The following is a 52689-nucleotide window of genomic DNA, read 5'->3' on the forward strand; positions in this document are numbered from 1 at the left end:
TGTGAAATTATCAATTCTAACACGACCCGCATTTTTCCCTATTGAACATACAAGAACCTAAAGTGTGTGTTATTATGCAATAGAGTCACTGTTTGACATTCTATATTTATACATGTGAAGTAATCATTACACAAGTGACGTAAAAATTCGAAATTAAATTCAAAATTGGTATGGTGTTGTCATGATTTGAATGCAACAAAACAATTAAATATGACATAAAATCACTAAAGATGCATTAAATAAATATAGAATTTGTTTGTTTTTTTGATGTTAGATTTAAATATAATTCTTTCTAGAACATCAGATCAGATATGCCACTCATTAAAATATCCAACTGTTCTTCACTCAGTGAAATATATTTCCATTTTACAAGTTAAACAAACCAATATTCATTTAGGCTAAGATAAGGAGTGGACCCAAAGAGTTGAAATTCATACATATTTGACTTATTCTGAACTTCACATAGACTTGATGAAAGGTCTTTCATGCTCTAAACACCCCTTTAATGGTTATCATTTCAAGCAATCAGCAGAAAAGAAATTAAGGACAGACAGATAGACAGACTGCCAGGTGCATAACAAAATAGGTATATATATTTTTTTTATTTGTAACACTTGTGCACACACAGTATATATTTTAAGATGTAGTACCAATATTTTAAGATGTAGTACCAACCAGAATATTTAGTTGTGGCCTTCATGGTCAATTCATACGCATCAAAACTCCAAACTGGTAAATAGCCTATAAACACCGCTCATATCGATATATCAATTTAATATAACAAATAAATTTATCCTGTGCAAATGGTTAAAAAAGAGATAATATAACATAATTCAAGTTTTTTATATTAAGACAGGATTTAATTTCATCTTGTCGTATGAAAATTATCATATTTCACTTGTGGCTTTTGCCACTTGTAAAAAAATTATTTTCATACCACTTAATGAAAATTAATCCTCTATTAATAGAAGAACCTTTATAAATTTATGCTTATAAAATTTTAAAAATTTACAACCCTGATATTAACACAAAATGTTCAAATCCCAACCCGAGGGAGATCGGTTCCATCTGGAACGAACACTACTCAGGCCCTGACAGATATTAGTTTTTTTTTTTTTTAAATATGCTGTGCACAAATGTTACAATATTAAAAAAACATTTATACCTATTACTGTTCATTTTCATGGTCCTTTGTTTCTTGTATCTCCTTTAAAATTTTTTTTTGATACTTCGAAATTATTTCCTTTATTTTTGAATTTTCAAATTTTTTTCCGTTTTTTTCAATTACAATATTTATTTGTACACAATCTTCAATACTCTCGAAATTGTTACATTTCTCTGCCAGCTCTATCAGCTCCGTTGGAATATACTTCCTTATCTTCCCATTCTCACTTTCTGCAAAAGAATAAAGTTAATGTGATCTGATAACATGCTTTCGCAAAAAAATATGGAAAATATTTGTTATTTTTGTAAGTAAAATTGAAATTTGTCTCACTCAGTGAACACCAGATTCAATATTTTCACTAGTAAGGTAGACAATTTTTCACAGATAGGGTTGTCAAGTGCAGTTATATATTATTATTAAAAAAAACAACTTTTCTATTTATGTTTTTCTTAAAGATTTTTTTAAAAACGTTTATATCATCTATTTTTATCCCCCGCCGAAAATTTTCGGCGTGGGATATAGAAATAGTCTCCGTCCGTCTGACCTTCCGTCCGACATTTTTGTCCGGAGCATATCTCTAAAAGTATTTCAGTTATCAACTTGAAACTTCATAGGTGGATAGACCTCATTGAGGATTGCAGTGCACAAGACTGATAACTCTACCCTGCATAATTTTTGAGTTATTGCCCTTTGTTATTTTTCAAAATTGATTTTTGTCTAGAGCATAACTCCAAAAGCCTATGAGATATCAACATGAAACTTCATAGGTGCATAGATCCCACTCAGGAGGTGTGCAGTGCACAAGAATGATAACTCTACCTTTCATAATTATTGAGTTAATGCCCTTTGTTATTTTTCATATTTAATTTTTCACCCGAGTGGGGCATAACTCAAAAGTGTTTGAGATGTCAACATGAAATGTCATAGGTGGATAGATTTTATTGAGGAGGAATGCTGTGCACAAGAATGATAACTCATCCCTGTACAATTTTTGAGTTATTGCCCTTTGTTATTTTTCATGCTATTTTGTCCGGAGCTTATCTCAAAAAGTATTTGAGGTATCAACTTAAAACTTCATAGGTGGATGAATCTCATTGAGGAAGAGTGCAGTGCACAAGAACGATAACTCTACCCTGCATAATTGTATAGTTATTGCCCTTTTTTTATTTTTCAAAATTAATTTTTGTCCAGAGCATAACTCAAAAGGCCTTTGAGATATCATTATGAAACTTCATAGGTGCATAGATCTCACTCAGGAGGTGTGCAGTGCACAAGAATGATAACTCTACCTTTTATAATTTTTGAGTTATTGCCATTTGTTATTTTTCATACTTAATTTTTCAATTCAATATTTTTCTCAAAAAGTATTTGAGGTATCAACTTGAAACTTCATAGGTGGATCGATTTTACTGAGGAGGGATGCAGCACACAAGAATGATAACCTACCCTGCATTATTATTAAGTTATTGCCCTTTGTTATTTTCAGCCATCAGTATTCACATAGGTTTCAAATCTGTAATCACTATAGCCATCAGTTTTCATTACCAAAAGACCTCTTAAAATGTAATTATTCTGCTCTACTACATATACATTCTTCCAATGAGCAAACACATTCGGTGGGGGATTGCCATGTTGAAATGGTTCTTGTACAATATTGTTTTTTAATTTTAATGAAATTGTCCCCCTGCAGGGCTGTTGTTCTTGTTAAACCAAAGAAAGGTATTTGAATTTTTTAATGAAAAATCTGTTAATGATAATCTGCATTTAATTTATTTGACAATTCAAAATTTGAGTAGTAAAATCTGAATAACATAATAGTAATACCCGCAATCCTCTCTACTTGCTTGCAGCCCTCTGGATACTCCTTCTGGGCCAACTCCCATGAATCTTCCTGGACAGCTGTACAGAAAAAGTTCTTGTACAGCTGCCCAACCTTCTCCGTACGGCACCTTCTGGCCTCTTTGAGGCCATTGGTGCCATATGCCTGTCTGAGGTATTTTATTTTGTTTTCTACTCCTTGGAGCTCCCTGAAGAGCTGTAAGATAAACATTTCTATAACATCTTTTTGAAAGTGCAGTATTTTCGCATTAACATCATTCTATGCATTTCTAAAAAGGAATGAAATTTGAAATGTACCTAATTTTTCTCAACTTTAAATTTTTTTTTTCCATTCATTCAATTTTTCTATTTATAAATAGCTGTCAGTATTCAACCAAGAAGCACAAGCAACCAAAGTGACTGTAATAAGACATTGTCATATAATTAACCATGACCACCATTTGAATTTTGTTAATTATTTTCTGAAAGTTTTTTGCTGTCCTGCAAAATATGATTTTGACTTAATTTAATCTTTTTTTCTGAAGCATTTCTTTAATTTTCTGTAGCATGATATTTATGGAATTTATTATATTATGAGACAACTTGATAAGTGCTAGGCTAAGCCCTTTTTTTCATTTGATTAGGGCTATGCATTGCTCCTGTTTTAAGTTTTTACTGCCAAACAGCTCTTTACCCTCCCCTTTATCACCCACCCCTCAGGATCAGTTTAATCTAAAAGCAAAAAAAAATAGGTATTGTCTACTAACCAATGTTTCATTTATCAATATTTTTATGCCCCTGGGCATATTCTGGCTAGTTGGATTTTTCGTAAATTTCTCTTAATTGCTAAATTTATTTAATGATATCTTGAATATTTGTTAGGCGGATACCTTTAATGGTCCTCTAATTTTTTGTTGAGTAAGTGGTCTCTAGAGTCTAGGTCAAGATCACTGGTTTACAAAATAAATTAAAAATTTTTGCTCTTACATTATTTTTTGGTTGATGTCTTTTCAATTTTGTGTCGCCTCTACGGAGTAGTGGCGACATATAGGGATCACTTCTCCGTTGTCTGTATGTCCGTCTGTCTGTCTGTCCTTCTGTCCGGACTACTCCGCATAAACAACTGGTGCAATTTCATCCAAACTTTACAGGAATGATCAGTACCAAGTCTAATTTTGCATATAGTCAACATTTTCCCCGTTCAATTTTTTTTTGTCAGAGTTATGGCCCTTTTATAATTTTTATTTTTAAAGTTTGTCCGGACTACTTCTCTTATACCACTAATGCAATTCAATGAAACTTTAGAGGATTGATCTGTATCTCAAGTCCTTGCGCATATTGCACGGGTTTTCCGTTTGAATGATTTTTGGCCGAGTTTATGGCCCTTTGATAAAAAGGTGTTTTTTTCCTGTGTGTTGCCAGATATACACAAAAGCTTGTCCGGACTACTCCTCATAAACTACTGGTGCAATTTCATCCAAACTTTTCAGGAATGATCAGTTCCGAGTCTTGTTGTGCATATTGTCAGCATTTTCCAGTTCAATGATTTTTTTGTCAGAGTTATGGCCATTTAATAATTTTTATTTTTAACGTGTGTCCGGCCTACTTCTCTTATACCACCAATGCAATTTCAAAGAAACTTTAAAGGATTAATCTGAAGCTCAAGTCCTTCCGCATATTGCACGGATTTTCGGGTTGAATGATTTTTAGCAGAGTAATGGCCCTTTGATAAAAACGTGTTTTTTTCTGTTAGTTGCCAGATACACAAAAGCTTGTACGGACTACTCCTCATAAACTACTGGTGCAATTATTTCATCCAAACTTTATAGGTTTGAATGATCAGTACCAAATCTATTTGTGCAATGTCTGTCTGTCGGTCTGTCTGTTACAAAACTTGTCCCAACATTAATTGGCCATCATGAGGAAATACATGTGATCACTGATCGCTCTTGTTAATACAAACATGCCAAGGGGGGTCTCCATCTTTGGGAATAGTAACGGGTCATTTGGGTCAAGGTCAATGTCACCAATGTTAAAAATAGATTTTTACATTTATACAGGTGTATTAACCATATTCTATAGACATATGTCATTTACAAATGAATGGAACATAAAATTTGATTTAGTTAGTGGTCAGTTAGGTCAAGGTCACCAGTGCTAAAAATAGATTTTTAAACTTTTGCTCATACAGCCCCTATTTATTGACAGATATATTTCATATTTGGTAGGAAGATAACTTGCATGGTATCCCGGGTGTAAAAAGTCCATGCTTTTCCAGGGATTTCCATGGAAAATAAGAGGCTGGAGTATTGGAACAAAATTTTCCAGCCTTTTCCAGCCTGAAGCTGAGAAAAATTGGCTGGAAAAACAGGGAAAAAACATGGAACATTTTCCATGCTGCATGGAACATTTTCCATGTTTTCCATGGAAAAGCATGGACTTTATTCCATGCTTTTCCATGTACATGGAGTATTGGAACAAAAGTATGGATTTTTTTCCAGGGTATTCCATGTGTCTGCCAACCATAGAGGCTGGACTTTTTACCATGGTAAATAGTCCAGCCTTGATGGAATAACATGGAAAAAAATCCAGCCTAATTCCAGCATCCCTGAATGTTCTTAAAATTTAAAATTCTCTGAAGAAATTCAGCACAGGAATGTTTGGGGTGGAATTTTTATTAGTTTAACATGATCACATATTTCTTTCACAAAATTTAATACATATCCTTTAGTCCAAATACAGAATAGAACATCCTACATTCACTATAGCACAAACAGTTATTTTTCTAGCTGCAGGTTTGCTAGCTAGGTTCTGGTTGTCTTATAAATTTTAGCAATTATTTTGCTCTTAATCTGTCAATGATAAACTGTTTTAATCTTAGATTTGTTTCAAGTGTTTCTGATTATTTAAATTACTGTTTCTTTTATTGATGTCCATTTTCAGTCCTCTACCTATGTTTCCTAAAACTTCTTGTGGTTGTGCTCACCTTTAAAGATAAAATTAATAATAAATTTAACAACAGATGTGGTAATGACTTATGTTTTATTGCATATAAATATTTTGCAGTTATATTTGGTATCTTTTAATAACATCAAATCTAATGTTTCAAATGTATTAACTATTAAATATTAACTATGCTTATGCATATTCAAAAATACTAAAGCAATGCAGTATATCTTATTTCAAAGTGCACAAGTGTTTAAGAATTTCTCTGTACATGTATAAGAATTAAGTAAATTTGTGACAATATTTATCACCCAGTATGTATTTTTTCAAGAAAAGACATGGAATAAAAAAGTACACATATTGAGATTTAAAAATATACCTTTTCAGGATTAATACTGCACATCATTATTAAACACTGTTGGTAATTCTCACAGTCAGCACTTATGTCCCAGCCTGCAAGTTATGTAATTGTATAATGTAAAATGTAATTTTAGATTGTTCCATTGAAAACACAACACATACATGTAAATAACAAATGATTATGATGACCCTGTTCAGCTGTACAAAACTACTGATTGTACCATTTAGTCCTATTTAATCAAATTGATTTAATTTGTTTTATTTGTAGGAAATGAAAAAGATCTACTAACAATTGTCATTTTAACAATATACATTATAAAGAAATCATTGAATAATTTATATCTTAAAGATTATACATGTATAGATTAGAAACAATTATCAGAAAAAACAAATGCATGAAGTTGAAAATATAAAAACAACCTTGATCTCTTGTTACAAATGTTGATAGTTTGATATATAACCTGTTTCTGCATTGATGTAACTTAAGGTTTATAAATACCTGATTCTGTTGTATATCTCCTTTTCCCAGGTGATTCTTATTGTTATCATACCAATACTTAAACACTTTAAAGTCTTAAACAAAACAATATCTCCAAAACTGCTAAAATATCAAGTACATCCTCTGTAATTTCAATGCACTCTTTGCTGACTCAGATATCTTAGAATTCAAAATTTACAACAGTTACTCAGGACAGGTCTATCATTATGTAAAGCAGGGTTAATCTGCTCATCATTTTAACTTATATTCTTTGAGCGTGAAAGAAAATATGAAATAGCTAATTGATATATAGATTTTAAAGATCATTACAAATTTTTGTACAAAAAAGATTGCAATGTCCTTCTAGACACATTCTTCATATGAAATTTATAATGTTATCTCTCCCCAAAATAATCACATGGAACAGTCTGATCTGAAATGACCAGTGGAGTAAATTAGTCATGCACAGATGGTGAGAAAATGCTGGTCAATGAGTTTTATCAGAGCTCTGATCTGTGTAGCGTAAAATCTCAGTGGATGTAGTATTTATTTTCCTAAATATTGGTCAATTTAATATAGAATATATATGAGATTCTTTCATGCACTGTTTTGTTTTGTTTATTTATTTATTTATTGTTATCCAAAAACATGAATTCTTACAATTTAAAAATGGCAAGCAATGCAATCCCATCTTGATTATTATAGTGTCTGAATGATTTAATCACAGACTTTAATTAATTTATAGTTAAACTTAAAGCCTGTAATTAAATGGATATTATTTCATTGTACATAACTTCATGTAGATTTATTTAAATAATAATATGTATTTTGAACAATCAATTCATTTATGTCTTTAGCATAGACATTTTTTCTGAGACACCTTTTTTCAACTACATAAAAAGTATTAAGTGTCAAATTTCAAATCATTTACAGTAACTTGCATTAAAATAAATGATGATTGTATATTTTCTTCGTAAATTTACAATATTGTGCTGAATATATAAAGTAAGATTTCTTGTTGTAAATTTTACAAGTTTTTTCCAGCATACTTAGAGAAAGTTTAACACATTTCCAGCATCAAAAAAAATCTAAGTTTCACTTTCCATGCTACATGGAAGTAAAGTCCATGGTTTTCCAGGCTTTTACCACAAATGTCCAGCCAATTTCCAGCCTATTCCAGCAATGCTGGAAATGGCTGGACAAAAAAAGTCCACATAGCATGGAAAAAATACCAATTTTCCATGAATTTCCATGAAATTCCATGCTTTTCCATAGTTTTCCAGGGTTTACCAGCCTCTCTTCCAGGCTTACCCTGGAAAATCTACACCCGGGATTCTTCCTTTTGATAGGGGTATGGATCATTCGGGCAAGGTCACTTGTGCTAAAAATAGATTTTTACATTTTTGCCCATACAGGCTTTATTTATTGACAAGTGTATTTCATATTAGATTGGAAGATAACTTGCATGGTATTCTTTTGATTTAGTTAGGAATTAGTGTGTCAAGGTTACTAGTGCTAAAAATTGATTTTTACACTTTTGCCCATACAGCCTTTATTTATTTACACATATATTTCATATTTGGTAGGAAAATAACTTGCATGTTATTCTTACTTTGGATAGAGTAAGGGGTCAGTTGGGTCAAGGTCACAAGTAAGGGTCCCACGTTTACAATTTTTTGTAAACGTTTACACGATTGCTAAGAACCAAAACGATACCGTCGAAACGAAACGAAACTTATGGCCCATAATTTATTCGTGCAATGCAAAGCAAAGCAGACAGCTGTTTATGTGAGTTTAACCCATAATGTAAATTTCACTAGGCCCCATGCCAGATTACTTGCTATTGTTGTTATTAAAGTCGTAAATTCATAAGCTATAGAAAATAATTATCAATGAAATGACATTAATTTCCAGTTGCAAATACATTATTTAGGTTAACCACTTTAACTATGAAATAATATGCCAGATTAATGTATGCTAGAAAAAATATCTGACATAATTCTGTGTTTCGGATTGGCTTATTAGTCCCTCGGGAAACAGCAAATTGGCAAGCATGGTTATTGCCCTCGGCACAAATATTCCTATCTGAACATCAAACATATGACAACAAAGACATGATGTAACATCTAGCAGTTATAAAGAAAACTCTTGAAGATTTTTACAAATGTAAACAAAGACCGTTAGAATTCTATATTTCACCATATTTGTAGTTTATTTATTATTTAATTAATCTGTCATCTGTACATTCATTTAAGAACAAGTGAATTCATGTTACTAGATGTTAACCTATCTATTTTGTAAATTCTAAATTTAAATAGGATAATTAAAGTCAAAGCACAAATTATTAATAATATCCTTACATTTTGAGGAAAACTCCTGCTATTTCCTCCCTCATCATCAAAATGTCGGAATAAGGCCTGCGTTGCCTCATATTCCGCTTCACTATACCCTGCCACAGACAGGACTGTACAACATGACTGAGGAGTGGCCTTCTGAAATAAAAGTGATTTTTCTTATTTTATTTCAGAAATAAGCAATTGAATTAAACATAATAGGAATTTTAAAGTATTAAAAAAAGTTCTACAGCAACCCACACTCATGACAATGGTAGACATGGTTACTGATTTTTTAGCAAGCAGACACAAAGGAATTAATTTACATGAAGAACAATACTTGGCAAACCTTTTGATGACCTGCATTTTTCCCTGCTGAATATAGGACCATGAATATGTCAATATGTAATAAAATAACAGGTGACGTTCAATAATTACACATGTTATAACACATTCTAACACTCACGTGATTTTGCCACTATAGATAAAGAAGGAAAAAAACTGGTGTTAAACTGGCAATAAACACCGGTTAGGGACTACTTGTACATGCGCTGTTATGTTTTCACCCTCGATTGTAAGTTTTACAAAGAATTTTAAAGCAACAATAAAAAGCATTTTTAATTATATTTTCAGTTCGTATAATGTTTTCTTTTCATACAATACCAAAATAATATCTCACATACACTAACGCCACATATTAGATCCATATCTGTTAATAAAATTTTTGACAAAACGGCGCCAATCCGTAAGCAACGTAATGACGTCATCGTAAGTAAACAACTCATTCATAAACAAGCTGAAGTTATTTCATAAATACAAGAATGATAAATGGGTCCCTGATGTAAACACAATACGACTTTAGTTTTTATTGTTGAAAAATTGATAGAATAACGTTTTTTTCTTATTATTTCTTTTGTTTAATAATTTCTATATCTTCGCAACAGTAGGATGCGAAAATAGAACAGCGTTAGACGAAAATAGGCACCGGAAGTTATTTCCGCTTGAAAAATAACATAAGTGATTTTCTTTATTTTATCGTGTTAGAATCGAAATAACATCGGCCTGAGAGGTGTATATCGGCTATTTAACACCGGTTTTGTCGTTTTGATGCGACAAAATTAACCACTCGGGCCTACGGCCTTCGTGGTCAATTCCTGCGCATCAAAACTCCAAACCGGTGTTCAATAGCCGATATACACCTCTCTGGCCGATGTTATTTCTTAATTATTACATGTGTCACACTTTTAGTTATGATATTTATCGCATGTGTTACTATCCATCAATAAATGCTCATTGATCCTTCCCGGACACAAACTTACCTCTCTTTGTGACCATGACTTTGGTTTTAGGGTCCTGGATTAGTTGTTCAATACCTAGCTTCACATTATAGTGGTCATATCAATGACCATTACAAGTGTTTCAATCCCTTTATAAATGTTGACCTAAACATCCGAATACACATTTTCTTATTTTTATCTGAACTTTGACTATGTGTGACCTTGTCCTCGGCAGCGGTGACCTAATTTTTTTTCATTTGACACTCTACCTCACCATCGGAAACATTTGTCCCAAGTTATAATGAAATCCCTCTATGCATGTAGAAGTTTGGCTCCAGACATGCGGTTTTCAATGACCTCTAAGTGTGACCTTGACCTTTGACCTATATACTTTCATTAAAATTCCTCAATGCGTGACACCAACCGCCCGCCAAGAGAGGAACTATAATATGACCAATTTTTCTAACTGGTGTATAAAAATCAAAATTTCAAGAAATTCCTGTATTATTCTTAGGCGTGTACATTATGTTTATGTACAGTACAAAATATACAATATAACAATAAAATATTATTAAACCAAATATAGTTATGTAAGCAACCTAACATCATGTAAAGAATATAATTATGTATTTGTTATATTATCACTGGAACATAGCTTGAATGTTTAATTTTTTTTACAAAACTTCTCAGCCTGCCTACAATTAATGTTGAAATGTCATAAAATTTTGAACTGTAATTAATTTACAAAATTAGCTTGAAATATTCAATACAAATGAATGTATACCTCATATGAAACACATTTCAGCAAGCAAACTGCTTTTTTCTTCCAGTCCTCACTGTTTTCATTGTGCACTTTTCTGCACATTGTCACTTTATCCTAAAAAATGTACAACAGCATGTGGTTTTCTTTGTCTACTCAGAGAAGTGCATCATAATGACAAGTAATATTCTTAGTCAACATCATGTATGACATGTGATCCTAAAGTATTTTATAAAGATGAAAACAAGGCAAACTATACAACAAACTTGTGGTATAAATAAAACATATTCAGAAGCCACTTTAAAAAATCAACAGACTATCCAACGTTTAAACCTTTGGTTATTCAAAGTTTAGTTTTTTGCTTTTAAACATATCCCTCAGACGTGATTAAATTTTAACTTCTTCATAAATGGCTGACATGAATTTTATATGCTTTTTTGGAGCATCACAGAATCTATTAAAATGTTAACATGTTGCATGATTACACTAAAATCATCATGTAATTGATGAACTTGCCCAATTGTAATTAATTACAGATTAAATTTGGTCAATAATTATGATAACAATTTCATTGACAATTGACTTTCGATTTTTTCGGATAAACAGGAAGCTATTATTATTTCAAAGGATGCAACTTTGCATGATACAGTTTAACTTTTGTATTACAGATATACAGTACAAATCCTTTATTGAGGTCAACAATGTGCTGCTTAATTGTGGTTTGGTCTTTCTTGTGAAATATTCTTATCACTGCTTACATTCTTAATGTCAATTTTCTATATTAATCATTTTGTATGAACAAACATAATGTAGGACTTAACCCCATATGTCAAAACCTCAAAATTGTATATAATGAATGAGACCAGAAGAGTGTTTGTAAAATTGGATTTTTGTTTCAAAATAGACTTTATCACTGTATTTATATTACATTAATTATTCACTCCCCCATCCACTTATCCACAAAGAAAATAATACAACTGAAAAAGAATACAAGATAATGGAATATAATTTGACAATAATTAGCTGTTAGGAAATTTTAAAAGTACATTAAATGTTAAAGCCTGTGAAGCGTTTTTGGGGCATATTCATTTAAGACTCTTTTTTTTTCTTCAAATTTTAATATGATATGACATACTTGAAAAAATAGCAAAGCTTCATAACAATGTTGGTAATTTCATTTTACAAGATAAATCATTAAATTTGAAAATATGAAAATCACCTACCTGGAAGTTCAGTTTTTTCTGTTTTTGACGGCTGTTGTGTATTGCCCCAATTTCTACCGCCTCTTCATTTGTCAAATTGATAAATACATCAACATCAATTTTTCTGAAATTTTTATAACATGATATTGAATATTGAAATTAGATCAGAACATGAATATGAAAAAAAAGTTTTATTACCCTTCCAGATTTTTTTCCGCCTTTTTGGTTGGATATTGATCACCCGAAAGAAATTGATATAACCGAGCCAGACGGGTAATATACACACTAAATTTCCCCGTTGGGTACCCAATGTTGTGAACAACATGCGCTGAGATGATGCGCGTACGGTTCGATTTTACGCGGTGTAAATTCCGATTTACAAGCACTTTTTAACTGTCAAATGATAAATATTTACCAAAGTAGAGTAATGATACATATTACCATCAGTATCGAAAAAAAATATGACCTTGTGAAAGCTTGATATTAATTACAAAAAAGTGCGTTCAAAAGACTTCTCCTTTTCTCTTGTTTACATTCGTTAGGTACGGGAAAAGTCTGAATGTGTTGCAGTACTAAATACATCATTTAACAACATTATAAATAGCCTGGATCATTTTAAAATTTTTCCATCAAAAACCATGTAGCGTTTTTTTAATCAAAGTCAAATGTCTTCTAAAACCTTCATCTTTCTATCTGTTTTGGAGACCATTTTTTCTTATGTGTCTCAAAAGTATACAAAATTATATTGAAATACATTCATGAATAACAGATTTGATGAGTGAATAAGCCAATTTTAGAAAATATATCTTATAGTCATAGTTGAGCTTTAATTTTTACACATGCTCTCACTTGTAACAAATTGTGTTTAGCCAATTAATTACAAATCTGTTTGTCAATTACAAAGATATGGACAGGACATGACTGTCTTTACACATCATATCATGTTTTTCAAGTTGGTCTGCTGAATTTACCTTTGTTCTCTAACCAATTAAGTTCATGAGCAATTTTTGAAAAATGGCCGTTTTCATTGAAAACTCTCCCGTTACAAGTTCAAATTGCCACAGTACTATAAAGACTGCTTCAATACTAAATAAATTTGGCACAAATGTTGACTGGACAATTGCCTTTGCAACACCATGCTCAGGCTTTAATTTTCTGTTACTATGGAAACAAAGGAACATCTCAAAATTGACAAAAATCACAATTTTTACTGATCATAAATTTTGATATATATTTTTCTGTTGAATTTATCTAATTTGGTTAAATTTTTAACATGATGTATGTTGACATTGACTTCCCTTTCCTAAACAAGCAAAATTTACGTATGACGACATTTAGTTCTGCCTGTTATTCCATTTAGTTATGATTTTCGTTTTATCCGCATTTAGATAAAGTCCGGCTACATTGAAATATTATATTTAATAAACTTCACTAGTGGTTTCTTTCCCTTGTGTTCCTACTGGTGACAACATGAAACTGATCGTCTACTATACGATTTGCGATAATACAGGTAAATAAACACATAGGAAACTTCCAATTATGCAACTTTACAAAGGATGGAATTTTTTTCTTGACGAGCAAACTTGCTATTGTGCACAAGATGTCAAGTTAAAATGTAGCAGATTAATTTAATCATTTTTTGACATAAAAAGTACATTACTTACGGTTCATGTAAAGTACATGTAGTTTCCATTAATCTACTTTTACTGAAAATCATAGTTCCTACTTTTTGCCTACAATCTTTAATATTTTATTTTAATTTTTGATTAAGGCCAATTGAAGTGATGCATAATACATACTGTACACATGTCATACAACTGTCATCCTCACTTTCTGTCACCAATTCTTTTATAGCTTTTATGATATGAATTCCGCCTATAACTTCCTTGGTAGATTCGTTGAAATCATATTCTGATATTTCACTTTTTTTCTGTAAAAAATTTGAAGTGTCAAGTACTAGTACGACTTTGTCCAATGATGTTGTCAAATAATTTTGTCTTTCACAAAAATAATAAATTGGAATTTTTTTTTTACCCTTGTGCAGTCTCCACTAAGGAATATTCAAGATTTCAAAGCTGAAACAATTTATTGAATTTTGTTGATTTTTTTATTTATCTACTGTACCTTATTTATGTCACATCAAATTTATGTTTTTTTGTCGCAACGAGAAAGGAGCTAAATAGTGGTTACTTTTGTTGGCAGTGTTAGCGTCGTTGTCGGCATCCCCTTAAGCTTTTCCGGAGCATAAGTCAGTCATTATTATTGAGATTGACTTCAAACTTGGTATGCATGCTTCTTATAATGACTTGGAGTGAAGTGCTTTTGAGTTACAGCCCTTTGTTAATTTTCATACATTATTTTAGTTCGGGCCATTTTCCTTAGAATTGAATTTCAGAAATTTAAATGAATTTAAATAAACGCCCAAAAATTATATGTGTATTCTAACACGACCCGCATTTTTCCCTATTGAACATAGAGGAACCGAAAGTGTGTTTTATTATGCTATAAAATCACTGTTTTACCTTCTATATTTAGACATGTGACCTAATCATTATACACGTGACGTAACCACTAAAAATATAACGCGCTGCCAATAAGTACGGAAACAAATCGGGCGCAGTTTAGCTCATTATTATGTACGGCAGCATTTACTTCTTGATGACGTGTTAGAATCGAAATAATATATCCAAATCGGTGATCTTATTGCTTGATAACATCACTGTTTGTCGTTTGGATGCGCATTACAGGCTTTCTACTGGTCCCTACTTTTCCTATTTTTCCTACTTTTTCCTACTTTTTTCTTTTGATCCCTACTTTGCCCTACTTTTTTCTGAAATAGCCCTATTATCCCTACTTTTTCAATTTGAAATGAAATGAAAAAAGAAGATATTTAAAGTGGTATTTCAGTTGCATTTTCAGTTGCAATTGATGAGTAGTTCAGGTGTGTGTGTGTGTCTCCTTGTTATGTCCATCCTTGAAAGACTCATGGTCAGAGCTGCATTACTGGTACTGGTACTGCAGTATGTACTGCAGCGATTTTGCAAGTACTGGTACTGATACTGAATTATTCTTACAAAATTTTGCTACTACACAGGTACTGGTACTGCATTGCTGTCTTAAAATGTGGTACTGCTACTGCATTACAAGGCAGTATTTTTGGTTTTGATAAAAATGTCATTATTTTTACTAATAAAGTATTGCAATCTTATTACTTTGTATTTACTAGTAAAAAAAAAAGCAAAATAAACACTAATTAATTACTTCTATTCTAAATAATCCTATTTCAAGTGATATTGTTAGCACCATAAAAAGTTGTTATTTACTTTGGTATAAATTGAACAGAGGTGTGAAAATGTGAAAGGCAACAAAAAGACTGGTGGGTTTAAAATGTAAGATTATTGCATTTTATTACAATTGAATGGTTACTAAACAATAACATATGACATGAATATATGTTGTAATTATTGTTTGTAAAAAGTAGGTTCGTTCATTTAATTTGTAAAAATGTAATGTCAACTTTAAAGTAAATGATTTTATTTCTTTGTTGAATAATGTTTGCAATTATTTAGAATGACACTGTGTATTTATTCAAACTTTGATGAATATATACGGAATATTATGTTGTAGTAGCTTTCTGGTGCTTTGTATTTTTCTACGAGCAGCGGTGGAAAATTGATATCTCGCGAGACCAACGTCAAAAATAGTCCGGCACTTCCATATATGGTACCGTATTTGTCACTAACATAATACGGAAATTTCTATCCGCTGAAGTGTATTTGCGCTTCAATATTTGCGTGTATTTTAGCGAGAAAATTTATAGGTATATAATAAATAAAAGTATTAGTAGTCTACTGGTACTTAATTACTTCCCCCAAAAAAGTACTGGTACTGCAGTACCAAGCTAAAATCAAGTACTGGTACTGCAAATCTTAGCAAGTACTGGTACTGGTACTTAAGTACTACACCCTTAAAAACCATGGGTTCAAAATTAGCCCCACCTGGGGTGTCAGTGATTTTCCTAATATGTATGTAGTAACAACTTAAGAAATCTTCTTTTTTTTTTTTAAATGAAAGGGTTAGGCTAAGATATTAAACATGAAACATTTTTGGGTGAGTGTCTATCAAGTTTATAGTAAAAACTTAACAAATCTTTAAAATAACCCATAGAGCTAGAGCTTAGATGTTCCTTATATGTCAATAGTTACAACTTAAAAAATCTTCTTTTAAAACCCAAAAGAGCTAGAGCTAAGATATTTATCATAAAACATCTTCTAATTGGTGTCTACAAAGTTGGTTTAAAAAAGAAAGCCCCTGGATATAAATTAGCCGCGCCCCAAAGGCCTATATACAGGTGAGCGATTTCAGGGTTATCATGGCCCGCTTGTTTATCTGTTTTTAACAGTATTTGTGATATTTTCTACCGTAGACTGAGAGTAAACTTGATGGCTGTCCCGGGTGTAGATTTTCCGAGGTTTATGAAAAAAAAACATGGAAACTGCTTCAAAAACCTTGGAAATAAACCAGTTTTACAAGGTTTTTTTTTAATTCCGAGGTTTTTTTTAAAACCTTGGAAACTTTATCCAAGGTTTTTGTATAAAAATCCTTGGAAATAAAGAAAACCTTGGAAACTACCTCGGAATTAAACACTCTGCCAAAAATCAGCTCGGAAAAAGCTTGGAAATAAGAACTTTGTCATTTTTTTGCTCGGAAAAGAACTTAGAAAATTTACGTAAAATTTGTTGGAAACACTTTGCCAATATTTAGCTTGGAAATGACCTCGGATAATTGAACTTAACTAAATTTCATCTCGGAAAATGTTAAGACATAATCATGATTTAACTTATAATGGGCATCAAAAGCAATAATCAACAGTTAAAGCAAACTAAGATAACAACCCGACTGTAGATTACCAATGGATATTTTTTAATCCATGGTCAGAGCAAACAATTGTCCAACAGCATGGAAAGGAGAGATTTGGTCCAGGGAATCAATTTTTAGTATGGACATTGTCAATGGCCAACTTCCTTTTCAATAAATTTGTAAGCCATTTTTTGGGGAGGAATCAATTTAAAAAAATTAAGTGTGAAAACATGGAAAAGTTAAATACAATGTAAATTCCTTGTTGCCATAAAATACCTTTTATTAATGGCTATAAAGGTATTGTAACTAATCAAAATAAGATAAAGATTATTCAAATAACTGATGATCAGAAAGACTTGAAAATTTTATTTTTTTTATTTTCATATTTTTTTTATTATTTATAATTATTGTTACTAGATATCTTCTCCATTTTTAAGAATAGATAAAAGAGCAAAACTTATAATTATAGAAAAAGAAACAATCAGTGTTTATGTCTATTAGTTTCCAAATACATCAGTATTTTTCCTGCAGTTTCTTTCTATATATAGACTTAACTTAGGGTTTCTTGACAGCTTGTAAGCAACACTGAAATAAGAATGCTATTAATCTTTAATATATGTTTTATGCCATATAAAATAGTATATTCTACTAAGCAAGTCTGTGACATACATTCAGATTACAATTTACTCTGCCATTAATTATGTGTACAATAAGCATAAATAGTTATTAATTGTCCTTTAAATATAATTATGTACAATTGAATGTCTGAAATATAATAACCAGTATGCTTGTTAATTTCTTATAATTAGGATAAATAAATACTGCATCCACTAAGATTTCACACACAGAATATAACACACTGATCAGATAAAACTAATGGCACCCCAGGTGGTTCCCTTTATCTATGCATGATCAATCTTCCCATTGAGCATTCTGGGATAGACCAGATTGTTCCATGTGATTATTCAGGGGGAGTCTGGGTTTTTATACAATCCAAAACAGTCTAAAATGACACTGCAACTGTGATTCTCTTTCAAGAACTTATTATAATTTTCAAGTTTTACTTTTATTTATCATTTGATATATTTGTACCTTCAATAAATGTCAAAAAAAAATGATGACCAGGCTTTGATATTTTGGGATCACCCCTGTTTCACATTATGATTGCCCCTTCAGTTATACTGTTGAAAAATTTGAATCTCAGACATTAATGGGTCAAGTGGTTATAGTTGGAAATAGTGCAAACCTGGATTTATTTATAGCAATTATGGAGATATCTTGTTTTATTAATGTTAGGGAGCATATTTTGGAATTTTCAAAGAAAACATTTATCTAAGTGTGACAAGATTCAGGAAATGTTTGGCTGTTGTAATTGAACCTAAAGATCAATGACCTGGGACAGGAAGATAAACAAAAGAAACAAGATAGTTAAAATGTTCAGGTAAATAATTTTAGATACATTTATGCATAAAATCTGTTGTTGTTTTTTTTTCAAATAAGTATTAAATACAAACTATTTTATATTTTTAACCTAAATGTAAGCTATTTAAATACAATTGTTTAGAGGATATTTTATGAGTATAAATGCTATGCTTGTATATGATTGTATTGAACAAGATGAGTGCATTAAACTATGATGACATTATTTATAAACTTTCATCTTTCATCTATTATTTGAATCTACAAATTTTTAATTACAGAGTCAGCTTGTAAGCAAGTTTGCAGGACTGTTCCAAACTATCCAGCTGTGTTTTATCATAGTATAAAGCAGAGGAATATACTGGAATGTCATTGGCATTGGCACCTTCAAAGTCAAGTGATTAAGGAAGCCAACTGTAGACCTGTAAGGAAAGGCTTCAAGGAATATACTACAGTATGTTTTTGTTTTAAAACTAGGTTTTTGAAAGTTTCAATTTGAAATTTGAATGAATGAAGGTTTCTGGAACTGATTTTTTTATTGATACTTTGTTGGAAAGGCTGTTAATGTTACATGATGACTCTCCAGCTTTATTGATGCAGATGTCACTTTGAGCAGACAGATACAATTAGTGTAGGCAATCGGAATCACCTTATAAAAAGCGTTATTTTTTGCAATATTTTTGGAGTGCTTTAGGTTGTAACATCCAGTATGACATAATCTAAAATAATAGTAACAGACATTGTTTCTTTTCTTAACATCGCAGAATTGTCACACTGCTTACCAAAGATTTCTTGAAATCCTGACACTAAAAGTACTGATGAAGAAAAAATAGAAATCAACATGAAAAAAATTAAATTCACTATTTCAAAACAGTAGACAAACATTTAAAAGTAACTACAGAAAAGGTCATTTAAAAATATTAAAGCCTTCATTTTAAGCAAAGGTCTTAAACAACTTGTCATTCAAGTAGTTTTGGATCACTCAAAAGATGTATTTCTTTTCACAAAAGTGCTGATTTTTTTAAACAATATATATCAACAGTGAACTGATATTTTTGTCTATGGAAACGGTTAAACGTTTTTTTTATTGATTAATAAAAAAGAAATTAAATGATGTAATTCTGATTGCCTACACATACTGAACTGTCCTGAGTATAACCACAGGTGTTCCTTAATCCTGGGCTGGATAGCTCCCTCAGAGGGAAGAAGCCCATCCTGGCTTCAGGAGTCAAAAATACAATGTTGTAAGGCAAGTAGTTTGAAGTCTTTGATCCTGACCACATGGAGAGGGAAGCACCCAGTGGTGATTTTATATAATTGTTTTTCTAACTTCTTTCAATGGCTGTACTTTATTAAATATTTACTTTATTTATTTCAGGAATTGTATCCTGGAGCATTTTCCACATGTGACCCCTGTGATGGTGAGGGAAAAACTAAGGGACACTTTAAAATCATGGAGAGTGAACAGGAATTCAAAAGATAGATATTTGAATACATTAAAATATAGCCGGATACCAAAAAATTATAACTGAACATTGATTGTAATATTTACCATTAAAGACTATAATAACTAACTTAACTTTTCATTTGTAGTGCATTACTATTTACTTCACACTGACATTAAATGTTTCAGTGAGTCATGTGATCATTTTTTGCTCTGTATTATTATAAAGAATTTTCTTAATTCCTTAAAAGGACAATATAATTGCTCTTTTCAGAATATTTCATTGGATGTTATATTTTCTTATTTTCCATGGATATTCTAGAATTTCCAAGGTTTTTGCTCAAATAAACCTTGGAAAATTCTCTGATGCCCTTAAGTAAGAATCCTCGAAAATATAACAGTATTCCCAGTTGTGAGAAACTTTCCGAGGTTTTCATTTAAAAACCTTGGAAAAAAAAACACGGAAACACTTTAAAAATCCTTGGAAATCATTCCAATACTCCGAGGTCACTCATTTTCCAAGGTTTTCTGAAAAAAATCCTCGGAAATTATTTTACGAGGTTTTTATTCTGAAATCCTTGGAAATCGTTCCAATACTCCGAGGTCATACTTTTTACGAGGTTTTTTTAAATAAAAACTCGGAAATTTTTTACAAGGTTTTTCACCCTCTCCCTATTTTTCCAAGGTTTTTTTAATAGCGAAGTTTTGCATTTTCTTGTTCCAATACTCCGAGGTTTTTTTCCAAGGTTTTTGAGCCAAAAACCTTGGAAAATCTACACCCGGGAAGGTCGCTCATGGTATAGGCATATATGGATACTTCGACGCTTTCCAATGGTCTCATGGGTCATGCTATACATTGTCAGTATTGGCTCACACTCTCACCATGTTGGAATTTATTCCCGATATCCTGTACTTACAGATGGATAATTGTTATGGGCAGAATAAAAATAAGTAAGTGTTCCTTAAAAAGGTCTTCATTCATGTTTTTTTGTTGTTTTTTTCTGGTTGTACTCTGAACCTGTAGGGGACTGGATTGCTTGGAATACTATGATAATTGCTTGTTTAATTTGCATTTACTTGTAAAAGACAACAAGATATTGTTTGAACCAAATTTAAATTAAAATATGTTAGGATTGTCTCCTGAGCTAACGTTGAGAAGAATTAAAAGTAAAACCTATCTAAAGTAACCCATTAAGGGCCACAACATTTGGGAATACGCAGAACAGATTATTCCACAGCATGACCAGGTCATGGAATAACTAGTAAACATGAGGACATGTTAGTAAATAAAGAACTGAATCAACAATATTTGCCTGAGAGTGGTTTTTAGCTCGACTATACGAAGTATATGGAGAGCTGTCCTACTCGCCCCGGCGTCGGCGTCCACGTCCAGATTTTAGATTAAAGTTTTGGTGCAGTAAAATATTTTTCACTATATCTTTGTCATTTCTTAAGATATCAACTTCAAACTTCAAATATCTGTTCCTTATCATCAACCACATCTTATGTGACAAGGTTCATAACTCTAGCACCAATATTTTTAGATTTATCTCCCCTTGAACTTAGAATTTTCCTTAAAAAATACTATTTTTTTTACTTATACTTCTTTATTTCTTAAAGGAACAACCTCATACTTCAAATATATGTACCTTATCATCATCCCCATTTTATGTGACAAGGTTCATAACTCTAGCACCAATATTTTCAGATTTATCTCCCCTTGAACTTAGAATTTTCCTTAAAAAATACTATTTTTTACTGATACTTCTTTATTTCTTAAGGGATCAACCTCATACTTCAAATATATGTACCTTATCATCATCCCCATCTTATGTGACAAGGTCCATAACTCTAGCACCAATATTTTCAGATTTATCTCCCTTTGAACTTAGAATTTTCCATAAAAAATATTATTTTTTACTGTAACTTATTTATTTCTGAAGGGATCAACTTCATACTTCAATTATATTTACGTTATCATAATCCACATATTATGTGACAAGGCTCATAACTCTAGCACCAATATTGCAAGAATTATCTCTCCATAAACTTTTATTTACTAGAAAAATGTTATTTTTTATTTTAACTTTTTTATTTTTAAAGGTATCTACCTCAAACTTCAAATACTTATTCCTTATCATCAATTACATTTTATGTGACAATGTTCATAACTCTTGAAGCAATATTTACAGATTTATCTCTCTTTGAACTTAGGATTTTCTTTAAGAAATATAATAACTTCTTTATTTTTTAAGGTATCTACTTCAAACTTCAAATATATATTTCTTATCATTACACAAATGTTGTGTGGCAAGGTCCATAACTCTAGCATGACTATTTCTAGAATTATTCCCCTTGATCTTGGAATTTATGTTAACAAATGTTATTTTTTACTGTAACTTAATACATAATTATACATAATTTATTTTTCTTTCATAGTTTTGTCTTCCTTACTGCGTCCAGTATTTAATTAGTCGAGCTTCGCTGTCTCCTGTGACAGCTCTTGTGTTGTTATTACTTTGAAATAGTAAGTGTTTGTACAATTCAGTCTGTACCGGCAGCTAGTGTATGATTCTTAAAATATTATATATATTTTTATTTGTGTAGATTCAATATTAAACTCATATTAAACTTGTTTAAAAACAATATTATGCTTGCCAGATGCTGGCATATTATGAATTTTATTCAACTTTTTCAATAAATTTAGTATTAAACTACACTCATTCAATATCCTATATTTATAGTATTAAGTATTCAACAAGGGAAAAAAATCATTTCAGGTACACATTAGGTTTTTTGGCACGTTTAATTGAAGAAAAGATATTCAAAAAAGTCAAATTGTCTTTCCTCCTGGTTGGACACACACATGAGGATGTGGATCAAGTATTTTCAAGGTATGCAACTATTATGCAAGTAATGGACTATTTACTTAAATCTATGTGAAAAAGCTATAAAGAAGTGAACCTGTAGCATAATTACATTACTGTGTTGTGTTTTCATATGCTGATGAAAAATTTACTTTAATTTTAGCATAAAATCTGAATGCCCTTCTCCCCTATAGTGGGGGCACATAAAAAGAAAATTAACGTGTTTGTTAAACACAAATCTTCCAATCTCCGGCACCAACTGTTCAATGCGTTTACCCTATGTTAACATTGTGAAGTAATTGCAAATGCTGACTCTTTATCATTAAACAGTGCATTAATGTAGCATGTATTCACAACTGAAGTCGTGAAAAGATGTTTGTTAATCATCATCAACTGAACTTAAAAGTTTCTTCATTCATTCTTCATTTCATACCAGATTTTCAGTATGGATTGGACAGAACACGGTATTAACAATGGATGAACTGATGAAAGGATTTGAGACCTGTTACAGACCAAGACCAACAGGTAATTAATAAATATTAATACAGGTCATAATAGTTTTAAACATGACAATTTCTTGCTCATCATAACATTAGGGTAAGCTATTAGTATCAACGGGGGAATCTCCGGCGTCACACGTCTAAATTCATCTTTACCTCAAATTTGGTGTGTAGCTTCCTAAATTATGACAGTCACACTTACATTTGCTTATGCCTTTTCAGAAGGCCCCTTTTAGGGGTCAGCTAAGCTAAAAATAGACAAAAACATTAAACATCTTTTATTACTAAATTAATTGATGGATGATCACCAAAATTTGTCTGCAGCTTTCTTAGTTTTGTATCGAATTGGCTCCTTTTAGGGGCCGCTTAAGATAAAAATATAATAAGAACCTTTGAACATTTTTATTGTATCATTATTAGCTCGACTATTTGATAAGAATAAGTAGAGCTATTGTAGTCACCCGAGCGTTGGCGTCCGCGTCGGCATAACCAGTTAATGTTAAAGTTTTTGTAACACCTCCAATATTTTCAAAGTCCATTGACATATGGCTTTGAAACTTTGCACACTTGTTCACCATCATGACCCCAACCTGTAGAAATTTTAAAGTCTTCTTTGAGAGCAGAATAGGACTCTCTCCAAGGCCTATATCTGTAATATGGATTTAAAGAAAAATTTTAACTTTTTCTTTACTTAAATTTTTTTACATTATTAAGGCTTTTTTACTATCAAGCACTAACAATAGTCGAGCGTTGCTGTCCTACCGACAGCTCTTGTTATACTTGATGAAACACCCCTGTGACAACTTTTTGATTAGTCGAGAGTTACTGTGTTCCAACAGTTCTTGTTTTTATAAAAATGGCTCTTATTAATTTGATTGGTCCCTTTTAGGGGCTGATAAAGCTTATAATAGAAATACCTTTAAACATCTGTTTCTAAAAAACTAATGATTGATGGATGATCACCAAAGTTTGTCTGTAGCATCTTAGGTTGTCTTTTATTTTATAATGAAAAGCAGTTGCTTCTGATAAGCGATTCAAGGCCATCATGGCCCTTGTGTTATCATGGGTAATTTTGCCTACAGGTAAATGAAATTGTGATGCCTCTGAACTAGTTGAGTTAAAATTTTGTATTACATGAAAGTGTAATACCCAAAAATTACTTGATTCTAAAATAGGAAAAATATGTATTATAAAAGCAGTAATTAATTACATCTTTCAGCAATCAAGATGCATACAGTATACAATTTCCAGAGATGGTTAGGAGTCAATAATGTGAAAAACCATTCAAAGCCTCATGTATTTAAGATAACACTCAACGAAAAAACTGGGAAGGCAGAGGTACAATATAAAGGATTATCTACAGACAAGGTGAACTTAGTTGTCAGTAAAATTTACACAAGACTTTAAATATTAATATATACTTAAAATAATTTTCTCTTAGTGGTTTGAAGAATTATGTAAGTTTTTCATATCATATGCACAATATTACCCACAGGAGTGATTTTTTTTCTCATCAAAAAATAAAAAGGAAAAAAAAATTCTACCATTGATATGATTGTCTTATAATGATTAAAATCTAATTAGTTTAATCACAAATAAAATGATGTTGTACATTTCACTGGTCAATCGGGATATGGCGATTGGAAATTTTACAAAACCAATTGCGGACTAGCATTTGACCGGTTAGCTATTTCTAATGCCCAGACTGATGATAATAAAAATAGAAAAGAGGATATGATTTGTGCAAAATAGAGTTGTTTATTTCTATTCTATGAAAATAATAATTTAAAGTGCATTAATAATTTTTAGGATTGGATAAAGCCAGGGGGAGACGGTTTGCTTTTAGAGGAGGGACAAAGACAATTATACACAATCCCATCAACAACAGATAATATTGACATTGAAAAATTGAAGACAGATTTAACAACAGTTTATAGGTAAGCCTCGTTACCGCCCAATGGGCGGGTCCCCTCGGGACGGATATTCCGGTCCGAACCGCAACATATGACAGATATTATTAAGTAACAGAGGATTTTATGTTTACATTTTAATTTTCCCCAAATTGACTTTTTTATATATTTTATTTCCCCTCCCTAACAGCGTCCAATGTCTTCCCATTTTCCTAATAAAAAAAACCTGACTGCTATTAAAAACAGTACAGAAAGTGGGAACTATTTTACAGTTTTAACTTTTGATACGAACGTATTTTAATACTGAAATTGAAAGCATTTTAATTATTAAGGCTTTGCACAGGACTTGAGAAGGCTTTGAATATGATTCCTTTCTTGAAAAGTACTTGAATTTAATGTTTCCTTCAAAAAAAACCAAAAAGGTACTTGGATTAAGCATTCTGCAAATCTATCCTTGAAAATACAAAAACATTGTAAAATGTATAAAAATGTATTTTTTGAAAATGTTATTGACAATATTTAATTTTTTTTCGTACAATCACGATGTTGGCAGGCCTCCACACCTCGAGATAAATTTATTTACCGACTATTAAACTATAAGTGACGTCACTATCAATGGCTGCGCCGTATGGAATACATATTATTTGTGATCATGCTTTAAAATGGGTAAAAATTGCTTGTTTCAGCAATGTTGTCTTACAAAGTACAGTCAGAGAAAATTAATAAAGATCTCATAATGTACTTTTGACAAAAAAGAATTTGTTTTATTGAAAAATTTTGATGTAAAAGATTAAGCTTTATTATCTTAAATGAATATTTAAATGTGGTTTTTACTGATTTATACACATTTGTGCATTTTGAATGTCTCAAGAGCTTTTATTTTATACCAAATTAGTCCTTGAAAAATAATATATATTGAAATTACTGTAAAAGTCCTTTAATTTTTAGTTAAAATTTCTGCATGAACTTACTTTGTAATTATTCTCTGAAATAAATTTATATACATAAATATACATTTTGTTGATATAAAATCAGGTACTACAATGCGGAAGATCTTAAATCATGGTGGGATGGATACATTAATGAACTATATGAAGATGGTATGTATGTGTGCTTTTCTGATAACTTAACTAAAACATGTTTCATAGTTTATCATGTTCCGGGAATAGTCGAGCTATTACTATATTGGAGTCAAAATTTCACTCATTTAACCTGATCACCTCCAGATGTGCCAAAATGTTTCAAGAGAAAATTGCTTCATTTTTTCACTTCACAATATTTTACTTTATCACATAAACCGCGTCGCTGGAGTGTATTAAAGCCATTTAATAAAAACGATATTACACTAGACAATATTACACTAGTGTAATAACACTTTGACGTCACAGCATTTGCACTATAAACATAGCGTTAGTGTTAGTTTTACACTATAGGCGCGTCAAAGAAAAATGACTCTTGTTAACAGTTTACCGTTCTAATTTTATATATGTGATAAATAGAATATTATTTTCGTGTAAATTCAATACTAAATTTATTGACCTCTTTGAGCCAGAGGCTCGCATAATATGATTTTATTCAACTCGTTCAATAAATTTAGTATTAAACCTACACTCATTCAATATCCTCTATTTTAAAAACATTTCCAAATTTTTCAAGAAAATCAACATGAATCTGGATGCTGCTTTAACCACTAACATGGCTTGAAATAACTTTCTATTGTTTTATTTAGTTTCATACCGGTTTAACCATAGGGGAGTTTGTTTACAAATTAAGAAGTGAAAAGATTAATGTTCATTCATGTTATTTATTCATTGGCATAATTCAATCAATAATGCATGTAATATCATGTCACCAGGCCTAATGAAAAATTTGAAATTGTTATATTTGATTCATAGAGGAACTAGAAACAACAGAAGTACAGCTAGTTGAAATTCTGAGACAAAAGAAAATAAATCAAAAAAGCCCAGAGGAGGAAAATGAAGTATCTAACACAGATGATGCCATCAACCTTCCAACTTTAAAACCAGAAATTCCTAAGGTATCACATCATTCCTAAGTACTTATATATATAAAACGAAAAATAAACAAAAAACAAATACATTTTTACATAACTTTTTGTAAAGAAATTAAAAGTAAATATGCTAATAAATCTAAGATGACTTTAGGATAATAAATTTAAAATGATTATTTATTACATGACTAAAATCCATAGAAATATTGAATATTAACTGGTTTTGACAATTCACACGCACATTTGAACACTGTTCCCACAATAAATGTTGTAATATCCAACGATAATTTCATGCAAATGTGTAAAATAAACAACCATTGTATAGGTGTGTTTATTTCAGGTTATCATAGGGAAAGCGGACAGAAAAGCAGCACAAGCAATTAAGGAAGTTGAAACATTTGAAATAGGATCTTTCGTGATTTGTAATTATGACAAATACCCTGATGAATTTCCACAATTGGCTAGAGTTATTTCAGTTAGTGATGAAAATCTTGAATTACTGTGGTACAAGGGAGCTAAGACAACAACATGGAAGCCTGCATCAAGACCTGTTAAAGGGCAACGTGGACAGCGTGAACCTTGGACAGAAATTGTGCCCTCTATCGCTGTGATGTTCTATGATTTCCAGCTCACCCCGCTTGGAAAATTACCACAGCATATAAAGGAAGTTCTTGATCAGCTATAGATAAGTGTCATTATGCTCCCCGAAAAAATTTCAGGGGAGCATATAGTCGCCGCCGTGTCCGTCCGTCCGTCCCCTTTTCTGGTCCGGGACATAACTTTGAAACAACAAGAGGTATCAACATGAAACTTTGTAGGTAGATAGATCTCATTGAGTAGGTGTGCAGTGCACAAGAACCGTAACTCTGCCTTGCCTAATTTTTGAATTACCCCCTTTGTTTATTTTACACATTGAAATTTGTCCGGGACATAACTCTAAAAGTATAAGAGGTATAAACATGAAACTTTGTAGGTAGATAGATCTCATTGAGTAGGTGTGCAGTGCACAAGAACGTTAACTCTGCCTTTCCTAATTTGTGAATTATCCTACTTTGTTTATTTTACACTTTGAACTTTGTCCGGGACAGAACTCTAAAACTATAAGAGGTATCAACATGTAACTTTGTAGTTAGATAGATCTCATTGAGTAGGTGTGCACAAGAACCGTAACTCTGCCTTGCCTAATTTTTGAATTATTCCCCTTTGTTTATTTTACACTTTGAACTTTGTCCGGGACATAACTCTAAAAGTATAAGAGGTATCAACATGAAACTTTGTAGGTAGATAGATCTCATTGAGTAGGTGTGCAGTGCACAAGAACCGTAACTCTGCCTTGCCTATTTTTTGAATTATCCCCCTTTGTTTATTTTACACTTTGAAATTTGTCCTGGGCATAACTCTAAAAGTATAAGAGGTATCAACATGAAACTTTGTAGGTAGATAGATCTCATTGAGTAGGTGTGCAGTGCACAAGAACCTTAACTCTGCCTTGCCTAATTTTTGAATTATCCCCCTTTGTTTATTTTTACACTTTGAACTTTGTCTGGGACATAACTCTTAATGTATAAGAGATATCAACATGAAACTTTGTAGGTAGATAGATCTCATTGAGTAAGTTTGCAGTGCACAAGAACTGTAACACTGTCTTGCCTACTTTTGGAGTTATTGCCCTTTGTTCATTTTGACACTTTGAACTTTGTCTGGGACATTACTCTAAAATTATGAGAGATATCAACATGAAACTTTGTAGATAGATAGGTCTCATTGGGTGGAAGTGCAGTGCTTAAGAATCATTACTCTGCCTTGCCTTATTTTGAAGAAATTGCCCTTTGTTTATTTTTACTTTTTGACTTTTGTCCTGGACATTACTTTAAAACTATTAGAGATATCAACATGAAACTTTGTAGGTAGCTAGATATAATTGGATAGAACTGCAATGCTTAAAGAACCTAAACAAATCCTGGTCTAATTTTGGAGTTATTGCCCTTTGTTCATTTTTACACTGACTTTTACCCGGGACATAACTCTGATATCATCATGAAACTTTATAGATAGATAGATCTCATTGAATAGAAGTGCAGTGCAAAAAAACATAACTCCGCTTTGCCTAATTTTGGATTTTTTGCCCTCTGTTCATTTTTTTTATACTTTCCTGTGTCCAGAACCTTCTCGGGGAGCATCACCCGGTTCAACCGGTTCTTGTTTGTTATTTAGTAATTGGTGTCAATAAACAAAGGTAAATGAATAGGTAAATGAATTTGGCTAACAAAATTTTGACTCTTTTTTTTCTCAGGGAGATGTTTATTTTTCAACCTTGATAACACATTTAAGCTCAACAAAAAATTAATAAGGCATTTATATGCCCCCTTAAAAAAAATGTGTATATTTTAATGATGTCGGTCCGTTGGTCTATCTGTCCGTCAGTAGACATCATGGTTCCCGTTGATCATCGTACAAAATATTTTTCATAAAATCTTCATGTTTTACATACTAATTGGTCATAACTTATAGATAACCCCTCATAATTTTTGGGGTCACTAAGTCACGGTTAAAAGGGCCTTTAGTCAAAATAGTTTTCTGTTGAAAAGTATTTATCAGTCGTATCAGTGTTTATCGGCTATTTAACAACTGTTTTGGAGTCTTGATGCGTAGAAATTAACCACGAAAGGTGTAGGCCTGATTGATTAATTTTTTTGCATCAAAATGACCGGTGTTAAATAGCTGAAAAACACCGCTAATACCGATATTAATTAGATTCTAACCAGACAAAATAAGTAAGATCAATAACGGTAATTTTTCATGCGCAGATCACTTCCGGTGCCGATATTCTTATACCGCTGTTCGATTTCCCAATCTTTTTGCTAAGAGATAGAAATTATTAAACAAGAGAAATGGAACAAACAAAAGTTATTTTATTAAGTTCTCAACAATTAAAACTTACGTGTTAGACAGAATTGTATTGCGTTTACATCAGTGTCAGTTTGAAATGTCGTCATTTCTTAGGTGGTTTAGTAACTAACGATGACATCATTACGCAGATAACGGATTGGCACCGTTTTGTCAAAATATTTATTAACTGAAATTGATCAAATATGTGAGAAATAAAAGAGTATTATAAGGAGCGGAAAATACAAAAAAAAATGTTTTTTAATTTTTGCTTTAAAAGAATTTGTAAACTATATAATCGAGGGAGAAAAGATATCAGCAGCATATACAAGTAGTCCCTAACCAGTTGTTTATTGGCAGTTTAACACCATTTTTTCTCATTGTCTACAGTGACAAAATCACGAGGAGTGTTACAAAATACAAGATTTATAACTCTAGCCGGTATATTGTTTTGCTAATGTCTGTCCGTCGATAGACCACATGGTTTACACTGTTTATCTTGAAAATTAATTATCATAGTCTTCATATTTCACACATTGATTTGTCATATCTAGTAGATGACCCCTATTGATTTTGGGGTCAAAGGTCAAGGTCACAAGGGCCTTAAATGGCAAAATGGTTTCCTCTGATTATCTTGAAAAGTACTCATCACAAAGTCATCATATTTCACATGGTGATTAGTCATAACTAGTAGATGACCCCTGTTAATTTTGGTGTCACCAGGTTAAAAGGACCTTAAATGTTGGAATGGTTTCCGCTGATTATCTTAGGTAAACTTGAATTGTATTCATCGCAAAGTCTTTCACTTATAGATTGGTCATCACTAGTAGATGACCCCTAATAATTTTGGTGTCACTAGGTCAAAGGGGCCTTGAATGGTAATATGATTCTTTTTTACTTGATTACTTTATATCACAATGTCTTCATATTTCATATAGTGATTGGTCATAAATAGTAGCTGACCCATATAGATTTTGGGTGAACTAGGTCATGGTCACGTAGGCTGATAACTAGTCTATGACCCCAATAGAATTTGGGGTCAGTAGGTAAAATGTCAAGGTCACAGAGGCCCTAAATGTCAGAATAGTTGAAAAATATTTATCACAAAGTCTGTATATTTCACATATTGATTAGTCATAAGTATTGGATGACAAATATATATATGGGTTCACCAGGTTAAAGTCATTGGGTTCTTGAATGATAATATGGTTTCAGCTCATAATCTTGAAACTTTTTTTATCACAAAGTCTTCATATTTATAAATATTGATTGGTCATAACTATTAGATGACCCCAAATGATGTTGGGTCACTAGTTCACAGGTCACAAGGTCCTAAAATGTCTCATAATCTTGAAAAGTATTCATCACAAAGTCTTCATTATTTTTCTTTTTTCCATTATTGAACAATTCCCTGTACTCATTTATGGCAAGTTTCTATACCAATAATGTGAGGCTATGGCAAGAAAGGAGGGCATATGTGTCGCTTGACATTTCTGGTCTTGTATTGAATTGTGTATTTCCTTAAAACAACGTTTATACACATTAACTTACAATAAAAGAGATCAATATTTCTAAGATTAATTACCTACAAGATGTTTTCTTTATAAATGTGATTGCAATTTGTAAGGGACAATTGTCCTATTTTCTTGTAATTGAATGTGTTTATCACTACAACAATGTTTAAACACATTAAGTTACAAGAATGCAGATCAATATCCCTAAAATTAATCACCTACAAGATGTTTTCTTCTTAAATGTGATTGCAATTTGTATCTGAAATTGTTCCTGATTTTAGACCCCTACTGGTTTACCGGAGGGGACTTTAGTTTAACCTTCTGTCCGTCCGTCCACTAAACTCGATCCCGCGATAACTCAGTACTGGAAACATTTTTATGAAACTTGATATATGGATAGATGGCAGTATAGAGGTTATGCACGTCATTTTCTTTTCTTCCTATGTTGAACATTCTGGCAACAAATAGACTGAAACTATGGCAAATTTTACACATAAACTGGATCCAGTGATAACGCAAAAAGTACTGGAAATATTTTTATGAAATTTGAGATATGGGTAGATGGCAGTCTAGAGGTTATGCACATCTTTTTCTTTTCTTCCTATGTTGAAAATTCTGGTTGCTATGGTAACAAATAGACTGAAAATATGGCAAATATAACAATATTTGTGATAACTCAAAAAGAGCTGGAAATTTTAGTGAAATTGCATCTTTATTTCAAGAGTCATCTCCTTTTTAAATTTTGCTTTTAATAATGTTATATTTTGGCAACAGGGATGTTTCAAATATTAACTTTAGAGTGTCCTTCAGTCCGTATGTCTGTTCATACAAGCTGTTTCCTGTGATCACTTTTAGAGAACTTTTCCAACAAATTTACTTAAAATAGAGAGAAAAATTTAAATATTAGTGAATGGCCAATGGCCCTTCAGAATGTGGTTGGGGTTCTAACCTGTAGTTGACTTATGTATTGCTTGCAATACTATGATAATTGCTTGTTTATTGTAAATTGTCCTGTTTTAATGGTGTCGGAATGGTGAGCATATAATTGCAGCTTTTTACTTGCATCCTCCCGCTTTTCTTGTCAGGGATATAACTTTGAAACAACAAGAGGTATCAACATGAAACTTTGTAGGTAGATAGATCTCATTGAGAAGGTGTCCGGGACATAACTCTAAAACTATAAAAGGTATCAACAAGAAACTTTGTATGTAGATAGATCTCATTGAGTAGAAGTGCACTGTTAAAGAACCATAATTCTGTCTGGAGTTTTGATCATTGTGACATTTTAAATTATAAGAGATTTCAACATGAAACTTTTTAGGTAGATAGATCTCATTGGATAGAACTGCAATGTTTAAGAACATAAACACAGCCTTATCTAATTTTAGAGTTATTGCCCTTAAAGCATTTTTACAGTTAAATCATTTTTACCCAGGACATAAATCTGAAACTAAAAAAGATATCATCACGAAACTTTATAGATAGAAGTGCATTTCAAAAAAAAAAAAAAAACTGCCTTCCCTAATTTTGCCCTTCGTTGATTTCTTTATACTTGCCTATGACCAAAACCTTTCCGGGAAGCACCAATCGGTTCTTGTCTTGTATTTGAATGTGTATTTCATTACAACAATGTTTATTCACATTAACTTACAAGAAAATAGATCAATATCCCTAAGATTAATTACCTACAAGATGTTTTCATTATAAATGTGAATGCAATTTGTAAGGGACAATTTTCCTATTTTCTTGTTTTTGAGTGTGTATTTAATTACAACAATGTTTATTCACATTAACTTACAAGAAAAGAGTTCAATATCATTAAGACTAATTACATAGAAGATGTTTTCTTTATAAGTGTGATTGCAATTTGTAAGGGACAATTTTCCTGTTTTCTTGCATTTGAATGTGTATTTCATTACAGCAATGTTTATACACATTAACTTACAAGAAATAAGATCAATATCCCTAAGATTAATTAACTACAAGATGTTTTCTTTATAAATGTGATTGCAATTTGTAAGGGACAATTTTCCTGTTTTCTTGTTTTTGAGTGTGCATTTCATTACAACAATGTTAATTCACATTAACTTACAAGAAAGCAGATCAATATCCCTAAGATTAATTACCTAAAAGATGTTTTCTTTATAAATGTGAAGGCAATTTGTAAGGGACAATTTTCCTATTTTCTTGTATTTGATTGTGTATTTCATTACAACAATGTTTATTCACATTATCTTACAAGAAAGCAGATCAATATCCCTAAGACTAATTAACTACAAGATGTTTTCTTTATAAATGTGAATGCAATTTGTAAGGGACAATTTTCCTATTTTCTTGTTTTTGAGTGTGTATTTAATTACAACAATGTTTATTCACATTAACTTACAAGAAAGCAGATCAATATCCCTAAGATTAATTAACTACAAGATGTTTTCTTTGAAAATGTGATTGCAATTTGTAAGGGACAATTTTCCTATTTTCTTGTATTTGAATGTGTATTTCATTACAACAATGTTTATACTCATTAACTTAGAAGAAAGCAGATTAATATCCATAAAATTAATTAACTACAAGATGTTTTCTTTATAAATGTGATTGCAATTTGTAAGGGACAATTTTCCTATTTTCTTGTTTTTTAGTGTGTATTTCATTACATTAATGTTTATATTCATTAACTTACAAGAAATCAGATCAATATCCCTAAGACTAATTAACTACAAGATGTTTTCTTTGAAAATGTGATTGCAATTTGTAAGGGACAATTTTCCTATTTTCTTGTATTTGAATGTGTATTTCATTACAACAATGTTTATACTCATTAACTTACAAGAAAGCAGATCAATATCCCTAAGACTAATTACCTGAAAGATGTTTTCTTTATAAATGTGATTGCAATTTGTAAGGGACAATTTTCCTATTTTCTTGTTTTTAGTGTGTATTTCATTACATTAATGTTTATATTCATTAACTTACAAGAAATCAGATCAATATCCCTAAGACTAATTACCTGAAAGATGTTTTCTTTATAAATGTGATTGCAATTTGTAAGGGACAATTTTCCTATTTTCTTGTTTTTGAGGGTGTATTTCATTACAGCAAAGTTTATTCACATTAACTTACAAGAAAGCAGATCAATATCCCTAAGACTAATTACCTGAAAGATGTTTTCTTTATAAATGTGATTGCAATTTGTAAGGGACAATTTTCCTATTTTCTTGTTTTTGAGGGTGTATTTCATTACAACAATGATTATACACCTAAACTTACAAGAAAGCAGATCAATATCCCTAAGACTAATTACCTACAAGATGTTTTCTTTATAAATGTGATTGCAATTTGTAAGGGACAATTTTCCTATTTTCTTGTTTTTGAGTGTGCATTTCATTACAACAATGTTAATTCACATTAACTTACAAGAAAGCAGATGAATATCCCTAAGACTAATTACCTAAAAGATGTTTTCTTTATGAATGTGATTGCAATTTGTAAGGGACAATTTTCCTATTTTCTTGTTGTTGAGTGTGTATTTCATTACAAGAATGTTTATTCACATTAACTTACAATAAAGCAGATCAATATCCCTAAGACTAATTACTTACAAGATGTTTTCTTTATAAATGTGATTGCAATTTGTAAGGGACAATTTTCCTATTTTCTTGTTTTTGAGTGTGTATTTCATTACAACAATGTTTATTCACATTAACTTACAAGAAAGCAGATCAATATCCCTAAGACTAATTACCTACAAGATGTTTTCTTTATAAATGTGATTGCAATTTGTAAGGGACAATTTTCCTATTTTCTTGTTTTTGAGTGTGCATTTCATTACAAGAATGTTTATTCACATTAACTTACAAGAAAGCAGATCAATATCCCTAAGACTAATTACTTACAAGATGTTTTCTTTATAAATGTGATTGCAATTTGTAAGGGACAATTTTCCTATTTTCTTGTTTTTGAGTGTGTATTTCATTACAACAATGTTCATACTCATTAACTTACAAGAAAGCAGATCAATATCCCTAATACTAATTACCTACAAGATGTTTTCTTTATAAATGTGATTGCAATTTGTAAGGGACAATTTTCCTATTTTCTTGTTTTTGAGTGTGTATTTCATTACAACAATGTTCATACTCATTAACTTACAAGAAAGCAGATCAATATCCCTAAGAATAATTAACAACAAGATGTTTTCTTTGAAAATGTGATTGCAATTTGTAAGGGACAATTTTCCTATTTTCTTGTTTTTGAATGTGTATTTCATTACAACAATGTTAATTCACATTAACTTACAAGAAAGCAGATCAATATCCCTAAGACTAATTACCTAAAAGATGTTTTCTTTATAAATGTGATTGCAATTTGTAAGGGACAATTTTCGTATTTTTTTGTATTTGAATGTGTATTTCATTACAACAATGTTTATATTCATTAACTTACAAGAAAGCAGATCAATATCCCTAAGACTAATTACCTAAAAGATGTTTTCTTTATAAATGAGATTGCAATTTGTAAGGGACAATTTTCCTATTTTCTTGTTTTTGAATGTGTATTTCATTACAACAATGTTAATTCACATTAACTTACAAGAAAGCAGATCAATATCCCTATGAATGATTACCTACAAGATGTTTCATCTATAAATGAGATTGCAATTTGTAAGGGACAATTTTCCTATTTTCTTGTATTTGAATGTGTATTTCATTACAACAATGTTAATTCACATTAACTTACAAGAAAGCAGATCAATATCCCTAAGACTAATTACCTAAAAGATGTTTTCTTTATAAATGTGATTGCAATTTGTAAGGGACAATTTTCCTATTTTCTTGTTTTTGAGTGTGTATTTCATTACAACAATGTTTATTCACATTAACTTACAAGAAAGCAGATCAATATCCCTAAGACTAATTACCTACAAGATGTTTTCTTTATAAATGTGATTGCAATTTGTAAGGGACAATTTTCCTATTTTCTTGTTTTTGAGTGTGTATTTCATTACAACAATGTTCATACTCATTAACTTACAAGAAAGCAGATCAATATCCCTAAGACTAATTACCTACAAGATGTTTTCTTTATAAATGTGATTGCAATTTGTAAGGGACAATTTTCCTATTTTCTTGTTTTTGAATGTGTATTTCATTACAACAATGTTAATTCACATTAACTTACAAGAAAGCAGATCAATATCCCTATGAATGATTACCTACAAGATGTTTCATCTATAAATGAGATTGCAATTTGTAAGGGACAATTTTCCTATTTTCTTGTATTTGAATGTGTATTTCATTACAACAATGTTAATTCACATTAACTTACAAGAAAGCAGATCAATATCCCTAAGACTAATTACCTAAAAGATGTTTTCTTTATAAATGTGATTGCAATTTGTAAGGGACAATTTTCATATTTTTTTGTATTTGAATGTGTATTTCATTACAACAATGTTTATATTCATTAACTTACAAGAAAGCAGATGAATATCCCTAAGATTAATTACCAACAAGATGTTTTCTTTATAAATGTGATTGCAATTTGTAAGGGACAATTTTGCTATTTTCTTGTATTTGAATGTGTTTTTTCTTTCCAACAATGTTTATATTCATTTACTTACAAGAAATAAGATCAAAATCCCTAAGATTAATTACCTACAAGATGTTTTCTTTATAAATGTGATTGCAATTTGTAAGGGACAATTTCCCTCTTTCCTTGTTTTTGAATGTGTTTTTTTATTGTTACATCAATGTTTATACACATTAATTTACAAGAAAAGAGATCAATATCCCTAAAATTGCATTGTACGTGATTGCTATGTAAAGGAAAATTTTCTGATTTCTTGTGTTATAATGTGTTGAATAGTGAGCAATATCTTCACACACTACATTACCAGAAAGCATATTAATTTTACTTACATCAATTACCAATAACAGATGTTTTCAACAATTTGTTTGGGATTGCATTTAATTAGATTACATGAAAGGATATGAGGTTATCTAAACTAAATTAACTATATGCATATTTATTTCATCAGAATTTTTTTTGTATGTTTTACAATCATTTATCTTTTTCTTCACATAAATTCTTTGTATGCATATGCAAATTGTAAAGGAAAATATTTTCAGTTATCTTTTTCTTCATGGCGTAAAAAAAATTTGATATAATTTACCAGAATGCAGATAACTTTAAATTTTAAGTATCACTGTGTAATGAATATGTAACAAAACTGTGGAGAATGCAAAATGTATGTTTTCCTTATTTAGAAGAGAGAAAAATTTGATGATGTCTGTATGTAATTATGAATTGTAAGGATTAATTAGCTGTGTAACTTCCATTAAATTATGGTCTCGCTCATTCAAGCAGTATTTTTCAATCATTCACAAAAATTTAATTCAATGCTTTGTTAGCATACGATCCTCATGTTTTCGAAGATTGGAAGTGTTAAAACATTGGCAATTATCATGTGACTATTTACATAGAGGATATTTGTTTTGCATGCAAGATTGAAATATAATTTCACTGAGTGAACACCAGATGGAATATTTTCACGAGTGGCTTACCCACCAGTGAAAATATAATAGCTGGTGTTCACAAATAAAATATATTTCAATCTTATATGTAACACAAATAAATTTCTTTTTTATTTCATGCTTTTTAAGTGATTTTAAGTATATTTTTACTGATTTCAAATAATGACGTCACATTATCAATTTTAAAATATAGGTCTGTTAATTTTCTCAAGTTTTGTAAGATTTTTAACTTGATGTATGATGACATCGACTTATGTTTTCTTAAAGAAGCACACTTTAGGCATGACGGCTTTTATTTATGCCAGTTATTCCATTCAGTTATGATTTTCTTTTCATCTGCATTCAGAAATATTAATGCTACAGTGAAATTTATATTTTATAAATTTCAATGGTGTTTTATCAGAATATGAACATCTGTTATATTATAATAAAACACTGGAAAGCACGAAATAAATTCTGATAACGTTTTAACACTTTCCCTAACAATAACGTATTATTCATTATCCTTTATTTATGAGCATTATGTCCGTATAATGTAAAGTTTCAATCATTATTTTTCCTGAAATAAATGGGATACAATAATAAATGACAAGTAACACAGATGCCAAGTTTTGGCTCTTGTGGTAATTGTTTTGGCATACACTGGATATATTTGTTAGCAGTCATAAACATTTAAGCCTAGATATTTCAGCTAATAACTCAATTGTACGAATAAGCTTGTCTTATCATGTGACCCAATGTTGAATTCAGTGCATTATTTCCCCCCGGGGAGTCTTTAACTAGAGGTATATGTTATAATTACATCTAATTATATCCACTGTGTTTCTACTAATTTATTTATAGAAAACCATGTCTGAACTGTCCGTTGTTCAGTATTTCTGTGGAATAGTCGGGGCATTTCATTGTTTTCACATTGACTAGGCTACGGACACACGTTTCCTCCTGTCTTATGATAAAACAAAGCAGGGGGTTTTTCGTGGGCCGCCCGTATTCTGAATACAGAAATATGCAATCGAATTTGGTATTCCATCATATATAATTATCAAACTTTGGTAAGGTTGATACAAAATACGTTTTAGGCAAAACGTAGAAATCATGCTGTCTTGCAGTTACATAAGCTATCTTTTGTTAGGAACAAACACTTTTCAAAAATTCAAATACCTTTATTTCATCAGACATAAAAATAATATAACAAAAACGAAGGTTATGAGAAAATTATATGTCAGTTGATTACATTATTATTACATTACAAATTTATTTATATCCTTCAATGATTATTACAACTGTACAGACACTGAAAAATACACAAAAAATTTATTTCGAAAAAAACTCTTTCACAGCAAAGTAAAACATGGTATATCGTTAATTCGATTGCAGCATGCTTGATGTCTACTTTTGTTCAGTCAATAAACATGTGCCTTCACTTGCTAGTTGTGTTGTTGTTGTCAATTTACCTACATACTACAATTAGTGGAATGAAAATATTTCCTCATATTGCACCTATTAGAAAAGGAGAAAAAAATATGACATAAACATTATATACTGATTCAACACAAACTTACCAGTGCAAAAATCATAAATACTATGACCTACCACTTGAAATGAACCTATGAAAATGGACAGAGGTCAGTTTTTGGAAAAGTGGTAAGATCATACAGGTGTTCATTCCAGTGCATCAGGTAAAGTTGATCCATCTTCCCAAAATCCTTGTTAAAAAGGCCATTTCTAACCAGTTAATACTCTTCAGTGCTGTTTTATAAAGCACCATGGGGTTAGTTGATGCGCCGCATCAACTAACACTGAAACATAGAAAATAGGGTTAGTTGATGCGCCGCATCAACTAACCCCCTTTAGACTGAATACAGGGTTAGTCGATGCGGCGCATCAACTAACCCCATTTAGACTATATAAGGGTTAGTTGATGCGGCGCATCAACTAACCCCCCTTTACATGGACTAAGACCCCATAGTTAATGCCAGGCAGCAACTAACCCCACATTAGATGAACTAACCCCCATAAGTTGATGTGCCGCAACAACTAACCCCCCCTTAGATGAACTAAATCTCAGGAATTGATTTTTAAGTGTATTCCAGGTTTAATAATTATTCCATCTTCAAATAATACACTGTTTTATGATTTTTCCCCTAGAAATTGACAGTAACGCACCAGAAGTTAGCAGTAACTTGCTTGAAATTGCCGGTTACTTTCTAGAAATTAGCATAATACTTTCCAGAAATTAAGTTACCTGATTAATTACTTTCCAAAAAAATCGATTATAAGTTACTAGTAAAGTTTTGAAAAAGTAGTTACTAGAAAAAATATTGATTCAAATTTGGTAGTTACAAGCAAAATATTATTTAATAGTAACTAGCAAAATATTGATTAGTGATTCTGATTGTTTAAACAATTATAGTCAATCTGACTGTCATATGTAAAAAAAATCATTTATATTTTAAAAACAACATGTAGGAAAATCATATTATTAAAGTATGGAGGGTGTTCGTTGCCAAAATTCCAGACATGTAAAGTGTTCCTTTTTAAAATGACTTTTGAAAATGCAAACTTATATGCCTACCATTTTTATTGTATGCCTCTTAATTCAATCTTTTAATTGAAGGTTACCGCCTTTATATGACAAGTTTACATATATATCGTAACAACTGACCTAACATCTAAAACGACAACAAATTTACAAGTTCGTATCTTCCATTGCATGCAATACATACGCATGTTTGCACACTTATAGATCTGTAATATACAAATGAAATGTAAAACTCGAATACGGAAAATAGAGTTTAAGAAAACGTGTTACCAGTTGTATAACTACAAGAGTACGTTAACACAGTAACATGTTTAAAATGACAAAAAGAGATTCACAAAGTTAAACGATTTTAAGTCAAGCATAACGCCCCGCCCCTCTCGGAGTATTTACGACCTTCTATTGCGGACAGGTATAAAACGGCGCCTCTCCCATATTTTTAAATAAAACTGAAGGACAACATACGGCATTTTTCATAACATATACATGTTACATTTGTTACAAAAGTTTTGTCACTAGCAACATCACTTGAAAATTGCTGATTTTACCATTTATGATGAAGATAACTTGTGCATTATCTTATTATTTAACATCGTGTTCTTATCAGTTACAAATTATTTATCATTTTAGTGATTAGCCAGTCCGTGCTATGCCTAGTGCCCTGTCCTGTGTTTTGTTTGGGGTCCGCCAGGGCTTCTTGCCACTTGTTCTTGTTGCTGGGTCATGTGGGGTTGCGTTCATTGAGCGCCGCCTTTCCTTGTTGATCTTCTTTATCATATATTCCTGAGAAACATTGGCGATTGGGAAATTTTTAGGGGAAACAATGACCAACTTCAAGGGAGTAATTTTATTGATAATGTAAAAACCATCCAATATTCTTATTGGTATCATTGAAAAATATATTGGCACAAATTTCACTTTCAACAAAAACTATGCAAGTATTTGCAAAAATAGAATTTTAAAGCGGCCACCGAGATTTCCTTTCCGAAATCAAGAAAATACTTATCCGTAGCACATATGTACAATCTTTAATAAGGTATTTTCAGTATGAATAAAAACTTTTTGCACTTGTTCATTATCCCTCATGTACAGACTCAATCAAACCGAGTCTGCAATTCTTATGTAATTTTGTAGTGATTAATGCTTCCGAGGGATCATTTTGTTTTCAGATTTTAAAACTTCACAACAGCAGGTGCCAAGTGCCGTGTGGCAGTTGTAAAAAGTTGCCCCGTACTTCACTTCAGTGTTTTTTCTGGTCCTTCGGGATCATTGATGCCAGCGCTATTAAGTGTTGAGAATTGAGTACCGTTCAAGCCGGTGCTAGGGGCGTGAGGAACGTTGCACTTGTTCATTATCCCTCATGTGCAGACTCAATCAAACCGTAATGCATCCGAGGGATCACTTTGTTTCCAGATTGTTAATATACTAGTCCAAAGCTTATGTTCTTAACTTTTATTTAATATTCATTTTGTTTTGTTTTTTTTAATAAAGTATCTAAAGGAAACGACGAGATTTTTTCTGAATACATTGTATATGAGTGCGGTTTAAAGAGAGAAAAAATAAACAACAATAAGTTTGAAACAAAATTTTTAATACTTCTACGTAATTAATTTTCATTTTTAAGGCATCACTAGAAAGTTCATAAAGGATTCTTTTACTTGAGTCTAAAATTATCAACGCCGCCTTTCCTTGATGATCTTGTTTATTATCAAAATTGACCAAGAAATAAAAAAAGTAAGTAGGGGGCGCCATGTTTTTCTTACTGAATTTCTGAGAGTGTTTTTTTTTAATTTTGGGATCATATGCCGTTTTTCATGGAATGGCACTTACGTGTCACATTGAAGGTTCCATGATAATCGCCATATTAACACATCTGCGGATGTTTCAAAATTGTACCAGTTCATGTTGAATTTTTCTTAAGCCGGTGCTAGGGGGCGCGGACGATAACTTGCTCTTTCCATTACCGTCCATGAGCAGGCTCTATCAAACCGGGCCTGCAACATTCTCAATTTTGTCTTTTTGAGCGTTCTTTAGGGATTCTTATTTTCTCTATTTTACAGAAAGTAACATGATAAACTTTTTAACGAAAGTTAATTCAGTTTGATTTAATTCTTTTTTATTTTTAGGCATTATATAATTATATATCATAAATCGTAGGAAGCACACTTTTATTTCAATCCAAAATTATCAAAATATATTACGAACTTAAAAAAAAGTTTGGAGGGAACGCCGTGTTTTTCTTACCAATTCGAGAGTGTTATTTTCAGAGTAAAAAAACCTAAAAATTCCATACATCTATTTAATTCATTTTTATTTCCGCGGCACTCATAGAAAGCTTATGGAGTAATCTTTCATTTGATACCAATAATATTGGACTTTTTATAGAAATAAAAAAAAGTTAGAATGGACGCCGTGTTTTCCCTCACTTTATTGAGAAATAGGAGAGAGGCGACGGGTATTATACCTGTCTGTACATTTCCGTGATAGAAGATCGCAAATACTCAGAGAGAGGCGGGGCGTCATGCATGACTTAGAATCGTCTAACTTTGTGAATCTACTTTTGTCATTTTAAACATGTAACTGTGTAAACGTACTGTTGTAGTTCTACGACTGGAACACGTTTTATTAAATTATATTTTCTGCATTCGAGTTTTACATTTCATTTGTGTTTTTCAGGTACAGATATATATCTACAAGTGTGTAAACATGCTTATGTATTATATGCAATGGTAGATACGACCTTGTAAATGTGTTGTTGTTCTCCATGTTAGGTCAGTTGTTAAGATTTACATGCAAACTTGTTATTTAAAAGCGGGTGCCTTCAATTAAAAGATTGGATTAAGAGGCATATCATTTGCTGTGCACGAATGCAATAAAAATGCTAGACATACATGTTCGCATTTTCAAAAGTCATTTTAAAAAGGAACACATTACATGTCTGGAATTTTGGCAACGATCGCCCTCCATATTAAAGATATTGATTAATCTATTACTCTAGATATTGTAAAAAGATGATTAATCTATAACTCAAGAGATATTGTAAGAGAGGATTTATCTATAACTCTATAGGTTTTCTAAAAGATGATAACTTTTTTACATAATAAGAATTAGTGTAATATGTACTAAGACTATATTTTTTTAATTTCTGCCAATTTTCATACAAATTTAATACATCCTGTATTGCATGACTGTTAGATGTATACTGTCTTCTTTCTGATTAACAGTATGATTATTTTTGTTGAAAAACTTTTGTTGAGTTTTATTAGTAATGTATGGCCAAACAGCATTGCAGGTTAACTTTTGAGATTTGCTAAAGGGCAGTAATGAGTTGAACCCTAAGCAAAGCGTTATAAACTTCTCTTCAACAGTCAAAAGTCTTATTGTTCTATTTGAAATTGAAGTTAAGATGTTAACTGTTGTAATAATAAAATGTGGACTCTAAATAATACTTATGATTGGGGACTTTTATTAAGAAGTCTTACAGAACAGTTATGATAGGACTTGCAATAACAACAATATGAAGTCCTAATATTGCTTAAAACCTTTAAACACAATTATGATAGGACATTTAATTAGAAGTTCTAATAACACTTATGATTAGTTGTGGATAACACTTATTTTAGATAACACTTATAATAAGGACTTTCTGATAAGAAGTCCTAATAACACTTGCAATTTAGGACTTGTAATATATAATAGCACTTATGATAGGACTTTTCAGTTTTCTTACAATAAAACCAGTAAAGAGCATTCTGATAAGATCTGCTACAGTTTGCTGTTTATTTTAGAATTTTAATGTTAGAATCTCTTTGAATTTGGAATTGATTTGAATATTAAACCAGATATATTTACAAGACAATAAAGCTCACAGCAAATGTTTATTATATAATAAGCTAGTTGGCCTTAAAAGCAGAAATATAGATCTACATGATTAATGTTGATTTAATAAAACAATAAAGCTCACTATTATTGTCTCTAGCTTATTGACCTTCATAATGACCTTGTTATTTCTTGACCTTTATAATGACCTTGTTAGCTTGTTGACCTTTATAATGACCTTGTTTTTTCTGTTTCTATAGAGACGACATAGAAGTGATGATCAGGTTAACAATAGGAAAGCAACAGTTTTACGAGACGGAAAAATGATGGAAGAAGTATGGCAGAAAGTTGTTGTTGGTGACATCATTAAAATGGAAAACAATCAATTTGTTGCTGTATGTTGATTCATTTTTTATTGGGGGTGTGGGGGGGGGGTCCACTTAAGTTTTTCCAAGTCTTAGAGGGTCTCTGTGACAAGGAATTATTTTAGTTTTAATTTCCTTATCATTGTGAATATTTTATTTTCAAGTGTAAGTTTGTCACATGTACTCACCTGCTAGACCGATATTTTAAAAGTCGCGGGTCTTATATGCAGTTTTGGATTTCGAACCTCATGTAAGAAGTGTTGAAGTTGTTATATGTGTTTGTTATTATTTACCTATATTTGCCCATAAGAATTTTTTACATAGTTGTATGGTACATGACTTAATATAGTGGTAAATTTGCATAATTAAAATGGACTTTAATATTAGATTTTAGCACTTGTATAGCCAATGGAACATATCGACAATAAATTAACTTTGACAGTAGATACAATGAAAAACATTTAAATATATGTTATATTTTGGATCATAGTGTTATGCATGCCTGTATAAGACATTACAATTATTACAAACTGACAGAAAGTTTTTTTTTCTGTCAATGACATTTGAAAATGGAGTTTAAAGTTCAAGTTAGCCAAGAAAACTAGAAAAAAGTGACTTTTCTTATTAGGCAAAATAGAGAGGTATATTCACTAACAGAAATAAATTTCTAGCTTGTATCGATATTTGAAAATTTTCGATATTGTATCAGATCATGAATAACGATGACATAATGATATTGCCATATTCAATAACAGCCCCAGTAACATCTATAGCTTTTTATCATCCGTGTGTTATCAGTAATAGACATGGAATTAAAGACAAAAAAAAAATTCCGCAGTTAATAATTAGCTAATTTCTCTATCTTCCAGGCCGATTTACTGCTACTGTCAACCAGTGAACCAAACAGTTTATGTTATATTGAAACAGCTGAGTTAGATGGGTAAGTGGTTGATGAAACTGTTGCATATTTTGAAACAGTGGAATAATTTAAGTTTTTTTACAAGAAGTTTTAGAAAAATCTTAAGAGCCAAGGAACAACTATATTACTTCTGCAACTAAATTATTTTAGTATTTAAGAAGATAAAGGTTTAAAAAAACACAATATCTAAGTAATATTCTATGTTTAAAGTGGAGATATTTTTTGAAATATAGTTTTAAGAGTTATGAACCTTGTCAAAAAATGGATATGAGTTGCAGATCATTTGTTTCGAAATTTACTTTATTCAGCATGAAATTAAGAATTTTGGTGTTTACTATTAGAGATTATTTTATATATAAATATGTGGTTTATAATTATTCATTTATTTGTAGGGAAACAAATTTAAAAGTGCGTCAAGCTTTACCAGAAACTGCGGAAATAGACAATGATATTGTAAAATTTTCTGAGTTTGATGGTAAGACATTTTTTGATGAGGTGGGGTATTATATTGCAATGACTGTCAGACCAACAGTATAGAGTCTGGTCAGACTTACTGTTAGACTGGCCAGTTTTTAGCATGACTTTTGGAAGAATATGGAGAGCTATTCACCCAGTTGTTGTTGTCACATTTTGGTTAAAGGCCCATTATGCCTCAGAAATGCCTCAGGAACAGTGAAAACAGAGAAAAACGTGCTAAATGTGAAATTATGTTTCATATAGGTATCAAAATGTAAACAAAGTGGTGTTTTGACTTCCATACAAACTACTAAATATACTTCAACTGTACAAATTGCCGAAACAAAAATGCAACAAAAGGTGATTCAGCTTTATCGGCAATAAGAAACAGGAAAGTTGAGGAAACTGTAATAGGATACCAATATTAAAAACCTTTGTGATATTAAAATAAAGTTAAAGATATAATTTTGTATTCAAAGATTTTTTAAGAGGTGTATGAAAAACTTCTGTATATTAATAAAAAATTATGTATTAACTAAACAAAGGCCTCTAAGAAGTCGTAAAAAGGTATTGTAAACATCCAAATTATTATAGCATAGTCTTTTTCTTTTCTTATAGGGGAGATAATATGTGAAGCACCAAACAACCGACTACCTAAATTTGAAGGAAAACTAAATTGGCAAGGGCAAACATACTCTCTCGATAATGATAAAATTCTACTACGAGGTTGTGTTCTACGTAATACTCAGTGGTGCTATGGGCTAGTCGTGTTCTCGGGTCATGAGTCCAAGCTTATGATGAATTGTGGGAAAACTGTGTTTAAACGAACAAACATTGATAGACTTATGAATGATTTAATTATAGGTGTAAGTATTGAATAAATCATGTGCTTGAAATTTTAGTAGAACAAAAAGGCTTACCTTTATCTGTATGTGAGCATAGCTTAAAGGAACTCACCTGAGGTTTTTTGACATGACGGGACTGGAAATTAATTTTCGAGATAAATATTCCATTTGATGTTTTTCTAGATCAATAACTTGTGTGCCAAAAATCAGATCATTGGCTCACTCCATTTTTCCAGTTCCAAAATGGAAAAGCATTGCAATGTTTTTCACTCAACTATTTTATTTAGAGACTTTCTGTCTTAAGTGTCCCAGCTGATCTATGTAAAAATATTCAAATTTATATCCTTGGCTTTTTTAACCTCAGTGGAGTTCCTTTAACACTTGGCTGGGCGTAGCTTGGTCAAGATTTATTTTGATTCTGAAAATGAGCGCACCTACGAAACCATGATCTTTCATGTAGCCTGATGATGGTTTTAGGTATTAAGGTCATTTCCTCAAACTATGAATCAAATCTGTTTTAAGAATTAATGCTTTTTATCATTCACTCTACAAACATAAACATCTTTTAAAAGAAACAAATACTTATACATGTATATGAAGAAAGTTTATATAAAAAAAATATTGGTATGTTAAAGTTTTAACAATAATATATTTTTTTTCAGATTTTTATTTTCCTGTTAAGTATGTGCCTAATCTGTACAATTGCGTGTGGTATCTGGGAGAGCCAAATAGCCGGAGATAAATTCCAGATTTACCTCCCCTGGGAGAGCTACATACCTGGAACTATATTAGGAACAAAAGATGGTTCAGTGACGGAAGGGGCAACAACTCTGTCTCTACTGACTTTCTTCTCCTACATCATTGTCCTGAACACAGTAGTGCCTATTTCTTTATATGTTAGGTAAGTTGTTTTGTTTAACCGTTTTAAGCATGTTAAAGCGCTTAAGCTACTAGTGTATAGAATGACTAGCTTGCTCATTTACGCAGTCTGACCATGGCTGTTCAATTATAGTATTGAAATCTTTCTTCATTACAATTAATCTCGGACATTAATTCTAATGGTATTTGTCTTTCACAGCCCTCTCAGAAATCATGTTGGATAAATTGTCTGTCACTTGTGGAAAAATTCATAATTACCAGTTAGTTATCCAGGAATTCTGGTTAGGTTGACTTACTGCCGAGATATGAGCATAAGTATTAAAATTAGCATAAAAACAAATTTTGAACTACTAATAGATTATTGTAAATTGAAAGTAAAATAACTACATGAAAACCATCACAAGAGAGTTACAATTTCATAGAAACTGTTTCTTACTTTTCAGAGACATTTAAAATAATTTTCAATAATTGAACAGTAATTTGATGACTGTTCGAACCTGTTGATAAATTGAACACTGTTCAAACCAGTTGATAGAATGAACACTGTTCAAATTGGTTGATAAATTGAACACTGTTCAAACTTGTTGATAAATTGAACACTGTTCAAACTGGTTGGTCAATTGAACACTGTTGAAACCAGTTAATGAAATGAACACTGTTTAAAACTGGTTAAGAGATTGAACAATGTTGAAATTGGTTGATAAATTGAACACTGTTCAAACTGGCCGATAAATTGAACACTGTTCAAATGAGTTAATAAATTAAACACTGTTCAAACCATTTTATAAATTGAACACTGTTCAAACCAGTCGATAAATTGAACACTGTTCAAACTGGTTAGTAATTAAACACTGTTTAAACCAGTTAATAAATTGAACACTGTTTAAACCAGTTGATTAGTTGAACACTGTTCAAACAAGTTGATAAATTTAAGTTTTAGTCATTCCCAGAGTATCAACAAAAGAAAAAGATGTAAAAATATGCTTTAATATGATTGTGCTTTAATCAGTCTTTTACTGTTTACAAAAAAGGCCAAAAAAAAACCACAACAAATATCTTTTTATTATTACAAATCAACTGATATACATTAATGTAAAAATGCACCTGAATTCAAGCTAGCATCAAATTAAAGCAAACCTTCATACATCTGCTAAGTAACACTGTTTTTTCACTATTTTCAGTGTAGAGATTATTCGAATGGGGAACAGTTTATTGATTAACTGGGACAGTAAGATGTATTACGAGGCGAAAGATGACCCAGCCAAGGCGAGAACAACAGCATTGAACGAAGAGCTCGGTCAAATTGAATATATCTTCTCAGATAAAACCGGGACACTTACACAGGTCTGTATCTTGCCACTTTTCCTTTTATCATTTAGATTGAAAAATTTAATGTAAAGCAATTTAAGAAATACAGACATTAATGTGAGTGATTTTAAGCCCCTGTATTTGCATTTTTCGCAAATAATGATGTTGATACAACATTTTCATGTGACACAAATATATTTGAAATACATGAAGATATTACGAAAACTTTAGAAAAAAGTCGAGACTAACTTGCTTCTCATTTTTACTGTATTTCCTAACGTAAATAGATATTTACTGACCAATTAGGTTTTTGTAATCCTAATTGTAATCAAAGAAGACTGTGTGGAGCTTATTTTTATATTTACACCTTGAGCAGACAAAAAAAAAATTAAGTTGGATTTTAAAATAGTGGATTGACCTATCCACAAAAAGTAATGCCCCATAAAAAAAAAGGTTTTTCCAGTTGATATATCTGGATATTCTCTATCCTTAATTTTTTTCTTTCAGAACATAATGGAGTTCAGGAAAGCATCTATCAATGGAAAATCATATGGTGATTATCTGGATGCTAGTGGGACTGCTTTAGAGATTACTGAGGTAATGACATAATAAAAATGAGCCGCGTCATGACAAAACCAACATAATGCGTTTGCGACCAGCACGGATCCAGACCAGCCTGCGCATCCGCGCAGTCTGATCAGGATCCATACTGCTCGCTATCAGTTTCTCTACTCGTTATAGAGCTGGTAAGCGAACAGCATGGATCCTGATCAGACAGCGCAGATGCGCAGGCTGGTCTGGATCCATGCTGGTCGCAAACCCATTATGTTGGTTTTGTCGTGACGCGGCTCAATTAGGTACTGTATATTATATAATAAACGCTCATCTCTGGGTTCAAATCCACCTCCCCAAGGTATTTTGGATTCTTTCATGTTTGGAAGCTATCCAGCTAGCTTACGGAATGTCAGTGTTTCTACTCGGATTTAGGCTTGTGTCTGAAATAATGCACGGAGAAGCACCTGAGGTCTTCCTACACGGGTAAAGTGGTAAAATCATAATACCTCTATTGTGTTGTTTTGACGTAAAACCCAACTGAGAAATAGCTCAAAAAATGCACATCTGATAATAAACGCTCTCCCTTTTATAAATGCCCCTTCCCTCTTTTTTGACAGAGAAAAGGGAAACTGAGTTACCAAGGCAATAAGCAATAATAATAATTTTATTTTCGGCTCTGGCAACAGTTGTCACATAAAATGTTTCTTTTTTATTAACACATTTGAGATCTATATACAAACAGAATAAAATGTTCTGGAACAAAATACTATGCTGCTAATTTAAGATCGGTTTTAACCATTTAGCAATGATTTTGTGCATGTGCAATTTAAAATATACAAACATTATTCTTTCATACAGGTATTTTGAAATTATTAGTCTTTTAAAATTCAAACAAAAGTTTTGTAAGCTGAAAGCAGCAGAGATATAGCTTTACACACTTAAAATTTCTTACATGTGGTTGGTATGTAACATGTAGCAATACATAACTTTTGAATGTGTTTTTATTAGTCGGATGATAGTGTATTTATCGGAGATTCTGATTTAGAACCACGTACTAGTACCCCAGTAAGTAAACTGTATATTCTTGTTACCTAATGATGTATTTAGCAATACTCTTGTTACTTCATGACAGTCTTTGTATGTTCTTGTTATTTAATGATTACATTCTTTGTATGTTCTTGTTACTTCATAATGCCATTCTTTATGCATTCTTGTTACATCATGATTACATTCTTTGTATGTTTTTGTTACTTCATGGTGTCATTCTTTGTATGCGCTTGTTACTTCATGAAGGTCTTTACAATGTCCTTGTTAATTATTATATCTGATTAATAATTTTCTGTACTTTATATATTATGAGAATGCTATGTGACTCGAAATAAGATGATATGAATAAGTATTGTGTTCAAACAAGCTGATATGACATGTTATCTATACACTAATCTTCAACTGTTCCTTTTACTTTTTGGTCTTTGCTACTGTGATTGATATTGAATGAATGTGAATTAAAACACAGTTTAATGCCTTTGTAAAGAATGAAATATGCAACAGTGAAAATATGTTTCTTATTCATTTTATCTTTAATTTAACTCTTACCATGCGACAATACTTTCTGAAGGGGTTTCAGTAATAAAAAAATAAATTAACCAATAGCTTAGCATAGAATGAGTAGTGGCTTTGTGGTTAAGGGCCAGGGATGCTCGGTTCGAGACCTACTCGGGGTCACAACCATGTGTGCTCATATGGCAACATTACTGGTTAGTTCCAGGAAAAAGGGCACGGATGTGATAAATATAAGGAGCACTAACTTGTTAAACAATTAAGCTTAAATGAATATGTTTAAATTAAAATTGTCTTTGGGGTATTTAAATAGTATTTTTACGTTTACAAAGAAAAAAAATTAAATGTTTTAAAAACAGCTTTTAAAGGGAAAAACTTTTTAAAATTATTTTTTATAATTTTTAAAAACAAAACTTATTTTTGGACCTATTTTTTAATGGGCAGTTTTACTTTTGTATAGTATTTATGGAGATAGATGAAAGGGTTAAATGAATGATAAATTAAAGGCTAGTGACGACATATGTGAAACAGACTATACGGAATTTTCAAAATTAAGCATTCTCATTGGACAAAATTTTCAAATTTAAGGATCCTCATTGGACAAAAAAGTAGGGCAAAGTATAGTGTTCATTTTTCATCTCTCATTGGTCCAAAATTCATTGACATACATGTGATTTCAGAATTGGTTAGCCAATACTCGACCAGGGGTGGTAAAATCATTAGTCCATATTGGCCAGGTCCTCCCACAGTCTGTACGGAAAAGTGGAAATTTTTTAAAAATTTATGATATAAATATCATTAATGCTTTAGATAAAAATTGACAAGTAAGTCAAAATCAGATTTTGCCAGCCATGTGAGACAGACTTTGCTTGGAAGTGAAACCCTATTTATTTTGTCTTCTTAAAACAACTCTTTTTAAAATAATTTATTTTTTTTTTAATGTCTTTTTTCTTACTTTTGTGCCGTAATTTGGGCCCGGGTGAATCCTTGTTTAACTGACCACATTCATAACATCCATATTTAAGTTGTCTGTGTTTATTAGAATTATTAACCATATAACTTATCCCAAACAAAACATTGATTGGGCAATGTCACTAGGATCATTTTCTCTCATTTTGTTATGGTTTTAGGAAATTACAAAAAAAGAAGTTATGCCTGGTG

At 31.3% G+C, this 52689-nt stretch overlaps 3 protein-coding genes across 3 annotated transcripts; 2 read left to right on the forward strand and 1 right to left on the reverse strand.

The window, feature by feature from the left end:
• Nucleotides 1-6: 6 nt before the first annotated feature.
• LOC132713260 (uncharacterized) lies at nucleotides 7-14562 on the reverse strand. The gene is made up of 7 exons (XM_060695771.1): nucleotides 14530-14562; nucleotides 14139-14269; nucleotides 12361-12463; nucleotides 11162-11254; nucleotides 9128-9259; nucleotides 2990-3200; nucleotides 7-1395 (listed from the first exon to the last, which is right to left on the reverse strand). The coding sequence occupies exons 1-7, from the start codon at nucleotides 14560-14562 to the stop codon at nucleotides 1169-1171; spliced, it is 930 nt and encodes a 309-aa protein (XP_060551754.1). The 3' UTR covers nucleotides 7-1168.
• Nucleotides 14563-20854: 6292 nt separating this feature from the next.
• On the forward strand, nucleotides 20855-39713 carry LOC132713258 (uncharacterized). Its single transcript, XM_060695768.1, has 8 exons — nucleotides 20855-21013; nucleotides 22843-22956; nucleotides 23366-23454; nucleotides 24649-24797; nucleotides 25239-25366; nucleotides 26375-26439; nucleotides 27235-27377; nucleotides 27691-39713. The coding sequence occupies exons 1-8, from the start codon at nucleotides 20946-20948 to the stop codon at nucleotides 28033-28035; spliced, it is 1101 nt and encodes a 366-aa protein (XP_060551751.1). The 5' UTR covers nucleotides 20855-20945; the 3' UTR covers nucleotides 28036-39713.
• Nucleotides 39714-44242: 4529 nt separating this feature from the next.
• On the forward strand, nucleotides 44243-51293 carry LOC132713259 (phospholipid-transporting ATPase ID-like). The gene is made up of 8 exons (XM_060695770.1): nucleotides 44243-45036; nucleotides 45876-45946; nucleotides 46318-46400; nucleotides 47000-47247; nucleotides 47889-48127; nucleotides 49287-49449; nucleotides 49921-50010; nucleotides 50977-51293. The coding sequence occupies exons 1-8, from the start codon at nucleotides 44965-44967 to the stop codon at nucleotides 51061-51063; spliced, it is 1053 nt and encodes a 350-aa protein (XP_060551753.1). The 5' UTR covers nucleotides 44243-44964; the 3' UTR covers nucleotides 51064-51293.
• Nucleotides 51294-52689: the final 1396 nt, after the last annotated feature.

This window comes from Ruditapes philippinarum, unplaced genomic scaffold (assembly GCF_026571515.1).
Source record: "Ruditapes philippinarum isolate M1 unplaced genomic scaffold, ASM2657151v2 ctg6324_1_1_1_1, whole genome shotgun sequence".
In the NCBI taxonomy this organism is placed as follows: domain Eukaryota; kingdom Metazoa; phylum Mollusca; class Bivalvia; order Venerida; family Veneridae; genus Ruditapes; species Ruditapes philippinarum.

Bases quoted from the DNA above. Each gene is read 5' to 3' on its own strand.
- LOC132713258 (XM_060695768.1), top strand. From the start codon at position 20,946: ATGTTGGAATTTATTCCCGATATCCTGTACTTACAGATGGATAATTGT. The intron at 26,440-27,234 runs GTATGTATGTGT...TTTGATTCATAG, and splicing joins TAATGAACTATATGAAGATG to AGGAACTAGAAACAACAGAA. The intron at 27,378-27,690 runs GTATCACATCAT...TGTTTATTTCAG, and splicing joins TAAAACCAGAAATTCCTAAG to GTTATCATAGGGAAAGCGGA.
- LOC132713260 (XM_060695771.1), bottom strand. From the start codon at position 14,562: ATGCCGACAACGACGCTAACACTGCCAACAAAA. The intron at 14,270-14,529 runs GTAACCACTATT...AATTTTTTACAG, and splicing joins CGCTAACACTGCCAACAAAA to AAAAAAAGTGAAATATCAGA. The intron at 1,396-2,989 runs GTATTACTATTA...ATTCTTTTGCAG, and splicing joins GCAAGTAGAGAGGATTGCGG to AAAGTGAGAATGGGAAGATA.
- LOC132713259 (XM_060695770.1), top strand. From the start codon at position 44,965: ATGATGGAAGAAGTATGGCAGAAAGTTGTTGTTGGTGACATCATTAAA. The intron at 47,248-47,888 runs GTAAGTATTGAA...ATTTTTTTTCAG, and splicing joins TGAATGATTTAATTATAGGT to ATTTTTATTTTCCTGTTAAG. The intron at 48,128-49,286 runs GTAAGTTGTTTT...CACTATTTTCAG, and splicing joins CCTATTTCTTTATATGTTAG to TGTAGAGATTATTCGAATGG.